The following is a 72089-nucleotide window of genomic DNA, read 5'->3' as shown; positions in this document are numbered from 1 at the left end:
CCAGTGGGGAATATGGTATTCCACATGACTTTTCCAGATAACTGAAGTTTATGCCTCCAAGCACCTAAATTTAGTTTACTTCTATCACTTTGATGGACACTTTCTAAAATGTATTATATACAACCAAGTTATCTGCAATAGAGGATACAGGAGCAAATATAATGTTTGTTTTTTCTTTATGCCTTGGGGTCATCAACAGGACCATTCATCCTTGTATACTGTGGTAATACACAGTACAGGGAAGCAATTGGTTTAGGGATTTTTGGCCCCATTCATCACCAACAGGCTGTCACTTTTCAACTGTATGCAAGGGGCTTCATCAGCATATCCATCCCCTTGTAGACTTCCTTTCAGTCTTCTATGGTAAGGGAAACCAGATAATATTATTTTTTCTTTTGCAACAAATATTTATTTTACTTTTTCCAGTTACATGTAAGGGAAGTTTTCAACATTCATTTTCATAAGATTTAGAGTTCCAAAATTTTCTCACTCCATCCCTTTCCTCCCCCCTCCACTGGACATCAACCAACCTGATATAGGTTATATATGTACAATCCATAGGTGCTCTTTTTATCAGTTCTTTCTATGGAAGTGGATAGTATGCTTCATCATTAGTCCTTTGGGGTTGTCTTGGATCATTGTATTGCTCAGAGTAGTTAAGTAATTCACAATTGCTCATTGAAGAATGTTGCTGTCACTATTCACAATGTCCTCCCAATTCTGCTCACTTCACTATACATCAGTTCAGATGAGTCTTTCCAGGTTTTTCTGGGATCATCCTGTTTGTCATTTCCTGTAGCACAATGCCATTGCATTACAAACATATAACACAGCTTCTTCAGTCATTGTTTAATTGATCGACATTCCATTGATTCCCAATTTTTAGCCACCACAAAGAGTTGCTATAAATATTTTTGTACAATTTTTACCTTTTTCTCTTTTCCATGATTACTATTTTCAGCTGTTTCCCTCCATCCTATTCCCTTCCCCATGATATTTACTCTATTATCTATCTTCTTTCACCCTATCCCTCTTCAAAAGGAATTTGTTTCTGTATGTCCCCTCCCCCAATCTGCCCTCCCTTCTTTTGCCCCTCTCTCTTTATCCCCTTCCCCTCCTATTTTCCTGCAGAGTTATATATATTACTCCACACAATTTAGTATGTATGTTATTCCCTCCTTGAGCCAATTCTGATGAGATTGAGGTCTTTGATCCAATTCTCTTCCCCCACTCCATAAACCCTTTCCTGTTTCTTCTGGGATTTTACCCCATGCTATCTCTTCCCCATCCTCCCCCAGTGCATTCCTCTCACCCCTCAACTTTACCCTAAAGATGTCATCATGGGGCAGCTAGGTGATACAGTGTACAAAGCATCCATCCTGGACCCAGGGGAATCCCAGCCAAAACCTAGCATCAGACACAAAACAGTCACCTACTGTATGACCCAGGTATGTCCCGCAACTCCACTTTTTATGTTTCTCTAGGGTCTTGTATTTGAAAGTCAAATTTGCCATTCAGTTCAAGTCTTTTCATCATGAATACCTGAAAGTCCTCTTTTTCATTGAAGTTACATTTTTTCCTCTGAAAGATTAAGTTCAGTTTTTGTTTTGTTTGTTTGTTTCTTTGGTTTTTGGTGAGGCAATTGGAGTTAAGTGACTTGCCCAGGGTCACACAGCTAGTAAGTGTCAAGTGTCTGAGGCTAAATTTGAATTCATATCCTCCTGACTCCAGGGCTGGTGCTCTATCCACTATACTACCTAGCTGCCCCTGAGATTATGGTCAGTTTTGCTGGATACATGATTCCTGGTGTAAGGAATTGTTTGTGACCCCATCTTTAGCTGTGATTGGAGGCCCCAGCATGAGCCTGTGTGTGCTGGCCTTGTGCTAGGCACCCCTGTGCCTGCATGACTAGAAGCCCAGGTAAGGCAGTCAGGTGATCTTCAGCATCAGGAAGCTGGGGGACTGACATTTCTAGAGTCACTTGGTAGTTCTGTCAATCAGAGATGCCAGCCTTGGGGTGTATGGTCAGCCCTATTTCCTATGGGAGAGAGAAGGGAGGAGAGAATACACTCTGGCATGAGTGAGATGCTGGAATGCTGTGCAACTGGTCCTCTTTGAAAGCTGCTTAATCTGGGTGGTGGTAAGTTTGCATTTTGTATTTTTTTCTTCCCCTATTCCGTTTTTTATTGTCCCTAGTCCTGTTAACCTTACTGGCATTTTAAATTTGTTCCTATTAATAAACCCTGGTTTGTTTTTTGAAAGAGGCTTTTAATCTCATTTCTTACCTCAATATTAAGGCGAGCCACACAGTTAATTCCCCCATACCAATTTTGACCTTTTCGTTGGTTGTAATCCCAATTCCTTTGCCCGCTGGAATATTATATTCCATGCCCTGCTGTCCTTTAATGTAGAAGCTACTAGATCTTGTGCTATCCTGACTGGGCCTCCACAGTACTTGAATACTTTCTTTTTGGCACCTTCCAATCTTTTCTCCTTGACCTGAGAGCTCTGGAATTTGGCTATAATATTCCTAGTAGTTTTCCTTTTGGGATCCCTTTCAGGAGGTGATTGGTGGATTCTTTCAATTTCTCTTTTACCTTCTGCTTCTAGAATATCAGGCGAATTTTCCCTGATAATTTCTTGGAAGATGATGTCTAAGTTCATGTCATGAGTATGAGAGCTCACTCACTGCCTTTCCTCTGCCATCTTGGCTCTGCCCTGGAAGTCCCCAACCAGATAATATTCTTAAGAAATTTGGTTACAGTAAATAAGACTCAATAAAGCTCTGAGTGAAAGATCAAGGGCCTGCATTTACTTAAGGTATTTTGTAACAGCTATTTGGAAGGCCTCAGGGCTAGGTTCTGGAGAGATAAGGTGGCCAGATATTTGAAATGAAAATAAGTGGGGCATTATTCTATTATCTCATTCTTTTGGGGCAGAAAATTGGAGTTTGCAGAGCAGGTAAAAACTGGGTTGCCCTCAGGAACTTGGTTTTCCTTCCAAACCCCTTTTCTATGATGATGGGTTGGCACTGAGCAAGGATGATTGCAACTTTCAATTATCAATGCAGCCTAATCTCCATGTGTCAAACACACAGAAGAGTTCTGTATATAACTGTACATACCCATTCAAAGGTAGCATGCAAAGAGTAGTGAGGAGGAGAAAACAATATCTTGGAATCAGGAGAGCTCAGTTTGAATCCCAGGTCTGTCTTTTACCAGTTGTGTAACTTTGAGGAAATTACATCACTTTAGTGTGACATAGTAGAAAGAACCCTGAATTAATAGTGAAGAGTCCTGAGTTCAAATCTTATTGCTGACTTTTTTGTAAGCCCTTCAGAATCTGACTCCGACATCTTTCCAGGAAGATTACACATTTACTTCACTTTACAGTTCCTGTGCTCAAGCTAACTTGGCTCATTTGCCATTCACCTTCCATGAACTTGTGTATTCACCTTCATCTCTCATCTTTGGCATTGATGTCTTTCTCAATATCTGAATTGCTCTCTCTCCTCCTTTTTAACTCTTTGAAGCACTGTCTCCTATCAAGGATTAACTCAGCTGGTACCTCCTTTGATTTAACAGAACTTTTGTAATCCCCCTAGTTTTTAATACGTCTTTTGGCACCATTTACTTATTTTGTACACGTCCTGTGGGACAACTAGGTAGTGCAGCTCATTGAGCACTGACCCTGAAGTCAAAAGAATCTGAGTTCAAATCACGGCTCAGACACTTAGTACCTGTGCAATTCTGGGCAAGTCAACCCCAATTGTCTTAAACATCCGGGGCCATCATTAGTTGTTCTGATATATATATTCTGATATATATATTCTGATATATATATATATATATATATATATATATATATATATATATATAGAGAGAGAGAGAGAGAGAGAGAGAGAGAGAGAGAGAGAGAGAGACTCAGATGGCTCTGGAGAAGAGAGTGAGGCTGGTGACCTTGTACAGCCCTCCCTCACTTAAATCTAATTCAGGGAAAGTCATGACATCACCCTGTCATGGTCCTCTTTGAAAATGAAGGACAAACAACAAAAAATAAAACATCCTGCATTTGTCTATGGATGTTACATCTCTCATAGAATGTTCAATTCCTTCAGTGAAAGGACAGTCTCAGGTTTGGGTTTTTTTTTTTTGGTCTGTTTGTTTATTTGTTTGTTTTTGTATTACCAAAACCTTGTCCAGTACTTGGGAAATAATAGATGTTTGTTGATCCTAGGAAAATAATTTAACTTCTCTGATCCTCAGTTTCCTCATGTGAAAAACAGAGATAATAATGTCAGCAGTACATTCTTTGTAGGGTTGCTGTTTAGGATCAAATGTGATGATTCATATAGAGTGCTTTGAAAACGTTTAAGTGCTTATATAAATGTCAGTTATGATTGTTATCTTTCTTATACCTCTCAGTTTCTTCAACTGTAAGTTGGAGATAGTATAATTTGGACTACCTAACTCACAAAGTTATTGAGGGAAAAGCACTTTGTAAAGCAGTATACAAAGGTGAATTATCTATATGCTGATACAGGAATTCTTCTTTGGGAATATATCTCTTGATTTATATATAAAAGAGCAGAGAGAAGAGTGTTATAAATCCCAGTTTTATTCATAGCTCTGGGTATTCTGAGCCCATTAATTTCTATCACATCCATGATCAATAAGAGAAAGGCAAAGATTTAGAATTATAGTCTCAAATCAAAATTAAGCAGATGATCATTTGTTAACTTTTCTAAGACATGCACCTATAAACCTATGAAATTAAAATAGAAAATTCAGACAAATGAAAAATAGTTCTACATATGTTTGTCCACATTGCCACTTGATAAGGGAAGGAGAAGGAGTACATACATGTACACATACATGCACATATACATGCATATTTTTGGATCACATTTATAAAGTTTTATTTTTTCCCCGTCCAAGTCAGTGGGGGAAATAGTCATTGACATTTCAAGTAAAGGGTACTCATTCATTTAGTCTGTCTTCCTGCAATATACAGCTATATTGAGCGCAGCTAGGTAGTGCATTGGATAAAGCACTGGCCCTGGATAAAGGAAGATTTGAGTTCAAATCCAGTCTCAGACACTTCACACTTACTTGCTGTGTGACCTTGGGCAAGTCACTTAACCCTCATTGCCTGGTTTAAAAAAAAAAGATACGGCTGTATCTTAGGCCCTTCCTTAGAAACAACTCAATGCTGCTGACTTGAATAATATTTTGCTTTTATTTAGAAGAAACTATGGAAGCATTTGGAGCAGCATTTAAATTCTCCCCCTTTCAGATGTAATTTCTTATCCTTATTCTAAGTAGATTAGCTTTAATGGCAAGACACAAATAATGAGCATTTTGATTAAGACAAGTTGGGAAATGGCCAAAAACCTAATAAAAATGGGGGGAGGGAGTAAACCTGGTCTTTTTAAATTAAATTAATTGTCTATGTAATGAGGAAAAAAGTGTATATTAGTTACTCAGTGGTCCCTAAATGAAGCATTAGTAATCTTTATTACTGGAAATTTGTGGAATCTCAAATCATATTCATCTATTATTTTTCTGTTATGCTTCATTTAGTAGTCAAAATGCATAAAGTTTCATAAAAGCTTGCAGGAAAGAAGGTGTTTTGTTTTGTTTCTTTGTTTTGAGACAGGTATAATATGGCTTTAAGAACTTGGTTACCTTGAACATAACTGAACACATATTTTCTGTTTGCATACAGACCTTAGTGAATTTACTCCCTAGTTGAAAGAGACACAGAATTTCAGTTAAACAGAACATCAGAGATAATATATTTCAGGGTATTCTAACCTGGGATTAAAGGGTTCCTAAATGGTGAAGTTGCTGTTTTCTCCCATATACTTCTAACTGTATGACAACATAATTTGTTTCCTTTATAAATCTATAAATTTTATTCATTTAAAACATTATTTTAAGAAAGGTGACCCAGACTGCCAGAAGAAAACTTTCTATAACATTCTCAACAAGTGGTCTTCCAGTAGGAGGTTGCCCACTACTGCACTCCCCACCCTAGGCAGTCTATTGCATTTGGGGATGGTTTTAATTGTCTTAATACATTTTGTATATCTTCAGCCTCTACAACTTTCCCATACTCTTTCTAGTTCTTTTTCTGGCATTATGCAGAAAAAAAGTTAGATAGGTCCATCTTCCATGTGACCACTCTTCAGATACATCATTTTGCAAAAGTAAATTCTGAGAAGCTATTTAGTAGGAGAGGGGTTCACTTTATATTTCATCCCCCATACTATTCAGCATGTTCTGTACATGAAAATTGAGATGTAGGAGGTACTAAGTCAAGAGAGAGAGACAAATTGTCCATTTGCCTTAGAAAATACTGCCTAGACCAGAGAGGAAGAGAAGTGATGGAGAACAGCACAGTGCTCATCAGTATGATTTAAAACCTAATAATAGGGGGGCAGCTAGGTGGTTCAGTGGATAAAGCACCGGCCCTGGATTCAGTAAGACATGAGTTCAAATCCAGTCTCAAACACTTGAGACTTACTAGCTGTGTGACCCTGGGCAAGTCACTTAACCCTCATTGCCCTAAAAAAAATAATTATAGGGGCAGTGCCAAGATGCCAGAGAAAAGCATGCAAGTTTCCTTAGCTGTCCTTCAGTTTTCTCAAAAAGAACATTAAATCAAGCCTCTAAACAGATTAAGAAACTTCAGAATGTACAAAAAGACAGAGAGACACAATCTTCCAACCTGAGATTACTTAGAAAACTTCAGGAAAGGTCAGTCTCATTCAAACAAAAGGGGAGTGCAGCGCACCTCAGTGCAGTGCAGCATGGAGGGAGTCTTGGTAAGTCAGCAGGAAGCTCTAGGCCACAGCCGAGCAATTGAGGCCCCTTGATCCTGGTTCAGCAAGCTGGTGGCACAGCAGGCCAGTGGTGATATCCACCAGCACCAGTTGAGAGGGGCATGCTGCCAGCTAGGGGGCCACCAACAGGATGGGTGCAACCAGGCTTGGCCATCCCAGCACACCAGGAGTAAACACAGGGAACAAGCCCAGGGTAGTGAGAAATTCACAAGCCATAGAGGCCACAGAGTAGAAAGCCCCTATCCCCCAGCACAAGAAGCTTGGTTTCAAGCTGTTTAGTGACCCTGTTGTCCCAGGAACAGAACTAAACTTAAAAAAAAATAAGCTGCAATATGAATAAGAAATTAGAAACAGCTCTCTTCATTGAGAGAGCTTATGTGTCAACAGGGAAGAGACAACACAAACTCAGATGAAGACACTACTCTCAAATTGTCTACATGTGAAGCCTGAAGAGGGAAGATAAATTGGTCTCAAAATGAAAAAGCCTTCTTGAAAGAGCTCAAAAAGGGTTTTCAAAATAAATTGAGAGAGGTAGAAGAAAAATGGGGAGAGAAATGAAAGCAACACAAGAAAATTATGAAAAAAGAATCAGCAGCTTGGAAAAGGAAGCACAAAGATTGACTGAATAAGACAATTCCTTAAAAAATTAATTTTCCCAAATGGTAAAGGAGCTGTATAATATGGCTGAAGAAAATAATGCCTGAAAAATTTGAATTGGACAGTTGGAAGCTAATGCCTCCATGAGACACCAGGAATCAGTCAAACAGAATCAAAAGAATGAAAAAATAGAAAATGTGAAATGTCTCATTGGAAAGACAACTGACCTGGAAGGTAGATCCAGGAGAGACAATTTGAGAATTATTGGACTGCCTGAAAGCCATGATCAGAAAAAGAGTCTAGACACCATATTCCAGTAAATTATCAAGGAGAACTGTTGAAAGAATCCACTGATCACCTCCTGAAAGAGACCCCAAAAGGAAAACTCCAAGGAATATTGTAGCCAAATTCCAGAATTATCAGGTGAAGGAGAAAATAATCCAACCAGCCAGAAAGAAGCAATTTCAATATGTAGTCACAGTCATGATTGCACAGGACCTGGCAACTGGTTTTATGAAAAAAAAAATCAATAAAATAGATAAACCATTGGTCAATTTGATTAAAACAAAAAAAGAAAGAAGAAAAACAAATTACCAGTATCAAAATGAAAGGGGTAATTTTGTCACTAATAAAGTGGAAATTAAAGCAATAATTAGGAACTATTTTGCCCAACTGCATGCAAATAATTTTGACAATCTAAATGAAATGGATAAATATTTACAAAAATACAAACTGCCTAGGTTAACTGAAGAGGAAATAAAATCCTTAAATAAGCCCATATTAGAAAAAGAAATTGAACAAGCCATTAATGAGCTCCCTGAACCAAAGCAGGGAACAAAAATTACAGACCAATTTCCCTAATGAATATTGATGCAAAAATCTTAAATAAAATATTAGCAAGGAGATTACAGCAAGTGATCACTAGGATATTACACTATGACCAGGTGGGATTTATACCAGAAATTCAAGACTGGTTCAACATTCAAAAAACTATTAGTATAATCAACTACATAAAAAACAAAACTAACCAAAATCATATGATTCTTTCAATAAATGTAGACAAAGCTTTTGACAAAATACAGCACACATTCCCAATAAAAACACTAGGGAGCATAACAATAGGTGGAGCTTTCCTTAATATAATAAGCAGTATCTAAATCCTTCAGCAAGCATTATATGTAATGGAGATAAGTTAGAGGCATTCCCAATAAGATCAGAGGTGAAACAGGGATGTCCCTTATCACCTCTCTTATTTTAATGTTGTACTAGAAATTTTAGCTTTAGCAATCAGTGAAGAAAAAGGAATTTTAAAAATTAGAATAGGCAAGGAGGAAACAAAAGTATCACTCTTTGCAGATGATATGATGGTATACTTAGAGAATCCTAGAGAATCAACTCAAAAATTATTTGAAACAATTAACAACTTTAACAAAGTTGCAGGATATAAAAAAAATCCACATAAACCATCAGCATTTCTATACATGACCAACAAAGTCCAGCAGCAAGAGAGAGAAAGAGAAATTCCATTTAAAGTAATGGTGGACAATATAAAATGCTTGGCAGTCTATTTGCCAAGACAAACCCAGGAACTCTATGGATACAATTATAAAAGACTCTTCATACAAATCAAATCAGATATAAATAATTGTGAAAATATCAATTGCTCATGGATAGGCGGAGCTAATATAATAAAAATGACAATTCAACCTAAATTAATTTACTTATTCAGTGCCATACCAATCAGACTACCTAAAATTATTTTATGGAATTAGAAAAAATAATAACAAAATTTATCTGGAAAAACAAAAGTCAAGAATATCAAGGAAACTAATGGGAAAAAATGAACAGTAAGGTGGTTTAGCTATACCAAATCTGAAGCTTTACTATAAAGAAGCAGTCATAAAAACTATTTGGTACTGGCTAAGAAATATAGTGGTGGATCAATGGAATATGTTTAGGCACAGGAGAAAGAGTAGTAAATGACTTTAGTAATCTACTGTTTGATAAAGCCAAAAACTCCAGCTTCTGGGATAGGAACTCAATATTTGAATGAAACTGCTGGGAAAACTGGAGGACGGTATGGCAGAAACTAGGCATAGATCAACATCTTATACCTTATACTAACATAAGGTCAAAATGGGTACATGATATAGACATAAAAGGTGATACCATAGATAAATTAGGAAAGTAAGGAATGGCTTACTTCTCAGGTTTATGGAAAGAAGAACAGTTTATGACTAAACAAAGTTAGAAAATATATTAAAATGCAAAATGGATGATCTTGGTTACATTAAATTTAAAAAATTTTGTACAAACAGAAGCAATGCATCCAAAATTAAAAGGAAGGCAGAAAGCTGGGAAACAATTTTTATAGCCAGTATTTCTGACAAAGTCCTCATTAATAAAATATTTCAGGAAATAAATCAAATTTATAAGAATCCAAGTCATTTCACAATTGAGAAATGGTCAAAGGATATGAACAGGCAGTTTTCTGATGAAGAAATCAAAGCCATATGAAAAAAAATGCTATAAATCACTATTGATTAGAGAGATGCAAATTAAAACATCTCTGACATACCATCTGACACTTATCAGAATGGCTAATGTGACAAAAAGGGAAAATAATAAATGTTGGAGAAGCTGTGGGAAAATTGTAACACTAACACCTTGTTGGTATTGGTGGAGCTGTGAACTGACCCAACCGTTCTGAAGAGCATTTTGGAACTATGCCTAAAGGGCTATAAAGCTGTGCATACCCTTTGACCCAGAAATATCAGTATGAGTTCTTATTCCCAAAGACATCATAAAAAAGGGAAAAGGACCCACATGTACAAAAAATATTCATAGCTTCTCTTTTTGTGGTGACAAGGAATTGGAAATTGAGGAGTTGCCCATCAATTGGGGAATGGCTCAACAAATTGTGGTATATGAATGTAATGGAATACTATTATACTTTAAGAAACAATGGGCAGGCAGATTTCAGAGAAACCTGGAAGGACTTACATGAACTGATAATGAGAGAGATGAGTAGAACCAGGAGAACATTGTACACAGAATCAACAACATTGTGTGTTGATCAACTGTGATAGACTTGACTCTTCTCAACAATACAGTGGTCCAAGATAGTTCCAAAAGACTCGTGATGGAAAATGCTCTCCAAATCCAGAAAAAAAGAACTATGGAATCTAGATGCAGATTGAACCATATTATCTCTATTTTTTTGTTTTTGATTTTTGAGATTTTTCCTTTTTTGCTCTGATTCTTCTTGCCCAGCATGACTAATGCAGAAATGAGTTTAATCTGTACATGTATAACCTATATTGGAGTGCTTGCTGTTTTGGGGAGGGGAGAGGGAAGAAGGGAGGAAGGAAAACTTGAAACTAGAAATCTTATAAAAAATAAATGTTGCAAACTGTCTCTATATGTAACTGGAAAATAATAAAATACTTTTATGGAAGAAAAAAATGAATGATAAATTTGAATTCGAGTTTCAGCTAATATTTCAATGTACCATAATACTAATGATTCTTCCCACTGACTATCTTCCTACCAGGTAGGTACAACAGTTGAAGAAAGGCAATAGGGTTGTCTCCACAGTAGAATATAACCATTTTGAGGGCAAGAAAGGTTGTTAGATTTGTTCATCTGTTTTGTATTTTTTTTTCTGTATGTTCCATGTTTAGCACACAGCTTTGTATATAGCAAGTACTTAATAGATTTTTCATTCATCCACTCAATCTGTTTTCAGCTCTATGGAACAAGATGCCCCTGTCAAGGGCTCTGAGACTTACTACCATGTTGCTAACTCAAACCTTGATTGATACTACTTTTCTCCTCTTCCCCTCTAATCAGAAGGCTGGAGAGCAGAGTACTAAAGTCCTCTCAATGTCTTCATTCTGTACAGGGCAGAAACTAGGCTTTCAGCTCACTCTACTTTGTATAGGCTATCCTGCTAGATTAGTTTGCCATTTCCTTTTCCAGTTCATTTTTATAGATAAGGAATCTGAGGCAACCAGGGTTATGTAACTTGTCCAGGGTCACACAGCTAGTAGGTGTCTGAGGACAAATTTGAACTCAGAAAGATGTCTTACTGATTCCAGGCCTAAGCTCTATCCATTGTGCCACCTAGCTGCACTCCGTAGCACATAATAGGTCCCTAATAAATGTTGATTGAATTTGATTGGATTCATTCAGTGGGGCAAACTCCAGGTCATCCCGACAATTTAGATCAAACCTTTCTTCATCTCCTGGTATCTGGCTTCAACAACTGTTTTTTTAACCAAAATATTTTAAAGCAACAGGGCTTTGAAGCTAGCTACTATCCATCAGCAAAGGTATTCACATCTTCCACTATACTTGTCACAAGTATACCTTGCTCGAGTAATTCATCTGTGTTGGAAACAGTTATTCAATCACTCATAAAGTGACCTCAACTGACCTCTTCCATCTTCACAGCTCTTTTGTGAATGCATAAAATTGCAGCATATATTTAGGGAGGAAGGTTTTTGTTTTGTTTGAGACAGGTGATATTTGTCATTAATAACCTAGGTACCTTTAATATAACTGAACATACATTCTCTGTTTTTACTGAACTTTCTGCTTTAATTAAATTCAGTTAAAACAGCAGATATTTATTAAGAGCCTCCTATGAGCAAGGCACATTTCCAAGAAAAAATAAGTGGACTAATAAACAACAAAAATAAGAGTAGACTAATAATTAGGTTAACTAATATGAATCCTTGCCAGAAACCCCCTACCCCCCAATTATTAGATTTTTTTATCTTGAGAATACTTTGTGCATAATCTACATGAGAAGTCACATGATATACTCTATGTGCACAGGTAAGTAATTGTTCAGTGACTGAGAATTTCAGATCATTGTAGGATTAGGGACTAAAAGGTTATATGACTTGCCCAGGGGCACCCCACCACCACCACCAGTGTATGTTAATTGAACCCAGGTCTTCCTGGCTTTAGTACCAGTTCTTTATCTACTATGCCATGATGCCATGGCATCATATAAAGCACATAAAAAGTAATTTCAAGAGGGAAAGACCACTAATCCCTTGGGGTTTTAGAAAGGCCTCATTTTCCTCTACTTACTGGCCTACTCTGCTTCAGAGTACTTCAAAGTACCTGGGATACCCCTAGTGACAATTTCAAGAGGATGGGGCTATAGACATCTTCCATGAACTTCCAGGGACAATTATCTGTCCCCTTTCTAATCCCCTTTCAAATCCAACTCGTGAGTCTATTATTACCCTCACATCCATCTTTAATCCAAGAACTTGAGTACTACGGTCAAATCTGAGCATTCCATGTATGAAAGACATTGATAGGTTAAAATATATTGAGTGAAAAGCAACTAGGATGGTGAGTGAATTGGAGACCATGCCACAGGGGCTTGGATGTGCTGGTAAATGTTTAACATCTAGCCCTCTGAGAAAAAAGAGAGTATGCATGATACACCTTGAAATTTAATCTGTATTATTAATATTTTCTCTGTCACTCTCAAGTATGGAATTCAACAAAACAATAAATGAAGACCTATTTTATAGTATTTACCTATTTTGAGGATTAATATAAGAAAACACTCCCTAACAATTACAGTTATCCCAAGGAAGCAATGGCTTCTCCTTCACTGGAGGTCTTCTAACAGAGGCTAAGTGACAATTCCTTGAGTATGTTGGAGGAGGGATTCTCAATTGAGTATAGGTTGGACTAGATGGCTTCTAAAGTCCCTTCCCACTCAGAGGATCAATGATCATCTACTCTCCTCTTCTTCATACTATTCTCATGAAGAGTGGATCCTTCTTACACAAATGTGAATCTCTCTTACCTCTGCTATGGGAATTCAAGGAAAATATATGAGTTCAAAGTATCAAATACAAAAGACAGAATGAATCTTTGAGCTTGATTTCAGCAGAGTCATAGTAAACTGAGCTAGAGAATGAAATAGCACACCCTAAAAATGGTCCATTACTAAGAGAATGATGCCTGCCTTGATAAATTGGAAATGATATCTGACATGGTATTAATTCAGTCTTAAAATCTATGCCTATTTCCACAGTTGTAGGATTATAACCAATAGATGTAGGAACCCCTCCCCCCCACATACACAAAGTTTCTGATGTAGCCCTTGAAGGTGTTGGCAATGACCCTGGCCTTGAACATAGCACCATATTTCTTTAACAAAATTCTGCCCCCCAACAGTATTAGTAGATTATATATATATTTTTTTAGTGAGGCAATTGGGGTTAAGTGACTTGCCCAAGGTCACACAGCTAATAAGTGTTAAGTGTCTGAGGCCAAATTTGAACTCAGGTAGTCCTGAATCCAGGGCCGGTGCTCTATCCACTGCGCCACCTAGCTGCCCCAGTAGATTACATTTTAAATATCATGTCCCTATTCTTTTTTGGGCTTGTAAGACCTGAGAAATATTGTGATGGTAGACCAATTCACTCCTGAAAAACCATATGTGAGCCTACTCACATTTCTTCAACATGACTGCAAATATCCTTGTTGAAAATACATAATAGTTCTATTCTGGCTTGCTGATTCCAAACTGTATAACAGTCTGTCTGTTAATATTCTCCCTACCTCTCTCCCCTCCCTTGACACATTTATTATCCAAAGGAAAAAATCTACAAAACAACAAACTCCCCTGTCTATGGTACAGATGCATCATGGGCTGCCTAAAGATGCAAAAAATTACATTATCAGGGTGGAATCTAACTAGGCATGGACCTTCTTCCAAATCATAGTGATGTATTGGTTAGTCTTTGTTATTTACTGAATGATTCCTTTACCCTAGGGGATGAATTAGCTATTAGGGGGTAGAAGAGGGGTGTGTGTAAAGATAGCTTCAGTGACTACTCCCAGAGGGAGAATCTTTCTGCTCACATAAAAACCAGTAAAGTTCTGATTTTTTCCTACATTTCATAATGGAAATGATGCAGTCACAACCCCCAGTCCTACTCTCCTATGCTTTCTGTGGTTTGTTCTCATTCCTAAAATATTCTCATTACCATAATCCCTGGTCAAACTTTGTTATAATCCTTCTCTTCGTCCTCCTTATCTTTCTTTTAATGTAGGTCAACACAAGCAATTTAAACCTTAAAGAGTTGTCTGGGTTGCTGAGAAGTTTGGTATCTTTCTCTTGAGCACACTGACCACATACATCAAAGACAATACATACATATGTTCAAAGATCTTTTCTGATGACAGTAGTTTTCAATGCACAAAACTGTTTCTTTAAAACTGTGCCCCACTTTTCACATCTGATTTCAAGCATCTCTAAATGATGGCTTTAGAGCTGGAAGGGATGTTAAAGTCACCAACTTCAAAACTATTTTTACAGATTAGGAAAGTGAGGCCCAGGGATGTTAAATGATTTTTTCTAATGTCACATAAGTAGTAGGTTTAAAGGTCATGAATGTGAGCTGAGGTCCTCTGATCCCAAATCTAGTGTTTTATTTTGCTGTGTTTTCCCCACTGTCCACACTGTCATCTAAAGATATTGCTAAGTAGAATGTATTCACAAGAAACTGACCAGGATGATGACTGAATTCATGCTATCCAGAAATGGTTTGAAGGCAATGTAGGTGCTTAGCCTAGAATAGAAAATAATTAAGTAAGACAGGGGCAGCTAGATGGCACAGTGGCAAAGCACCGGCCCTAGATTCAGGAGTACCTGAGTTCAAATCTGACCTCAGACACTTGACACTTACTAGCTGTGTGACCCTGGGCAAGTCACTTAACCCTCATTGCCTTGGGGAAAAAAATAATAATTAAGACAGAAGACATCTTAAATAGTTTAAGGATTGATATGAGGGATACTACTCATTTTACTTGGCCCTAGTGGGGAGAACTAGAACCAATGAAGAGAAGCCAGTAGGAGACAAATCTGAGCTCTGCAAAAAAAAAATAATCCTAATAATCAGGACATGTGATGAACTATTTTGAGGGATACTGAGATGCTTGGCATTGGAATTTTTCAAGCAGATAGGGCATTACTGTTTGCAAAAGCAATTCATGTTTTAGGAATAGGATTAGACCAGAATATTTGTAAGTATTTTTCCATATTGAACATTCTAAAGTGTGCATGTGGCTGAGAGCAGAAGCAGGTAAAACAGTAAAGAGTCAAAAGTATACAGAGTGTTGAACAACCTTATTAGGAAATTTGCCTACTAGTTTTCACATGTCATAGTTGTGTTATGATATCATGACTCTGCAACACAATGTTGTATGAAATCCAGATGCTATTACAGGTAAGAATGAAGAAGGGCATCCTGGGATTGAACAGAATCATGTTTCTGTGTAATAAGGTCCAAGCCTTCTAGGCTGGGATTGACTCAGAACAGTTCCCTTGTATTTTAGGCTCCATATTTGAAAAAAAGAGATATTTATAAATCATTAAACAATTAATAATTGGCCACACATAGCAGGAGAAGCTTATCCAACTTGAATAGGCATGGAAGACAGTTTGAATTGATTCATTTGAACAAAATCTTATTCAGCAGCTAAGTATCTGAGAATTCTTGCTCCTCATGACTGCTTTGTTGTCAGGAGATGAGGAAGTGATGCCAGCCAAGCCAAAAAGAATGTTAAAATGTCTCAATGCCTTTACGCAAACGTAACCTAGCCTCCAATGAGGGGAGTTATTGGGCTGTTGTTCCTATCATACCAAGACACGTATTGAAATATACAGTTTATTTGTAAGTTGCCATAAGGAACTGATAAAAGTTTCTGGCGGTCCTCTCCAAGTTCCTACAATGTATGCAAGTTCTTTCTTTTTTCTCTTCGTCTATTCTTTCCCTATTCTCCAGCTATCCTTTCCTGGTCTTCTGCTTCATCAGTCAATCAGCAAACATTTATTAAACATATACAATGTGGCAAGCACTCTGTTAAACACTGGTGGTAGAAAGTAAAAACAGTACTTGTCTTCAAGAAGTTTGCATTTTTTTTTTTTTAGTGAGGCAATTGGGGTTAAGTGACTTGCCCAAGGTCACACGGCTAGTAAGTGTTAAGTGTCTGAGGCCAGATTTGAATTCAGGTACTCCTGATTCCAGGGCCGGTGCTCTATCCACTGCGCCACCTAGCTGCCCCCAAGAAGTTTGTATTTTTTAAAGGGGGAGATCAGCACAACTAAAAACAGGATACTTTCAGAATAGATACAAATAGTCTCAGAAGGGAAGGCTTTAACAGAAAGGTCTCCTGCAGAAGCTCACACGTGAACTCAATCTTGAAAGAAACTAGAGAATCACAGAGGTCTGCTGGTACTTAGCCATTATTTGGGGCCTTCAGAATTTAGGCTAATTGCTATCCTGTGGGCCAGGGAATTTCTGGTTCTTTTCCCAAACCAAATTAGATTTTAGTTCTTGGTTTGCTTTTAAAGCAAAACAAAACAAAAAAATTCTTATAAGTTCAAGTTAAGTTTTTAAATAGCAACATAAAATGAAATCCTTTTGTTTGGGGGGGGGGTGTATGCCAGTGAGGAAAAGGTATAATGGAAATCTCATTTCAATGTTCATTATAATGTCACTCCCACGGCAAAATTACACTATATCCTTGACAGAGATTAAAGGTTTTACTCCTTCTGGTTATCAGCAACAACTCCTCTCATTAATAGTTCATCTTGCCACCTACACAGCCATTTATCCAAATGTATAGGTGAAATTCAAAATAAATAAAATGACTAATCCATAAGGGCACACTGGCAAAGTGCAGTGAGGGGATGGGCTGTGTGCCTTGGAGAAAAATGAAAAATTGTATTAAACTCATATTTCACATGGCACAGGGAAGCAAAGTCTCATCAGCCCATCCATCTCTGCATCTGTCCTGAACATATTTCACAGTTACTTTCACAATGGGAAGATACACATTTTCTGTGAACTTTTTGATTTTGTCTTATAGTTGAGTCAGGGTAGAGACTGACTGGGTGGTCTTTAAGGATAGAAGAGACTATTTTGAAGGTTCTAGTGACCCCCTGCCTTCACTAAGAAAAGAGGACAGGAGAAATGGGATTTTTTAAGAGAGAAGGCTATTGATCCTTGGGGTAGTTTATAGAGGGAATGGGTGTACTTTCTTCTTTGGGAGTCTTTTAAGACAATAGATGAAAAAAGAGTTTTAGGATTCTCTCAGCTTCCCTCCTCCCCATTTTTAAAAGGTAGATAAGAGACCAGATAGCTCTCTTAATTTCATAACAGTGCCAGAAGTGCCATCATCTTCTTGGAGTTCTGGGAATAGTGAAGCCTTCAGTAACTAAAATGGATGACAATGGCCTAGGTGGGAAATGATTTAATTGAGAGTAGGAAGCAGAGTACAAGACTCAGTAGAGATTCCATTTCAATAATGTGTAGGTCTACATAGTTACTGAAGTTCCATTCAACTCAAATTCTATGAATAACAAAGTCAAAGCTCCAACATCCAAAGCTTCCCAGAAAAATATGCATTGGTCTCATGCTATGGAAGTGCTCAAAAGGGACTTTGAAGAGAAAGTAGGAGAGATAGAAGGAAGATTTAGAAATGTGGAGGATAGAATGGAAAAAGAAATGAGAGTGCTGCAGGAGAGTCATGAGAAAAAATCAACATCATGAAAAGCCAAATGGAAAAGGAGATACAAAAGCTCTCAGAAGAAAATAATTGCCTAAGAATTAGGATTGAATAAATGGAAGCTAGTGACTTTATTAGAAACCAAGATACATTAAAGAAAATCCAATAGAATAAAAAAAATAGAGGTCAGTATGAAATATCTCCTTGCAAAAATAGCTGACCTGGAAAATATATCCAGGAGACATAAGAAAATCATTGGACTATCTGAAAATCATGAACAAAATAAATTTAGACATCATCTTCCAAGAAATTATCAAGGAAAATTGACCTGATATTCTAAAAGAAGGTAAAATAAAAATTGAAAGAATCCACCATTCACCTTATGAAAGAGATCCCAAAAGGAAAACTTTCAGGAATATTATAGCCAAATTCCAGAGATCCCACGTCAAGTAGAACACATTGCAGGCACCTAGGAAAAAGGAATTCAAATACTGTGGAGCTATAGTAAGGATAACACAAGATCTAGCAGCATCTACATTAAAGGACCAGAGGGCATGGAATATGATATTCCAGAGGGCAAAGGAACTAGGACTAGAGCCAAGAATCACCTACCCAGCAAAACTGAGTATAATATTGCAGGGGGGAAATAGGACTTCAATGAAAAAGAGGATTTTCAGGCAATTTTGATGAAAAGAACTGAACAGAATAGAAAATTTGTCTTTCAAATACAAGACCCTAGAGAAGCATAAAAAGGTAAACAGGAAAAAGAAATCATGAGAGATATTAAAAGACTAAACTGTTTGCATTCCTATATGGGAAGATAATACTTCTAACTCTTAAGATCTTTCTCAGTATTAGGGCAGCTGAAAGGAATATACTTAGAGGACACAGGTGTAGATTGAATATGAAGGTATGATATCTGTAAAGTATTCATTTTTTTTATCCTTGTTTTTTTGTGGGGCAGGCAGGGTGTGGTGGCTTATGTCTGGGTCTGGATTTGGGCTTGGGCCCTCTTAGATCCAGGGCTGGTGCTTTGTCCACTGTGTCACCTTGCTGACCCATGATGGCATCTTCAAAATAAAGTTAAGGGGTAAGGGTAATGCACTGGAAGAAAGGGAAAGGGAGAGGTCGACTGGGGAAAAGTAGCTCACATATAAGGAACAAGAAAAAGGTTATGGAGTGGAGGGGAAGATGGGAAAGGAATGGGGGAGTGAGTGAACCTTACTCTCTTCAGAAGTGGCTCAAATAGGGAATAACATACACACTCAAGTGGGCATTGTAAAATGTTGTGCCTTGAGGGAAAGTGGGAGGGGAAGGGGAAATGGTGGGGGGGGGTGAGAAGAAAGGAAGGGAAGATTGGTGGAAGGGACAGTAAAAAGCAAAACACATTTTTTAAAAAATAAAAGTATTTTTATTATTTTCCAGTTACTCGTAGAGATAGCTTTCATCATTTGTTTACATAAGATTTCCAATTTCAAATTTTTCTCCCTCCCTATCCCTCCCTCCCTGCCCAGACAGCAGGCAATCTGATAGAGGTTATACACACACAGACACACACACACACACGCGCGCACATATACATATACATAACAACATTAAAAATATTTCTGCATCAGTCATGCTATAAGAGAAGAATCAGAGCCATAAGGATGTGGTAAAAAATGGAAGTTTTAGCTTAATCATTTGAGAGTTGAGTGAATGCTACTGAAGTGGCTTTTGAAGGACAGCCCTTTTGGGGAGGAGGCCGCGACAAACAGCGGTGCACCTGCGGCTGCCCAGAGAGCATGACCAAGCACGCCATACTTCCAGGATGCCAACTTAAAACTGAGAGTAGAAACAGAAGTTCACTCTCTTCCTCACTGACTCTGGCTTAGCAGCTTAGCAGTGATGGCGCAAGCTTTTGGTGATCGGCTCTGGTTCTTGGCCTGGCAGGCAGTTTTGGGATTTGGTGAGGTTTTGTTTGTTTGTTTGGTTTTTGGTTTTGGTTTTGGTTTTTGGGTGTTTTGTTTTTTGTTTGTTTGTTTTTTAGGCAATGGGGGGTTAAGTGACTTGCCCAGGGTCACACAACTAGTAAGTGTCAAGTGTCTGAGGCCGGATTTGAACTCAGATACTCCTGAATCCAGGGCCGGTGCTTTAACCACTGCACCATTTAGCTGCCCCTGGTGAGTTTTATAAAAGAATATAGACTAAGCTTAGATCTAAGATTATTCATTTCTATTTCTACTTTCCTATGTCCCTAATCAGTATCACCTATTTGTTGTCTAATTAATTCCCCCCACATAAAAGCTAATCCCTCACTGATTAAAGCTCAGAGGCTTCTTTTTCTTAGTGGTCTGGGAGATATACAAGGGAAAAGTTAAAGGGGAAGTTTAATGCTCTTATATCCAATTTTATATCTCACAAGGAAAAACCTCAAAATAAAAAAAAAAACAACAGCACCTAGAACAAAAGAAATAGTATAGTTATATCAGCATCCACATTCCATAGTTCTTTGTTTTTCTTCTGGATTTGGAGACTCTTTTCCATCATGAGTCCCCTGGAACTCTCTTGTACCATTGTATTCGTGAGAAGAATCCAGTCTATCACAGTTGATCAACAGACAATGTTGATGATATTGTATATAATGTTCTTCTGGTTCTGCTTATCTAACTCATCATCAATTCATGTAAGTCCTTCCAGGTTTCTCTTAACTCCTCCTGCTCAGCATTTCTTACAGCACAATAGAATTCCATTACTTTCATATACCACAATTTATTCAGCCATTCCCCAACTGATGGGCAAACCCTCAATTTCCAATTCCTTGCCACCACAAAAAGAGCAACGATAAATATTTTTGAACATTTGGGTCCTTTTCCCTTTTCTATGATCTCCTTGGGAAAAAGACCCAACAGTGGTATTGCTGGGTCAAAGGGTATGCACAGCTTTATAGCCCTTTGGGCATAATTCCAAATTACTCACCTATTCCTAAGATCTCTAGTATTTTTATTAGGAATGGGTGCTGTAGTTTGTCAAAACCTTTCTCTGCATCTATTGAGATAATCAAATGATTTTGCTTAGTTTTCTTCTTGAGGTGGTTGATTATGTTAATAATTTTCCTAATGTTGAACTAGCCCTCCATTCCTGTTATAAATCCCACCTGGTCATAGTGTATTATCCTGGTGATCACTTGCTGTAATCTCCTTGCTAATATCTTATTTAAGATTTTTGCATCAATATTCAATAGGGAAATTGGTCCATAATTTTCTTTCTCTGTTTTTCCTCTGCCTGGTATAGGTATCACCACTATATTTGTGTTGTAAAACTGATTTGGTAGAACTCCTTCACCTATTTTTCCAAATAATTTGTATAATATTGGAATTAATTGCTCTTTAAATGTTTGGTAGAATTCACCTCTAAACCCATCTGGCTCTGGGGATTTTTTCTTAGGGGGTTCATTAATGGCTTGTTCAATACCTTTTTTAATATGGGCTTATTTAAGGATTTTGTTTCCTCTTGAGTTAACCTGGTCAGTTTGTATTTCTGTAAATATTTATTCGTTTCGTTTAGATTGCCAAATTTATTGGCATACAGTTGGGCAAAATAATTCCTAATTATTGATTTAATTTCTACTTCATTGGTGGTAACATCACCACTTTCATTTTTGATACTGGTAATTTGGTTTTCTTCTTTCTTTTTTCTAATCAAAATAAGCAGTGGTTTATCTATTTTATTGTTTTTTTCATAAAACAAGCTCTTAGTTTTATTGATTAATTCTATAGTTATTTTTTCCTTTCAATCTTATTAATTTCTCCTTTAATTTTCTGGATCTCTAGTTTAGTATCTGATTGGGGATTTCTAATTTGTTCTTTTTCTAGCTTTTTAAGTTTCATGCCCAGTTCATTAATCTCCTCTTTCTCTTTTTTATTTATGTAAACAGTTAGAGCTATAACTTTTCCCCTAAGCACTGCTTTGGCTGCATCCCATAGATTTTGGTATGTTGTCTTGTTATTGTCATTCTCGTGGATAAAGTTATTGATTGTTTCTATGATTTGTTGTTTGATCCCTTCATTCTTTAGAATGAAATTATTTAGTTTCCAATTGATTTTCAGTCTACTTTTCCATGGCTTTTTATTATATGTCATTTTTATTACATCATGATCTGAGAAGGATGCATTTATTATTTCTGCCTTTCTACATTTGACTATGATGTTTTTGTGCCCTACTACATGATCAATTTTTGAAAATTTGTCATGTACTGCTGAGAAAAAGGTATATTCCTTTCTATCCCCATTCAATTTTCTCTAGACATCTATCATGTCTAACTTTTCTAGTATTCTATTCACCTCTTTCACTTCTTTCCTATTTATTATTTGGCTAGATTTATCCAATTCTGAGAGGGGGAGATTCAGATTCCCCACTAGTATAATATTACTTTCTAATTCCTCTTGTAACTCATTTAACTTCTCCTCTAAGAATTTGGATGCTATACTACTTGGCGTATACATATTTAATATTGATATTATTTCATTATCTATAGTACCTTTTACCAAGATGTTTCCTTTCTTATATCTTTTAATGAGATCTATTTTTGCCTGTGCTTTGTCTGAGATAAGGATTGTTACCTCTGCTTCTTTTACTTTAGCTGAGGCATAATATGTTCTGCTCCAGCCTTTTACCTTTACTTTATGTGTATCTCTCTGCTTCAAATGTGTTTCTTGTAAACAGCATATTGTAGGATTCTGATTTTTAATCCCCTCTGCAATTTGCTTCCGTTTTATAGCAGATTTCATCCCATTCACATTCACAGTTATTATTACTGTCTATTCCCTTCCATTCTATTTACTCCCTTTGTACTTTTTCCCCCTTCTTTACCCTATTCATCCTCACCAAGGTTTTGCTTCTTACCTGTGCCTCCCGCAATCTGCCCTCCCTTTTTATCACCCCCGTCTCTTTTCTTTACCCTTTTCTCCCTTGCTTTTGTCCTCCCTTCTATCAGTCCCCCCTTCCCCTTCCCCTTCCCCTTTTATTTCCCTAAAGAATGAGCTAAGTTTCTTTATCCAAATGAACGTATATGTAATTCCCTCTTTGAATCCAATCTAATGAGAGTAGGGTTGATACAATGTTCACCCCTCCCTTCTTTCCCTCTATTGCAATAGGTTTTTTTTTTTCACTTCTTCATAGGATGTAATTCACCCCATTGCACCTCCCCTTTCATCTTCTCTCTATAAACTCCCTTTTTAACCCCATAATTTTCTTTATATCATCACATCAAAGACAATTTATATTTATACCCTCTGTGCATAATCCTTCTGTCTGCCAAAATCCTTACACAGTTCTCAAGAGTTATGAGTATTATCTTCCCATATAGGCATGTAAACAGGTTAACCTAATTGAATAACTTTTTCCCCTTGTTTACCTTTTTAAACTTCTCTTGAGTCTTGTATGTTAAGAACAAATTTTCTATTCAGTTCTGGTCTTTTCATCAGGAAACCTTGAAAGTCCATCTTTTCACCTGAAAGAGAATGCCCAGTTTTGCTGGGTAATAGATTCTTGGCTGCAATCCAAGCTCCTTTGCCTTCTGGAATATCATATTCCAAGCTTTGAAATCCTTTAATGTTGAAGCTGTTAGGTCCTGAGCAATCCTGACTGTGGCTCCATAATATTTAAATTGCTTTTTTCTGGCTGCTTGGAGTATTTTCTCCTTCACCTGATAATTCTGGAATTTGGCTACAATATTCCTTGGAGTTTTCCTTTTGGGATCTCTTTCAGGAGGTAATCAGTAGATTCTTTCAATGCTTATTTTATCTTCTAATTCTATAATATCAGGGCAGTTCTCCTTAATAATTTCCTGGAATATGGTATCAAGTCTATTTTTCTGATAATGGCTTTCAGGCAGTCCAGTGACTCTCAAATTGTCTCTCCTGAATCTGTTTTCCAGATCAGTTGTCTTTCCAATGATGTATTTCATATTTTCTTCATTTTTTTTCATTCTTTTAATTATGCGTGACTGATTTCTGGTGTCTCATAGATTCCTTATCTTCCAACTGTCCAATTTTTAATTTTTAAGGCACTGTTTTCTTCAGTGATGATATGCACCTTTTTTCCATTTGGCCAAATTAACTTTTTAAGTCATTGTTTTCTTCAGTGAGATTATGCACCTTTTTTTTTTTTTCATTCGGCTAAATGAATTTTTTGGTTTTTTTTGCTTTGTTTTGTTTTGGAGAGGCAATTGGGGTTAAGTGACTTGCCCAGGGTCACACAGCTAGTAAGTCGTCAAGTGTCTGAGGTCAGATTTGAACTCAGGTCTTCCTGACTCCAGGGCCGGTGCTCTATCCACTGTGCCACCTAGTTGCCCCCTAAATGAATTTTTTTAAGGAAATGTTTTCTTCCTGCCAATCTTTGTGCTTCCTTTTCCAAGCTGCTGATTCTTTTTTCATAATTTTCTTGTTTTCCTTTTATTTCTCTCCCCATTTTTTCTACTACCTCTCTCAATTGACTTTGGAAATCCTTTTTGAGCTCTCTTCCCATTTTTCTTCTACCTCTCTCAATTGATTTTTAAATTCCTTTTTGAGCTCTTCCAAGAAGGCTTTTTGTTCTTGAGACCAATTCAACTTCCCTCTTGAGGTTTCACATGTAGGCAATTTGAGAGTATTGTCCTCATCTGAGTTTGTGTTTGCCTCTTCCCTGTTGATACAGAAGCTCTCAATGGTGAGAGCTCTTTTGTGTTTCTTACTCATACTACAGCCTATCTATCTATCTATCTGTCTATCTATTTATTTATTAATTTATTTTAGTTGAGGTCTGCTCTGGGGGCACCAGGGTCCCTGTTTCAAGCTTCTTGTGCTGGGATATAGGGGCTGTGTCACCGGCTTTTTACACTGAGGCCTCTATGTCTTGTGGATTTCCCCTGCCTTGGACTTCTTGTCTGACTGCACTGGGATCCAAGCAAAACACTTTCAAGGATTGATAGGGTGAAGGAAGATAGAAAACAGAGTAAATATCAAGGGGAGGGAATAAGATGGAGGGTAATACAGCTAGTAATAGTAACTGTGACAGAAATTATGAGCAGGATGATATCAGAAGGAAGAATGAAAAATGCAAACCATCAAGAGAGAAAGAATTGATGGTATCTGAATACAGATTGAAGAATAATTTTATATGTCAGATCATCTTTCTAAAGGCATTTTGTCTATTTTCATTCACAAGTGACTAATGAGAAGATATTTTGCATAACTGCACATGTATGACTTATATTGAATTGCTGGATTTCATAAGGAGTGATGAGGAAGGAGGAAGAAAATTTGTAATACAAAGTTTTAAAAAATCACTATGAAAATTAATGATCAGCAGGAGGAGTTCAGAGAAACCTGGAAGGACTTACATGAACTGATGTTTACTGAGATGAGAAGAACCAGGATAAAATTGTAAACAGTAAAAACAACATTGTGTGATTAATAATGGTGATAGACTTGGCTCTTTTTAGAAATGAAATGGTCTAAAACAATTTCAAAGAACTTCATGATAGGGTATAATGAGTGGTCGGCAAGACACCATTTATTAAAAACATTGTTCCAGGCAGCTAGGTGGCACACTGGATAGAGCAACATCCCTAGATTCAGGGGGACCTGACTTCAAATCTGGACTCAGACACTTAACACTTACTAGCTGTGTGACTCTGGGCAAGTCACTTAACCCCAATTGCCTCACTAAAGAAAAGAAAGAAAAAAAAAGAAAGAAAATGTTCTCAACATCCAGAAAAAAGAACTGTGGTTTATGAATACAGATTGAATCATACTGTTTCTACTTTTGGTTTTTTTTTTCCTCTTTTTTGAGGTTTTTCCCATGTGCTCTGACTCTTCTTTCACAATATGACTAATGCAGAAATATGTTTAATGTTATTGTACATATACAACCTATATTGCTTTCTGTTTTGGGGAAGATGGAGGAAGAAAATTTTGGAACTAAAAATCCCATGAAAGCAAATGTTGAAAACTATCCCTATATGTAACTGGAAAATAATAAAAATACTCAACTATCAAAAAACCCTCAAATTCTACGATTCTGAAAACTATCATTCATTTTACTGAATTCTATCTTTCAGTCATGGACCCAAAGAGAAATCTGGCATGTGTTGAAGAGTTAAGACATGATAGCCATGCCTAGGGGTAGTTAGATGTCTCTTTGAGAGGCTAGTATTTAATTTTCACTAATTAATAAGTGGGAAGCCAGGGTAAGTGGGGGGGACAAAGCAAAACTAGCAGATAGAAGGAAGAAGGCAAAAGCAGAAACTACACCAAAGATTAGCTAACCAGAGGAAAGAGGTTGATGCCAGAGCAAAAGACTGAGGAAAACCAGAACTGAAGTGTTAACACCTCGAGGAAACCAAATGAGACAATGTTAAAATAAGCTCATATGGAGAAAATCTGTCAAATAAAGAGGACTCTTTTTTTTGATTGGCACTACAGAAAAGAGTAGCTATAGAAAAATCTGCCTTTAAAACAACCAGTATGAGAGCATTATGGAGCCCTGAGCTTAGTATACCCACCACCAATGACAGACCTGAAAGACACTTGGTATTTCAGAAATAATCTCCCTAAATGGTTATGGCTTTCACTATGAGTCACCCTACCAAAAATAAACAAATATTTCTAAATCTATATTTTCCTTAAATGTTCAAAAATGATAGTGTCAAAGTCCAGGCTTTTAGAAGCCACTTCCTTTGCCTTGTCTTTGGCTTTGTTTCTTAACATATTAGCAGAATGAAAACTACACACAGGGTGCACTTTATTTGGTGACATGATAAATACAGTATTTCATTCTACAGCCTTAGAAGGAGAGGGGGAAGTCTCTTTTATTTTTCTTTGCTTTATTATCTTTCTCCCTTTCTCCATCAAGACTCCACATCTAGCGAGGTGTGGGGTTGTGGGGATATCAAAGGAATCTTTCATTGAGGCCCAAGCACATGAAATTGTTATCAGGCTGTGGCAGTGAATGCTTGAATTCAGACAACAATTGTATCAGGGGCTATGAGTGAAATGAGATTTGATTTTGCTGCCTGCCAGCCAGCTACCCAGCCCTGTAACAAATTAAAATGAGATTATCTGACACTGTCAAGGTTTTTTATAAGTTTTTTTTTAAATAAATTCCATCACCAGTCCCCTAGTTCTGCTAGTGGTTGTGGTTAAGCTTGATGAATGATACTGCTGATTGATACTGTTTACTTTTAAGTCATAGATCATAGGACTTTAGAGCTTGGAGGGGCCTTAGAGACCTTCTGGTCCAGCCTCCTCAATTAACAGAACAGAAAATATTTATCCTTGTTCTCCTGTTATAATTTTAGACTGTGGTCTTTGAAGTGCTTTCTTCCCCCTCTCTCCCCCTTTCCTCTTTTTATACCATTGCTCCATCTGACAACCTGTAGCAGCCAGGTAGGGAGGGGAGATTTGGAGTTGGGAGGATTTCTGCCCAACTGTAAACAGCAAGAGTGACAGAAAATTAGAAAATTGTCTTCATTAACTCTAGTCAGTGGCAGCATTTTGTTTTGCCGGAGATCATTTAGGGAATTGAACTCCATAACATACGGCTGTGAGACAGGGTTTAACTAAGAGCCAGACTTTGCCAATTTGCTGGATTTTCCCCCCAGGTTTACTTCAGATAGAAAGTTTAGCAGAACGGCAAACTCTAAAGTTGGTTCCAACAAACTTTATTTTCTGGATTACTTCTGGAGGTATCTTCAACAATATTTTTAAAATACATTGATTTATATGAATTCAAGGTAATGTTAAGGGCTAAAATTCTAGCTAAACTGTCTAAAATATCTAATGAGTGGTCGCCAATAAATTATAAGCTTTAGCAAGAGTTAGACTTTTAAGCATTTATTAAGGAGAATAAGAATTTGGTAAAGAGAGAAGAGAAAGGCCTAGATTCCTATCTATTAAAGGGAGAGCACATTTCTAACTCCCTTCTCCACCAGAGTCCAGAGGAAAGAGTCTCAGCCCGAGTGCTACTCTCTTCCTTCTTCCTCCCACTCGTCCGCGTCACTTCCTGATGCCAAAGAAAAGACTCCTGGTCTTGCCCACAAATACCTTCGCTTCATGGGCAGAACTCTTCTACAGTAAGTATCCAGCAGGTGGCATTATTCCAATCGTTACAGTAAATAAATATTTTACCAATATTCCCATTAACCATACCAAGTTCTTTCAAAAAGATAAAATCAAGGTAATAAATATTAACTTGGAAAGTACTCTTTGTGTAGTAGGGGTGTACTAGCCATTGTGAGAGAAATAAGAGAAGACTTTCAGATTCATACACCCCAAGGGGTCTTTTTGGACATCCCTCCTTATTCTTGTTCACCAGAGGCTATTCTAGGAAGGGGGTGATTTTCTATACACACTCCACTAACAGAACCAACTAGTGCAACTTTAAGGAGCCCAGAATTCTTTCTTGGCCCCTTTTCACAGGGAGCTTCCATTTTGGTGAGAGAAGACAACATTGATATATATGAAACAGCTTTCCAGTGAACTTTGAATATTCTTAATGTGCATATTCTCCCCAGAAATGTGAGTTGAAACTTATCCATGCCTCTCTGTGCAGTATAAATCTTGTCCATGACCTCCAATCATGTACAGACTTTTAGAAAAAGAGAGGAAAAGGCTTGCAAGGTTGCTAAAGTATTGGAAGAAATGTTTCTAATTTATGAAATTCCTGCCAGGATTCAATCAGACCAAGTAAGAGTCTTGAAAATAAACTGCTTATAAGGTGGAGGCATCCATGGGTGTGGAACATTGCCTACATTACTAGATGTATTTATTTTTGTCTATGCATGAATCAGTCTTGCAATTTTTTCCTCTTCTTCCTCTTTTTTTGAAAATGTTTATTAAAATGAATGACTCTCTTGGAGGAGAAAATCTAGGTGATATAAAAAACAAAAGATATCAATAACATCTATTTTTAAATATGCTGCTAAAGGAGATGCTAGCATTGGCCATCATTAAGATTCTTCAACCACACCTTCTCACTCCCTAAGGAACCCTAAACCTGTATATTTCACATATATACTCATTGTAGGAAAGGGAGAGGGAAAGATTTCCCAGTAGTCTAGATTTCCTGTTTAATTACAAGAAAGAACATGAAGTACAGTCTGGGGACAGCTCTAGATAGAGTGGGTTAAATCAGTTTGCACTCATTTATCAATCAAAAAAGCTCATTCTGAGAACTGAGTTCCAAAACAGAGTGGATCGACCCCATCAGGAATGCAGGGCATGGACTCTTAAGTTCTAGTCAGAAGGATGCTTTTCCAGATGGTGCAATTTCAGGACAGATAGTAAGATGCTCAGGTAATCCTGGGTTTCTTGGTGAATAACCGCATGGGATTCTCCAGGACTATGTCCTCCTATTGTTCACTGGACAAGAATTTCACATTTATAGTATCAAGAGCTGAGTTATTGCTTATCTCTTGGTAATACAGTACTATAAAATTTAAATTTATAATACCAAGAGATAAGAGCTCTTATTCTTTTGTTTTTATGTTTTTTTTGTGTTTTTTTTTAGTGAGGCAATTGGAGTTAAGTGACTTGCCCAGGGTCACACAGCCAGTAAGTATCAAGTGTCTGAGGCCAGATTTGAGTTCAGGTACTCCTGACTCCAGGGCCGGTGCTCTATCCACTGTGCCACCTAGCTGCCGCCCAAGAGCCCTTATTCTTAGCACCTTCTCCATGATTTTCTACCTCTCTGCCACCCTGACCTCAGAAGCAGAAATAAGGATGGACACAATGAAAGATCATTTTATGTTTTTATTTTTGGTTTCATGAATTAATTGCCAGAGTTAAATAGTTCATCAACAAGGAGCTATACTCCATGGCAAACAAAATCTATGAAATCTAATAAAAATAATAGATTATAATCAAGTGTTCTACTGTGTGACACAGACAACAAGCTCTAGGGTAATTCAGAAGAGAGATACACCAATGGTGGCCTAGAACCAATGGGATTTCAGCAAGCTTCTCTCCTTGCTTCCTCTATTCTTTCATAGAACCATCAAGAAAAATAATTAATTGTCTTTGGTGTTGATTCAGGAAAGAAGACCATTTTGAGTGGGATTTAAAAACTGAAAGGACATCATCTGGCAAAAAGGGAGGACAAAAGTTTTGTGCATGTTGATAAAAAGACCAAGAATCAAGGAGAGGAAGCAGGTCTCAGTAAGACCTTTTTAAAAAGCCTAAAAGGCCATATTTTCTATGATGTGGGAAATTCATTCATTTATGACAGTATCACAGCTTCTTGCCACTGCCAAAAAAATGCCCTGAAGTGCCCGATGCATGTGTTTGTTGTAATGCCTAATAGATTCCATGCCTTTTTAATTGGAATCACCAATCAACTACAGCATCAAGTGAGTACAATTCAAGGGTGTAGTGAATGAAGGGTACATGGCTTAGAAAATCTAAAGGTAAACTATTCACCAACAAAAATGTCATTGAATGACCTGATGGTCATCTGCTCAGTTTCTGCCTAACCCCTGGCATGTTGACTGAGAAAGGTTTTTGCAGAATAGAAATTTAATGTGATTCTATAGTTGGGGTTTTGGCCAAGAAGTTGCTTCCTTAGAATAACTTGGATTCATTTCTCAACTAGCCATTTTGGTGAGCTTCTGTGTCTCCCTCTGGATCAGTGTTAGGCTTAGGCATAAGAGAAATTTGCTCTGGCTTTGCGTAGAGTAGGAACCCCTTGGAGACCCTATCTTTTTCTGTTGTTCAGAACAAGGAATTTGAATTCTTAACTTCAACTAATTATGTTTCTAAGGAAAGTCTGGTGATGAGAATTAATCCTAGAATAGGTTCACTTTTTAGGTTCTAGTCTGAGAGTGGCTCTGAGAGAAAATGCTTGGGAAGGAAAATAAGACCCTGCCAAGTTCTGTGGCTAATCAAGTCTCAGTATCTTATTGCTTCCCCATTTACAGAACCAAGATGGTATTTAACACCTGTCTAACCTGTTCGCATTTGGAAATTGCTTATAACTTTCTTGCTACTTGATAATTTAATTGTTAAATCATGCTCACACACACACATCCTTGTTACACACAATCACAAATATAGTGAATACACACATATAATCATATTTCCTATATTACTACCTATTTTCAGAGATGAAAATGCTTATGGTAATTATGATCTTTTGATACAGGAATTGGTGAAAGGATTATGCAAAGATCAATTAACTTTTTCAACCCTGACCATGGTGAAGCACAAAGAACACCTGAATTAGCACTGTGACTTAATCATCATCAGTGTGACATTGGACAAGGAATTTTATCTGTTTGGGGCTCTGTTTTCTCATATATGAAATTTTGGTTTTGGATGAGATGATTTCTAAGTTTCTTCTCAGTTCTGAAATTATGTAATATTATGAGCTGGAAGTAGTTTTAGAAATGATGTAGCCTCACCCCTCATCTTATAGACAAGGAAATTGGAGTCCAGAAAGGTTGAATGACTTATTTGTGGTCATATGACTGGTAAAAAGCAGAAATAGATTTTGATTGCTAAACAGTTGGCTAGCATTGAGTAGTTTTGTGATAATATGTGAATCAGTCTGTTACCAGAATCTGAAGCTATGTTGCTGTTTAAAACAATATATATAGCTACAGATTGGGTTAGTTGACTTCACAATCTTCCACTCCAATCCATTACCGACCCCCCACTCCACAGTTAGGCCATATTGCCTGAAGCTATGCATCAATGAATTCTTAAACTGTTTCTTCTTTTCGATCTTCCCATAAATAATCACATTCCTGCAGTCTCACCTTACTATATCTGCTTTGCCTTTCCTCTTCTCCTCCATGCTCAGTTTAGTCTATTAGAGTTGTAATGAGATGAGTTACTTCTGAGCCTCTAGAACAGCTGACTTTCAAACATTCAGTTTTGATGAACCTGCCTTGCTCCCTCAATTTCATAGGCACCATGGTGGTGTTCAGAAAACTTCTACAGAAGCAAGGCATGTGACATCTATGGCCAAACTTAGCCTACCACCTGGAGTTACAAGTGGCAGCTATCACACTGTTTCTTCCAAAGTTAGAGATTTGACCTTTTTGAATGAGGATAATATGATGATGATGAAGATGATAAGATGAAGATGATACCAATATCCTTAATTTAATTTGGAACTGGTTACTGGAACATTCCCAAACATCAGCAGTATTGATGAATCCACTGAATGGAAGGATGAGTAAGCATCAATTGCCCACTGCTACTCAACAAGAGACAAGAGAAGATGCTGCTGTGCATTTTGCTAGATACCTGCCAGTTTCATATGGAAGGATGTAGGAGTGAGTTAGGGCTCAAATGAAGAATGTGCAGAAGCCCAGCAAAGCTGTATTATCTTGACTGGGGATAATGCTGAGCTAGAACCAAATGAATGAACAGTAATAGAAAACAGCATACCAGGCATCAGCTTGAAAACTAGTGACTTTTTAATTGTTTTTTTAAATTAACATATTGCTCTGATTACTCAACAATTTTACTGGTATTTGATATAATGTGGAGTGCTGAGGATTTTTTTCCTTCTTCTATCCCTGTTCCCTTTTTTAAATCTTCCTTCCTTCCTTCCTTCCTTCTTTCCTTCCTTCCTTCCTCCCCCCCTCCCTCCCTTCCTTCTTTCCTTCCTTTGCATTTCATGTTTTAGAACTCTTTACAATATTATATACATATGTATGTATGTATATATGTATGCATGTATATATATATGTGTGTGTGTATATGTATGTGTGTGTGTATATATAACTAAGTTGACCTTTGTAAAGATGGTTCTGCCTTCTAGACTAATGGGAGTAAAGAGCCCGTGTTTAACAATAACCTTGGATCTGGGGTTGCATATGAGAAGAAATATTTTTTTCCTAAGTATAGACACAAAACTGTATCTACACATAGGGAAGAAGAGAGGGTTGAGGAGTGATACTGCCCATAAACATAGTGAAAGTCACACTGTCTATGATAGTTCCAGGTGATCATATTTCTGGCTGCTTTGTTCCATTTGGAGTTCATAGCTGTGGGGCAGGCATCGAGAGAAGGGAGAAGTCAGTCTTTGTACAGCTCCTTGTAATTTTTATGAAAGAGAAAGGCAGACAGAGACACAGAGACACAGAAAGAGAGACAGACATAGATACAGACACAGACACAGGGAGACAAAGAGAAACAGAGAGAGAGAGACCTTATAGGAAACAGAAAGATGTTTTTTCTCCTCCCTGAAGTGAGGATGGGAATGATGCTATGCCTTCCTTGGGTGTGGTATGGAGGGGGAGGAGGGTCACCTAGCCCAGATCATCAGAATAAGGTTTCAGAACTGAAAACTAGAGTGCTTGGTTGTAGGCTATGACAGGAATTAGGACTTATGTTTCAGTAAAGTCCTATAGCAAGTGGGCTTAATAGAAAATATAGTTATACAAATGCCAAGCAGCAGTAATGTTGGGAAAGCAATACAATATGTGTAATCAAGAGATAGTCATTTGAGTGCAAGGAAGAATGAGCTAGTATTGCAACTTACAGGATAGACATTCAGAGTTTCAAGTGACCTCATCTCATCTATTTTAATTCTGAAGATTTGGGGCCTCATGGTTTTTGTTTTCTGCCTCAGAAAGCCTTGTGGGGCAATTTCAAACATAGCACATTAGCAGGAAGGGAGTGTGGGAAGTACTTGCTCACACTGTTGGTGGGGAGGATAGAGAGAAGTGTTAGTGTATTTGAAAAGAGGAGAGGAAAAATGAACTGTGGAACTAGAAAGTTTAGAGGGAATGGGAATCCCAAGAGATAGAATGGGCCAGGCTGGCATAGCTGTGATAAGATTTAGGATATGATTATGGCTATGATTATATGGTTGAAGAAGAAAAAGAAGGAAGAAATAGGCTTCCATAGGCATACAGAACTTGAACCTCCTCTTTCTTTCTTCTTGACTTAGAGGTAACTAGGTGAGACAGTTAATAGAGTGTAAGACTTCAATGAAGGAAGACTTCAATTTGAATCCTACCTCAATCACTCCCCTCCCCCATCTGTGTAACTCTAAGTTATTTAACCACTGTATGCCTCAATTTCTTCATCTGGAAAATGGGAACAATAATACCTCTTGCACAGATTTATCATGAAAATCAAATGTTAATCTATGTAAAGTGTTTTGAAAATCTTTAAAGCATCATAAAAATGCTATCATTATTATTGTTGTTGGCATTATTATATTTATTAATACATGAGAGAAACTGGTAAGGGAACCACAGCTGGGAGGGGAATGAAGCATGGCTATACCCCAAAAGAAGACCACAGGGCAAAACAAAAACAAAAACAAAACCAACTAATCATTGAGAGAAAAGGCTAATATAGCAGAGGGATGTTCCAAAGTAAGAAGGCAGCTGGGTCATGGTGACAAAGTCCTTAGAGTCAGAAGCACAACTAAAATGGGGAATGAAGCATGGAGGTGACCTCACATGTAGGCTCCCATGGTAGGATTTCCAGGCATGTCCACTACCTATTCTTTTCAAAATAACTCTTCATTTCCTAGTTACTTTACAAAATTACTTTATATGGAAATATGTTTTGCATGATTGCTCATGTATAACCTACACCAAATTGCTTGACATCTCAGGGAGGAAGGAAGGGAGGGAAAGAATTTGGAACTCAAATTTTTTTTAAAAATCTAATATTAAAATTTATTTTTACATGCAATTGAGAAAAAATAAAAATATTATTTAAAAAGAGAAATTGCTTTGCCTTTTGGTTTTACCTTCATTGTTGTGATTTAAAAGGCAAATTTCCCCTAGAGGAGATAAAATGATTGCTCAAATTCACACTCAGATGTCAGTGTCAGATTTAAGATCTTTTATTCAGAACAAGTTTTAGTAATGAGGAGAAAACAGAGGGAACTGAGCACAAGAAGTCAGCAGAGGATAAAGCTAAAGAAGAAATGGGGAGGAAGGGGGAAGTCCAGCAGTTTTCTAATTTCACAATTTTGCTTCCACCTGTCCCTATAAAAATTTATATTTATATTTACAGTACTGTCCTTTGAGACTATTGATATGACTCTCTAAATGTCCAATCAAGACTGATCAGTGTAGCAATGTTTTCTGACTCATTATTCAGAATAAGGTAGGTTGTAATCTTCCTTTATTCTTTTTCCATAATATTTTCATGGAGCAACATTGGCTTTTGGCTTGTTTCCAAAGGATAAATGCTTTCCTTATGATTAAGGCCAGAGGTTAGCAAATATTGGCCAGTGGGCCATATCTGACCTGTCACTTGTTTTTTATTGTTGTTGTTGTTTTGTTTTTATTTTTTTTATAGCCTGTGAACTAATATTTCTTAATTAGTCTATTAATCCAGACTTCTGGAAGAAGAGTGTAATGAATTATTATTTTAAAAATCATTTTAATGAAGCAAAAGAAAGATTACCTTCTTCTAATAGATTGCAAGATACAACATGACTAACCCATCTAGAACCTACTGCAAAGAAATAGATACCATTCATTAATGAATGTCAGTCCTGCCTCACCTGACACAATAGAAGCATCTGGCTCACATTGATCAATCTGAGAGTTATCATCTGTCCTTAGGAAAGTACAAAACAAGAGATCAATCATGTTCTTTGCAAAGGACACTATCCAGCCAAGGTTGAGTGAACTTCCACCTACCCACAACACCTACTGCAGGATGAGACTAACTAATAGAGGCCAAGCTTCTACCACCTACGCACTGTAATATCTTAATACTTTCTGTTCTCCATCAGTCACAGTCAGCATAAGGTGCACACAATCTGTGTTCTCTGTCTAACTCATCTATCACAGGTCAATGGAAGTCTGTTGAGGATTGAATGGAGGTCAGATGCTAGGGAATGGAACAAACACTGTAGACTTGAGTTCTAGTCTATAGTCTATGTGATCACAATTCAGCTAAGTCTTTTAACTTTCCTATGTCTCAATTATCTTGCCTTTCTAATCAGATAATGATACCTGACCTATCTGGAATTCTAGCAGTTTAGACATGTAAGAGGCTTTAGAGAAATCTTCAGCTTACAGAATTTCTATCTCAGCAGTCATTTTTCACCTTCTGGTATTTCACTGTTCTGTTCCACTAATCTGAATTCTATTCATTGGAAGATGTCCCCATGTGGAAATATATTCCACTTCTTCCAACACAGATCATACTACTTAAAAGTTTCTAGCACATACCCATAAATTGGGATTTCAACCTGGCAAAGATCCAATCAAATATGTGATTCCCAGGAACTACTTTCTATTTACAAGTTGGCACAACCTTTAATATTCATGTAACAGGTTTTATGAAAAGGGAAAGAATCATTATTAATCATTCTATTCATTAATGAATGAATCAAACCAACGAAGAGGTATTAAATGTATCTTTTTTCTAAGAAATATGGTCAGCACTAGTATACAAATACAAAGATTCAATAACCCCTAATCTCTGAAATATATAGTTTACAATTCATCATGTATCTATAATGTCATTAATAAAGGATATGTTAGGTCTTTTACTCATAAAGGGTTGTAGAAGATTACTTATTTCCTCCACTAATCACCAGGACTAAACTTACACATTAGGTAATATCAGTTTATAGAGGGAATGAGAAGCTATGCAGAGATCAGGGTGGAGAGAATATCTCAGGTTGCTTATAGGAAAACAAACAAACAAACAAACAAACCAGAAGACTGTTTTCCCTGCTCCTTCCACTGTAGTATTTATGGGAACTAGAGAGTGGTTTTGGTGTGATAAGGATCAGTACAGGATAAATGTATCATGGAATAGGGAGGGTGGTGACAGCAAAGGTTATAAGTACAGACAAAGTACATAGGAGGAATGAGGTCGCTGTCATACATGGAAAATTAGAGGTCAAATGATTCTTTTTGTTCCTTCATTAAACTGAGTAGTGGGGCTATGCTATCATTACTGATTCAAAGTCATGGCCCATGCTGTTCCAGAGACCACACACAGCATGCACTGGAGTTGGAAAAATAAGAAATTATGAAGATGGGTTTTGGATGCTCCTTAAAGTGTTCTATTTTTATTGTACATGTCAAGATTATTGCACTGTACTCTCATCCTAAAATGAGGGATGGGCAGTAATGGAAACTGGGATCCTGAGAATTACATGAGGTTGGACCCTTTCTTACCACTGTCACTTTGGATTATTTGGATACAGGGTACACCTGAGGAGTGTATTCAACATGGACTATTGCAATAACTGTTCTCCTTGTCTTTAAAATATTATTGTTGACTGATTGGATTCAAGTCCTAAAACATAGTGTTTGTGTGATTATAGGCAAGTAATTTGAATCATTTGGTCTCTAAGATTATAAACTGTGGAAAAGATAATGGCCTCCACTGGTAGGAAGAGTTTCCTCATTTGGAAATTCCATATTGAATTTAATTGATGTAGATCACTAAAATCATTGATCCAGTCTGAGTTCTTACCCTTACTGAGGTAGGTGATAAATGCACAGATCCTACCTAAGCCACATGCCTTATTTAGGCAATGTTTACAATCTCTTCTATGCCCTTCCACAGCATCAAGACTTTTTCTTCAGAAATTCAAGATAAAATCCAACTATGTTAGCATTTCAAGGGTGAGTAAAGATTGTGTGCCAGGCTTAATCCTATGCTTTTAGAGGGGGGTGTTAAATAAAGCACGGGTCTTTCAAAGCTAAAAATCCCCAAATTTATGTTTCTTTGAATCATAAGATTTCTGATCCTCTTGCCATCTTGGTTTCCCTCTTAAAGTGCCTCAGCTTGCCAGTGTCTATGCAAAAATATGGTGTTGAGAACTGAATGCAGTACTTCAGATGTAGTTTGAGCAAAGTGTTTCACAGAAAGATTATCATTTCCTTTAGTCTGAATGTTTTGCTTCTTAACACATAACTTTCCTAACCTACCAAATGATGCCCTGCATTGGTTAAAGAAGTTTCATCTAAGAGTTTCCCATATTAATTGTACCACATAACTAATTCCTGTCTTAAGACAGCTGAGTTTTGTTTTTGTTTTTGCTTTTTCTTTGTTTTTGGCTTCCATATTGACTAATAGCTTATATGGACCTAGCAGGCCACTCAAATCCCTTGATGCTTTTTACATAACTGTAGTCTAGGCATATAGATAGTCTAATCTACCTAACATATTAAAATTTGCCTTTGAACTATGCTATTATTTATGAAGTTGGTTATTTTTATTAGCAAATATAAATTTGTAGCTAAATCTGGCTAAGTTCATTTTTGGATATACCTTCTTCTTCCTCCCTTTTTTCCTTTGAGGTACTTATAGTACCCTTTCACTTGTGTTAAGATAATGGATGTAGCAGATAAACTGATTGAATTGACTGGATTAATGGCTTACTTCTAGTTAACTAGATTCTAATCACATCTGGCTGGTACTTGAGAGTACTTAAGAAAGCATGGTTCTCAGAAGCTAACAATTTTGAACTTGGACCACCTTCTGGCCCAGTCAACCAATCAGCTTGAAGAGCCTCCCATTTCTGGGAGGGGACAGGAAGGAGGAAGCTGAGCCTGTGCAGGGAGCTTGCTCTCTTTGGCTGTGAGACATCGGCATGGTGGCAGGGAACTTCACAGGGGAGTTTAGGAAGGTGAGGATTACAGGCTATAAGAAATCTGTTCTCAATCTTTCTCTGTCTTTTACAATCTTTCAATAAACCCTTAAAAACCTAAACTCATTTATCAGTGATTTTAGTCAGTTTCCCCCCAAAACTGGGGGGACAGATTAGAACCCACATTTAGAAATTTAAATTACACACACTCGAGGTACCCAGTGCCTTCATAGTCTCTATTCCTTACCCCCTTTCAGAATATGCTCTTAGATGAGGCTCATACTAATGAGAAAATAACTAATAAAACAAGATGTTACCACTCAAAAGCTATTTGCATTTTAATACGGATTAAACCTTAAAGCAAGGAATAAAGCTATATTTATGGAAGGTCAAACATCATGAATTAAGGAAAGAAATCTGGCAACAGAGGTGCCTTGTCAATATACCTGCTATGTAGGCAGTGGTTTTTGATGCTTACCCCTACTAATACTTATCTAGAGAGGATGAAGCAGGAGTAATCAGTGTGAATAATCCATGAAGACAACTTTAGGCTAAGTCTTCCAGTGGGGGGGAGGTTAAATAAAAGTTTCAGCATTACTTATTATGCAAATATGAATGCAAATTGTTTGTAAGCTCGAGGCCACGGATCACCACTCCTTCCTCCAACCCCCAACTAGAACTGGGTGTCTGTCCTGTGGTCTGTCCTGATAATACTTGGCATCATGTGCTCATACATCTGAAGCTGAAAGGAACCTTAGAAGTTATCTGGTAGAGCTCCCTCATTTTATTTTTAATAGTAAATTGAAACAAAATCCTTGGTCTTCAAATCCTGAATTCTTTCCATTGCAATACAATACTTCCAATTCTTATTTATCTAGTTTTTCCACTGATCTACTTTTAAACTTTTAAAACTAGTTTCCAATAGTTTTTATTACTGCTTTATAACACAAAGTCTGCCAGTGTTATTGTTCTGATTTCTATGTTTATAAATTATTTCCCTTTATAGTTTAGAAATTTTGTTCTTCCAAATGAATTTTGTTATTATTTTGCTTAGTTTTATATTACATGCCCTTTTTAGTTTGATTGGTATAGCATTTAATTACTGTGAAACTAAATTTAGGTAATACTGCAATGTTAACTTTATTGTATTATGTTATATAGGGCAGTTAAACAGTGCAGTGGAAAGAGCACTGGGCCTGAAGTCAGGAAGACTTATCTTCCTGAATTCCAACTTGGTCTCAAACACTTACTAAAACTGTGTGATGCTGGACAAGTCACTTACCCCTGTTGGCTTCAATTTCGAATCTGTAAAATGAGCTGAAAGAAAAATGGCAAACCACTCCAGTATCTTTGCCAAAAAAACCCCAAATGAGGTCACAAAGAGTCACACAGACTAAAAATGGCTGCACAAAACCAAAATTGATGTCATAGGTGTCTCTACCATGTGGACTGGATATCATCTTATTTATTTGTTTTCTTTATTTCTATAAAGAGTGTTTTGTAATTGTATTTTTGTGTCTTGAATGTGTTTTGGTGAACTGGCTCAAAGATATTTTATGCAGTTTTGTAGTTATTTTGGATAGGCCATTTCTTATTTTCTTTCTGGTTTTGTTATTGCTACATAGAAATACAGATAATTTTTATAGATTTTGTTTTTCATGAATACTACTATTTGAAGACATTATCTCAGTTTCATGGTTAATTTACTAGGGTTTTCTTAATAAAATATGGCATCATTTGCAAATAAAGATGATTTTGATCCTCTTTTACATTGCGTTTAATTCCTTTATCTTGTATTTCTATCATTAGGTTTTTAGAATTCTGTTTAAGTGGAAAGAAGAAGACTTCTTGCTCTATGACTACAAGTACTGGGAAATCTTATATTTTTCCAATGAAAATCATGTTAGATATTGTTTTTGGAGTATACTCTGAAGAATATCTAATGGTAGTAGCAGTAGTGGTAGTAGTAGTGGTAGCAGCAGCAGCAGTAGTAATCATAGTCCTTGCAGTAGTAATAACAGTAATAATGATCATGATCATCATCATTATAAGACCTAGCATTTATAGACCTATTTTATCAATGCTTGTTAAAGTTGTTATCCTTTTTTTAACATAAATAAGTGCTATATTTTTAAGAGGGTATTTGACCATGAGTTGATATGTAATTCTGAGGTAAAAGAGATTATTTTTTCTCTATTTTTAATTATAGTGTCAGTGTGTTTATGGTGACAGAAACCTGCCCTCTGAATCAGGAATATCTGGTTCTAAGCCCTACCTCTGATACCTCCTAAGAGTATGACCCGGGACAAATTACTGAGCCTCTTAGATGATAGCATTTCAGACCTTTACCTCAGACTTAATGTTGGAAATCAAGTACTGATCTGCATTAACAGTGAGAGTTTTCTCAGTAGAATCTTCCTTTTCCATTGAAATCACATCTAGTCCAAAGATTATTAGTTGTTGCTGTTGTTTTTATTACTCATAAAACATCCTTGCTATAAATCAAATATGATCATGGTGAATAATTATTTGAATATACAATGCAGTTTTCTAAGATTTTAAAAAATTAAAGTGTTTACATTAATATGCATTAGTGATATTACTCTTAAGGTCATTTTTCTCTGACTTATTCCTCTATGTTTTATGTATTAGGGCCAGCTTTGTCTTGTAAACTAAGTTTTAGAGTATGTTGTCTTTACCAATTATTCAGAATAATTTATGTAACAGGGATATTAATCTCTGTTTAAATGTTAAATTCACCTGTAAATCTATAGGGACTGGGTTTATTTATTTAAGGTTCTTTGCAGCTTGTTGAGTTTTTCTTTTCAAGATTAGGCTATTTGGGTTTTTTATTTCTTGTTCTGTTACTTTGGTAATTTTGTATTTTTGTACATAATCATCCTTTTTCTTTAAGTCTCTAACATAATTTCATGTAGTATGCTGTGATAAGTCTTTTTTTGTTTTCTCTCTCTTGCGAATTCTGCTTCTACATTAAAAAATACATTTTTTTTCCTTTCTCTGTTTTATCTGATTAAAGGTTTGTGGATTTTGATAGTTTTCCCAAAGAGCCAGATTTTAATGTTATTTACCATGTTGATAGTCTTTTGGGTTTCTATCTTATCTATTTTTCCTTTTGTTGACATATATCCCCTAATTTCTTACCCCCTACCCAGTAGTATTTAAAAAATTTTACTTTCAGGGAAAAGATCTGTTTTGACCCTACCCCCATTGTACTTCTCCTCTATTGTTTTTTATCTCCTTTCCCAAAATACCCCTTGACCTGGTTAAGAAATTAAAGAACTTGATATCTTTTTGTAATCTGTCCCTAGGTGGGACTGCATCTGTAACTTCTCAATTTCTTGTCTCCCCTCTCTCTGCTCATGGAAATTCCCCTTGTGTTATCACTGCCACAGAAGATATTGATGCACTCAGTCCATCAGTCCCTCAAGTAACTGATGAGGAAAATGAGAGAAACTAGTGATTTTAACTGGCTTACCTAAGGACACATGGGTAATAAGAGGCCTAGCTGGGATTTGAATTCAGATCCTGTGATTCCAAGCTAAGTGCTCTTTTCACGCCACCAGGCTGAGTTGCCTCATACATAGAAAAAATAAAACTTTTCACCCTGTCAGTAAGAATAATTCATTAAGGGGGCAGCTAGGTGGCGCAGTGGATAGAGTACTGACCCTGGATTCAGGAGGACCTGAGTTCAAATCAGGCCTCAGACACTTGACACTTACCAACTCTGTGACCCTGGGCAAGTCACTTAAGCCTCATTGCCCAACCAAAAATTAAAAAAAAAAAGAATAATTCATTAAAACAGAAAGTTCTAAGATGGCAAGGTAGAGTGATGTCCTCCACTTCCTTGGTTGTCTTGTCCTTGACCCTGAATGATAGCATTTCTAACAACGTTCCAGTATACTATGATCCTTGTATCTCTCTATGGAACAATGTGTCTATCCCACTTCAAATGAGATTGTGCTTGGCTGGGTTTATGGTGCTTCTTGTTGCTGACCCTTCATTTTTGAAGAAAACCAATACCATCACAGATGATAATTTATATGTGCATTGGATTTAAGTGAGGCAAAGTTGTGCAGAGTTTTTAGCCTCCCTCTCTTCCAGAATCATCCAAGTCCAATGGGAAGACAAAATTCTAGGTGACTGGTGATATCTCATGAGGCACTAGATAACCTTGGCATCTTTGCTGTCTGACCAAGCTCTAAGTGCTCCATAGTGCCAAAGTTGAGCTATCAGATGGAGGAACCCAAGGGTAGAGCCCAGGTTATGGCTGGGAAGAAAGTGGAGGTGATGTTTCAAGCAGAAACAGCAGGCATGGAGGGATAATTAGGACAGGCATAGCTTACAGGATCAGGAGTTGCTAGTTCCATTATATTCTATCTTCAGCAGATCTCATCCAGAGTATAGTGCAAAACTAGAGTTTAAAGAGGGTACTGATAAACTGGAAAGATTGTAGAGGAACACAAGCAAGACAAATGAAGGTCCTAGTGTCTGTGCTACAAAAAGATGGGTTGATGGGACTAAATGTGTTAGCTTGGATAAATGAACCCTCAGGGGAGATACGGTAGCTGATGTCAACTCTATGAAGTGATTAAAATGGAGGAGGCATCAGAATTGTTCTGTATAATTGTAGAAAGGAGAGCAGCTGCTGGATATTTGTAAGGGGAAACATTAGGCTTGTGGTCAGGAAAATATGCCTAACAGTGAATACTGTGTAGTGGAAATGTAGACAGAAACATGGTGGATTTTCCCATCCTCAGAGTTCATCAAGCAGAAACATGTCACTTGTCAGACATGACATAATGGGGATTCCCTTTATACTTGGGTTACAATTGATTATGGTTAGAAGACAGCCAGGTGGGGGGAGCAGCTAGGTGGTGCAGTGATAGAGCACCAACCCTGGATTCAGGAGGACCTGAGTTCAAATCCAGCCTCAGACACTTGACACTTCCTAGCTGTGTGACTCTGGGCACGTCACTTAACCCCAACTGCCTCACCAAAAAAAAAAAAAAAAGATCCCAAAAAAGGGCAGATAGGTGGCGTAGTGGATAGAGCACCAGCCCTGGATTCAGGAGGACCTGAGTTCAAATCCAGCCTCAGACACTTGACACTTACTAGTTACTAGTTGTGTGACCCTAGGCAAGTCACTTAACACAAATTGCCTCACAAAAAACAAACAAAAAAGAAGACAGCCAGGTGGCTCAGTATATATAGCACTGTGCACTGTGCCTGGAATCAGGAAGATATTACCAGCTGTGTGATCCTGGGCAAATCACTTAATCCTGTTTGCCTCAGTTTCCTCATCTGTAGAATGAGCTGCAGAAGGAAATAGCAAACCATTCCAGTATCTATGCCAAGAAAACTTCATTGACACTTTGGTCCATGGGACCACAAAAATAAGACTGAAGGACTGAACAAAAACAAGATGATTACTAAGTTACCTTCTGTCTCTTAAATTCAATGAAGCTATGTAACCAATGTCCTCAGATGTCTACATATGGATGTATAATAACAAATGTTAATCCGGCGATTCTAAATTAAGGGGAAAAATCTGATCACATAAGTGTCACAGAGTTTTATGGGACAGGACGTCTGACTTGAGGCTAATAATTAGAAGATATCACCAGGTCATTATACCCAAAGTGGAGCTAATGGTAAAGTGGCTTTTAGTGATCTCTCAAAGATCTTAGAGGATATGAAATGTGTTATGGGACTAGACAAGGATGAATGTTGACTAAATTTTCATCAAAAAAAATGATCAGGGAATAGGAAGGGTTTGTAAACTATAAGTCAAGGACTTTGACTTCTAATCCTGGCAAGACTTTATAACATCAAAGAGTTGTCTTAAACATTTTGCAAAGGAAGTAGTGTTTACTCAAAGCCATTTTAGCTTCATCAAAAAGATGTCATGCCAGACCATCCTCGTTGTCTTTATTAGACAGGGTGACTAGATCCAGGGAGTGTTGTACGCATACTAAGCCTCTATTTAAGGAAAGATTTTGCCAATTTCTCTCCTACTGTGCTTGTGAGTTGATAGCACAATTAGATTCATTCTGACCTAGTGGAATGAGGAAGTCCAAATGATAGTTCTTAATAGCTCAACATCATCGTGGAGGATGGTCTCTAGTAAAACACTCCAGGGATATGCATTTGATCCCTCATATCTTCATAGAAAATATTAGTGACTGGACTTAAGAGGCCTTTATTCTCAGTTATTACTATCTCTCCTAGTCACATTTCCTACTGCTTTTTCCTTTTCTTCCAGTTTCTGAAGCTTTCCTCATTCCAATTTGCCTGCATTTTAGACTTCCTGTTTGGTTTTACTTTGTCTTCTATTGTTTATGTCCTCCTTGTTCTTGTTTACTTATTTTGTTTCTTTTTTGTTTGTTTTGTTTTGTTTTGTGGGGCAATGGGGGTTAAGTGACTTGCCCAGGGTCACACAGCTAGTAAGTGTCAAGTGTCGGAGACCAGACTTGAACTCAGGTCCTCCTGAATCCAGGGCCTGTGCTTTATCCACTGTGCTACCTAGCTGCCCCATTCTTGTCTCCTTATAAGACATCTAACCTGTTGCTTACCGACTTTAACTTTAACTCTTATTTTATTTTAATGATACCTTTGCTTTTATATCATAGTCATTCCTCCTGTGCATCCCAGGCCATTGCCAGTCATCTTGACTTACATCTTGCCACTGGACTTCAATTACTCTGGAGGAGGGAGTGAGGCTGATGACTTTTGCAACTCTGCCTCACTTAAATCCAATTTGAGAGCATGGCAGGACATAACCCTCATGATATCATTGGTCATCTTTGAGAACAAAGGCTGAAAAACAACAACGATTTGACCCTGTGCTGTTCAACATTTTTACAAGTGAATTGAATAAAGCCATGGAAGTCAGGCATGACAAATCTGAAAGTGACATGAAGTCAAGAGGGATATTTAGGGTGCTGCATAAAGCAGTCAGGATCCAAAAAGATCTAGACAAATTAGAACAGTATGATGAATTGAATAACATGAATTTTTGTACTCATAAGTATACATTTCTGACTTCAGAAGTAACTGTGCACAAGGAGTGAGGTGTGGCTAGATCACAATTCTTTTTTTTTTTTTTTTTTTGGTGAGGCAATTGGGATTAAGTGACTTTCCCAGGGTCACACAGCTAGTAAGTGTCAAGCATCTGAGGCTGGATTTGAACTCAGGTCCTCCTGAATCCAGGGCCGGTACTTTATCCACTGCACCACCTAGCTGCCCCTAGATCACAATTTTTGAGAATGATAACTTGAGGTTTATTGCGATGTAAGATGAGATAGCAGGTAGTCAAAAAAATTAAGGCAATTTTAGGTTTCACTAAAGAGGAATGTTGTCCAGGAAAAAAAAAAGTTGATAATTCTGCAATGATCTCCTTTCTTTAGAATTTATCTGTGATACAGTTACTTTGTTTAGTCTTTGGTGCCTTATTTTCAGAAGAACAATGACAAGCTGGAGTGCCTATATGTGTCTGTGTATTCTTGGGTGGGAATTCTTCAGAAGAGAGAGAAGAGAATAAGATAGAGATGCAACTAAAGACTATATCATAGGAGATTCTATTGAGGAAAAGTGTGTGCTAGGGAAGAAAAAACTTAGGCCAAGCCTAATAGTATAAAGTAATCAAGGGCAATCATTTGGAAGAGGAGTTTAATTTGCTTTTGTCCCCAGAAGGCAAACCTAGGAGTAGTGAGTAGAAGTCACTGTGAGGCAGATTTAAAGTAGATATAAAGAAAAACAAACTAAGCTTCTTAGGAGCAGGAGGTACCTGAAAGGGGACTAGCTCCCTTGAAAATAGGAATTTCCTTTTCACCAGAGGTTTTCAGAGACTCAGCTTCTAAAGCAGGGCTTTTTCAACTTTTTCCACTCTCATTCTCTTTTTGCTGGAGAAATTTTTATGCAAACCTGGGTATATAGGTATATAAAATAAGTATAGAGAATCTTTGATTGTTGCCAAATTTTTGTGACACCCCCCCCCCATGTTCAGTTACATGACCCAGTATGGGGTTGCAATCCACAGTTTATGAAGTTTTGTTTAAAAATGTTGCTGCAGAGGGGACTCTTCATCATACAAAGGTTAGACTATATTGCCTTTAAGGTCCCCTCCAGCTGAAAATCTATGTGATTCTGGAACTTTTTGATCTTCAAGAGACATCTGTGAAAATTGAAGTAGTCTTGGGAAGAAGAATTCCTTAGACTTGTATCGGCTTCTACATTAGCAGAGCAGCATTTGACAAATTCCTGGAATCAATGGTCTAGAAATAAGCCTGGGGAAGGATATACAGGTGGTGAGAAGAGTACAGGGAAATTGGAATATAGAAAAATGAAATAGAAAATTGCCAATGACCAATTTGTTTATTTTGTGAAGATTTTACCTCTGACTGATCCTAAGAGTTGGTTAGTTTTTGAAGACTGTTCTCTCAAGACATCTGTGGAACCGAAAAATCAATCAGCCAGTTATTTTGCCTATGTGATACTAAAGGACTAATATTATTCCTATTTTGATTGACTCTTTTGTTGTTGTTGTTTTGGTGGGGCAATGGGGGTTAAGTGACTTGCCCAGGGTCACACAGCTGGTAAGTGTCAAGCCTCTGAGGCCAGATTTGGACTCAGGTCCTCCTGAATCTAGGGCTGGTGCTGTATCCACCATGCCCCCTAGCTGTACCAGATGGACTCTTTTGTAAATATTAATTTCTCTCTCTCTCTCTCTCTCTCTCTCTCTCTCTCTCTCACACACACACACACACACACACACACACACACACAGACATCCACACCCTTACATTTCTCAGTTCATCCCTCTTTCCCCTCCCCCAGGGAGTTATTCCTTATAACAGAATTTTTAAAAGAAAGAAAAAAAGTTCAGAAAAACTAATCATTATATCAATCAAGTCTGACATTCTAAGTGTTCAACTCATACCTTCCCACTTCTGGGGAAAGGAGGATGGGAAGAAGGGAAATAGATTGTTAAATTTCTTTCTAGGAGCAAGCTTGGTCATTAGATTTGATTCTTATGCACACAATTGTAAATTACATGGGGATAAAACCTCCAAACTCTTATTCCAACCCAATAATAAGCATATACACACACACATGCACATGCACATGCATGCACATACACACACACACACACACACACACACACACATTGTTTTCCATCCTGCTATTCAAGAAAGCTGGTGATTTTCAAAGTTGCTATGAATATTTTTGTACATATGGTTCTTTTCCTCTTTCTTGGATCACTCTCTTTGAACCCCCTTTATTTTATTTTATTTTTTAATAGTATTTTATTTTTCCAATTACATGTAAAGATAGTTTTCAACATTGTTGTAAGATTTTGAGTTCCAATTTTTCTCCCTTTCTCCCTCCCCTCTCCTCCCTCCCCAACATAGCAAGAAATGTGATATTGTTTATACATTACAATCATGTTAATCATATTTCCACTTTAGGCCTGTTGTGAGAGAATAATCAGAACAAAAAGGGAAAAAAACACAAGAAACAAGAACAAAAAAAGGTGAAAATAATATGCATTAATCTGCATTCAAACTCTAGTTCTTTTTCTGGATGAAAATAATGGTTGTTTTGCTGGGAAGAGATAAGCTTATCACAGTTGATCATCACATAATGTTGTTGATACTGTGTATAATGTTATCTTAGTTCTGCTCAAGTTATTCAGCATCAATTCATGTAAGTCTTTCCAGGTTTTTCTGAAATCTGTCTACTCATCATTTCTTACAGCACAATAGTATTCCATTACATTCATATGCCACAGCTAATTTAGCCATTCCCCAATTGATAGGTGTCCCCTCAATTTCCAATTCTTTGCCAGCACAAAAGAGCAGCCATAAATATTTTGTACATATGGGTTCTTTTCGTTTTTGTTTGTTTGGTTTTTGTTTTTATCTCTTTGGGATATAGACCTAGTAGTGCTATTGTTGAGTCAAAGGGTATGCATAATTTTATAGCCTTTGGGGCATGATTCCAAATTGCTTTTGAGAAGGATATTGTAATAATTGGAATGACGCCACCTACTGGAGACTTACTGTAGCAAAACTCCGCCATAAGGAGAAGGCATCTGAAGGAAGAACATGCAGCTCTTTGGCATCAGGAAGTGACATTTACTTGTGGGAGGAAGAGTGGGAGAGGCTGGTTCTCTGTTTCTTTTTCATCAGGACTCTGGTGGAGAGTGGAGCATGAAATGCTCTCTCCCTTTTATAGATAGATGAATCTAGGCCTTTCTCTCTTTCTTTACCAAATTCTTATTCTCCTTAATAAATGCTTAAATGTCTAACTCTTGCAAAAGCTTATAATTTATTGATGACCACTCATTAGATATTTTAAAGAGTATAGCTAGAATTTTAGCCCCCTTACAGATGACTAACCACGAAGAGGAAAGCTGCAACCTCCATCTTCTGATCTTCCTGTTGGGTAAGAAATTGCCCCTACCCTGTACCTTTAAATCTGATGTACTGCTAAAGTATCTGCTGTTTTCTCTTTAAATTTTCCAATGGATCTTTTAAACTCCCTAAGTACTCTGTTCCTGATTTTAGTCTGTTTAACCAGAAAATGGGGGATAAGATCATGTTAATGCTTTGTTTTTGTGGATTTTCTGTTTTTCTTTTTATTTTTTTTAGAAGAGCCAGTGTAACGATTGGAATGACGCCACCTGCTGGATACTTACTGTAGAAGAGTTCTGCCCATGAAGCGAAGGTCTTTGAGGGCAAGACCAGGAGTCTTTTCTTTGGCGGGGAGGAAGTGACGCAGACTAGTGGGAGGAGGAAGGAAGAGACTGGCGCTGACTCTGGGTCTCTTTCCTTTGGACTCTGGTGGAGAGCGGAGCTAGAAATGTGCTCTCCCTTTAATAGATAGGAATCTAGGCCTTTTTCTCTCTCTTTACCAAATTCTTATTCTCCTTAATAAATGCTTAAAGTCTAACTCTTGCTAAAGCTTATAATTTATTGGCGACCACTCATTAGATATTTTAGACAGTTTAGCTAGAATTTTAGCCCTTAACAGATGGCTGACCACGAAGAGGAAAGGTAAACCTCAGTCTTCTGATCTTCTGGTTGGGTAAGAAATTTCCCCTCCCTCTCCCTTTAACTGCTAAGTACTGGCGTACTGGCTGTGTTTTCCCTTTAAATTTTTTCAAATGGACCTTTTAAACTCCCTAATTACCCTATTTTTGATTTTAGTCTGTTTAACCAGACAAATGGGAGATAAGATCATGTTAATGCTTTATTTTTGTGGATTTTCTATTTTTCTTTTTATTTTTGTTAAAAGAGCCAGCAACTTACTCACACAAGGAAATATCTCTCCCTCTCCCAACCATGCTTTTTCAGAGAAACCTGAAGAGATTCCTGCAGCTTTTCCCAGTTCTAACACTAATTGTTGCTCTAATTTTGCATGCCTGGAGGCAATGACCCACCCTCTAGAAGCTTTTAATCCCCTAGCACCTGGAGGCAAAGTGGGGGAAGAGGAATCCAGACCTGAGTTCAAAATCAAGTGTGATTCAAATTGTGCTGGTCCCTCCCCTCCTCTCCAAACCCCACCCTCTACTCCTCCCATGGCCAAGCCCATTGCTTCCCCGGCCTGGGAAGTCCAGAGATTTGATGCGCATGCTCAACTTTCTCTAACTACATTTGCAGCTTCAGGCTCAGCCCTTCCCCAGCCTGGCTGTGCTTCTGAGACAACCTTAGAAAACCCTTTAAATTCCAGATATACTTGTTTTGTTCATAATTTTGCTAACCTGCTTTTGTCTTTAATTAGTAATCTTATAAAGCATTTGTATGGTGAAAAGACTGACAGACAATATAGAGGGGTTAAAGAAGAAAAACTTAAGCTGAATAAGAATGACAATCATCACCATAGTTCAAGACTCCGCTTCTTTTGCCATGGAAGGGTATATATTGTACAGAAATGTAGAAGTAAGCAGCAAGGTACTGATATGAGTATTGGGGATTTTAGATATCGGAATCAAGAGTGTTCTGAATTCACTCAGATTATTAATGTCAGTTCAGAGGTTACATAGGATTTCTATGGTATTACATATACATTTTGGAATTAATGGTATAGGTTTATTTTCATAGAGATTTTAATGCTTTTGAGATTGTGTCTTATACTTAGTTTCTAAAACAAGGAGAATATTTGTAAAAGCTTTTTATAGTCATGTGATCAAGTTTATATTTTATAATACTCTTATTAATATTAAGTTCATATTCATTTAGATTTCCCTAGTTTGAATTTCATTGTCTTTTATTGTTCCATGTGTATTTTTTTCTATTTATTCATCTCTAATTTTGAAACATTGCAAGATGGTTTTGATTTCATAATACAATGTTAATTCTAGGAGTATTGTGCTCCCATATTCTGAGTTGTTTGTTTTTGTTATTTTTTCTCAACTGATTATTTGATCAAACTCTTTAAAGCATTTCCTTGGCAAATTGGTTGCCATGGCAAGTGTAAATTGATTCTAGAAGTATTATTTTTGATAAGCATATTTAAAAAAAAAAGAGGGGAATGTTTGTAAAAGTTTTCTTTTTTCAAAAAAAGTTTTCTTTAGGATTGTGTTGTGCTTTAACTTGTATTTAAATATGTTCAGATTTTTCAAAAAAGTAATTGTATACTAAGTTAAAAAAAGGGGTATCATTTGAAATTGTTGCAGAATTATATATTGTGTTCTGAGTCAAGATGTATTCACATTTTTTTGCAATCATTTATTATCCTCAATTTTTAAATCCATATGAGACTTGGATTATGGGAACTTATCATTTAAGACATTAATTGCCTTTATTCTGAGTTATCAGATGCCAGTTGGCCAAGATGCCATCCAATCACAAGAGGAATACATGCAAGAGCAGACACTGAACTGTCACATGAGGGGAGACATGCATGAAGTCAAGGTATGGCCGAGGGAACAGCTTTTGACTAATGTTGAGGTTGGATTCTCTTGGTTTAATATTTTATTCTCTTTTTCCCCACAATATTGTACAGATGGCTGGAAGTATTCATCCCACCCATCTCACTCCTACACCTGGCTTCTATGCTCCCTCCTATATGCCTGATGCCATGGACATCTCAATCCCATGCATCTGATTAAGTCTGACTCAGTTTCCTCCAATATGTTCGGTGGCATGGACATATATTCCATCCACCTATTTTAAACCTGGCATACTGCATGGGCAGTATATATTGCTCAAGTGTGGGAATGCTCATATCCCATCATTTCTCTGTTCTTTTATGGTAACCCCCATAATTATCTCAGGTGTCATGATAAATACAGTGTTGAATTTGGCCTTGACACCTGTTACCAATTATATTAGATTTTTTAATTTCTCATAATGGCATGAGGATAATTAGGCAGATGATGCAAAAAGTGATAAAACAAAGATAAAAATTATTTTTATTAATTAATATCGCAGCAATTGTCTTCTCAATTACCCTCCATAAGGGGGGGACTATATTAATATTAATTTTAAAGAATGTTTCAATTTTTGTTTTATTATATGTTTCATGTGTAACAACTAAGATTCTGAATTCCCTTAGACATGTTTTCGAGAACTTTCATTGTTTGATTTGATTATTGACAAAGCTATTTTAAAGTTGTGTTAAGATCAATTTTGTAGGAAATTTTCCTGGCTGATTAACAGCATCCACACATCAACCCCTGAAAAGACTTCCATTCCACGACTACACCTAGAGGACATCTGAGAAAAGACTTTCAAAGACTTTAAATGAACAGTTTTGATTTGTTGTTTTTGTTGTTTTTTTTCTCTTTCTGTTATAATATACACCATCTGTAACATGTATTCTCTGCAGAGGCCCTCCCTTTGCAAGACTAATGTCAAAGCGTCGGTTCATGAGGACAAAAAAAAAAAAATCGCCCCTCTGGACAATACTTTCCTCTCTTCCTTTTCTATATTGTTGTTCACATATTATTAGTTAGCAATAGTTATTATATTGTTTTTACTGTTCCGTCAAGGAAACATTTTGTTTCTTGAGGAACAACAGGGGGGACTGTAACGATTGGAATGACGCCACCTGCTGGATACTTACTGTAGAAGAGTTCTGCCCATGAAGCGAAGGTCTTTGAGGGCAAGACCAGGAGTCTTTTCTTTGGCGGGGAGGAAGTGACGCAGACTAGTGGGAGGAGGAAGGAAGAGACTGGCGCTGACTCTGGGTCTCTTTCCTTTGGACTCTGGTGGAGAGCGGAGCTAGAAATGTGCTCTCCCTTTAATAGATAGGAATCTAGGCCTTTTTCTCTCTCTTTACCAAATTCTTATTCTCCTTAATAAATGCTTAAAGTCTAACTCTTGCTAAAGCTTATAATTTATTGGCGACCACTCATTAGATATTTTAGACAGTTTAGCTAGAATTTTAGCCCTTAACACCAGCAAGGTGCTAACACAAGGGAATATAAATATCTTCCCCTCTCTCAACCATGCCTTTTCACAGAAACCTCTGATTCCTGCATTTTTTTCAAATTCTAATGCTAAGAAGTTCTCTAATTTTGCATGCCTGGAAGCAATGACCCAGCCTCTAGAAGCCTATAATCCCCTAATAGTGGGGGAAGAGGAAACCAGGCCTGAGTTCAAAATCAAGTATGATTCAAATTGCCCTGGTCCCTTCCCTCCTCTCCAGAACCCACCCCCTCCTCCTCCCTTGGTCAACCCCCTTAATCCACCAGCCAGGGAAGTCCAGATATCTAATGCGCATGTGCAGCTTTTTCCACCTACATTTGTAACTTCTACTCAGTTACCAGAGAAGTCAGGCTCAGCCCTTCCCCAGCCTGGCTGTGATTCTGACTCGACTTCCTGTGGTTTTCCCAAGCCAACCTTAGAAAACCCTTTAAATCGCAGATATGCTCGTTTTGTTCATAATTTTGTTAATCTGTTTTGTCTTTAATTAGTAACCTTATAAAGCATTTGTATTATGAAAGGACCAACAGACAATATAGAGGGGTTAAAGAAGAAAAACTTAAGCTGAATAAAAATGACAATCATATTTCAAGAAGACATATTTTGCAGAAATGTAGAAGTAAGCAGCAAGGTATTGATATGAGTATTGGGCATTTTAGATATCTGAAACAAACGTGTTATAAATTCACTCAGAGAAATAATGTCAGTTCAGAGGTTAAATGAAGATTTCTATGCTATTACATCTACATTTTGAAATTAATTGTATGGGTTTATTTTCATAGAGATTTTCATGCTTTTAAGATTGTGTTTATACATAGCTTTTTTTAAAAAAAGGGGAATGTTTGCAAAAGCTTTTTATAATCACGTGATCAAGTTTATATTTTGTAATACTCTTATTAATAATAAGTTCATATTCATTTAGATTTCCCTAGTTTGAATTTCATTATCTTTCATTCTTCCATGTGTACTTTCTTCTATTCATTCATCTATCTAATTTTGAAACAATGTAAGATGGTTTTGGTTTTATAATACAATGATAACTCTAGGAGTATTGTGCTCCCATATTCTAAATTGTTTGATTGTTTTCCAACTGATTATTTGATCAAACTCCATAAAGCATTTCCCTGGCAAATTGGTTGCCATGGCAAGTGGAAATTGATTCTAGAAGTATTATTTTTGATAAGCATATTCCAAAAAAAGAGGGGAACATTTGAAAAAGTTTTCTTTAAGATTGTGTTGTGTTTTAACTTGTATTTAAATCTTCTGATTTTTCAGAAAAGTAAATGTACACGTAATTTTAAAAAGGGGTATTATTTGAAATTGTTGCATAATTGTATATTATATTCTGAATGAAGGTGTATTCACATTTTTGTGATCATTTATTATCCTCAATTTTTAAATCCATATGAGACTTGGATTATGGGAACTAATAATTTAAGACATTAATTGCCTTCATTCTGAGTTATCAGATGCCAGTTAGCCAGGGTGCCATCCAATCACAAGAGGAATACAAGCAAGAGCAGACATTGAACTGTCACATGAGGGGAGACATGCATCAAGTCAAGGTACGGCGGAAGGAACAGCTTTTGACAAATGTTGAGGTTGGTTTATCTTGGTTTAATTTTTTTTCCCCCACAATATATTACAGATGGCTGGAAGTTTTGATCCCACCCATCTCATTCTATACCTGGCTTCTATGCCCTCCTCCTATATGCCTGATGCCATCGACGTCTCAATCCCATGCATCTGATTAAGTCTGACTCAGTTTCCTCCAATACATTCGGTGGCATGGACATATATTCCATCCACATATTTTAAGCTTGGCATACTGCATTGACAGTATATATTACTCAAGTATTATGGTAACCCCATAATTATCTCAGGTGTCATGATAAATACAGTGTTGGATTTGGCCTTGACATCTGTTACCAATTCTATTAGATTTTTTAATTTCTCAAAATGGCATGAAGATAATTAGGCAGATGATGCAAAAAGTGATGAAACAAAGATAAAAATTATTTTTAAAAATTAACATCACAGCAATTGTCTTCTCAATTTACCCTCCACAAGGGGGGGCCTATAGTAATATTAAGTTTTAGAGAATGTTTCAATTTTTGTTTTATTATGTTTCATGTGTAACAACTAAGATTCTGAATTCCCTTAGACATGTTTTTGAGAACTCTCATCGTTTGATTTGATTATTGACAACGCTATTTTAAATTTGTGTTAAGTTCAATTTTGTAGGAAATTTTCCTTGCTGATTACTAGTCTCCATACATCAACCCCTGAAAAGACTTCCATTCCACAACTACACCCAGAGGACATCTGAGAAAAGACTTTTAGAGACTTTAAATGAACAGTTTTGTTTTGGTGTTTTTCTTTTTTTTCCTTCTGTTATTATATACACCATCTGTAACAAGTACTCTCTGCAGAGGCCCTCCCTCTGCAAGATTAATGTCCAAGCATTGGTTCATGAGGGACCACCCCTCTGGACAAAACTTTTCTCTCTTCCTTTTCTATATTGATATTAACATATTGTTAGCATAGGATATTATATTCTGTTATTTTTGGCTGTTTCATTGAACAAACCCATTCGAGTGTTCCAACAAAATAAAGCAGGGACTGTAATGATTGGAATGGCACCACCTGCTGGAGACTTACTGTAGCAAAACTGCGCCATGAAGAGAAGGCATCTGAAGGCAGGACATGCAGCTCTTTTACATCAGGAAGTGACATTTACTTGTGGGAGGAAAAGCGGAGAGGCTGGCTCTCTGTATCTCTTTTATCAGGACTCTGGTGGAGAGTGGAGTGCGAAATGCTCTCTCCCTTTAATAGATGGATGAATCTAGGCCTTTCTCTCTCTCTTTACCAAATTCTTATTCTCTTTAATAAATTATTAAAAGTCTACCTCTTGCTAAAGCTTATAATTTATTGGCAACCACTCATTAGATATTTTAGACAGTATAGCTAGAATTTTACCCCCCTTATACTAGGATAAGTTCACAACTTTACCAACAGTGCATTAGTGTGCCAGTTTTCCCATATGTCCTCCAACATCTAACATTTTCACCTCAGAGTTGTTTTAATTTGCATTTTTCTGATAAATATTGATTTAGAATATTTTTTTCATATAAATATAGATAGCTTTGATTTCTTTGTCTAAAAACTACCTGTTCACATCCTTTGACCATTTATCAATTGGGGAATGACTTGCATTTTTATAAATGTGACTAAGTTCTCTATATTTGAGAAATGAGATATTTATCAGAGATACTTGTTTAAAAAAAGTTTTCTGCTTTCCTTATAATTTTAGTTGCATTCTATTTGTTTGTATAAACCCTTTTTAATGTAATCAAAATGATTCATTTTTGCATTTTATAATGGTCTTTGGTCATAAATTCTTCCCCTATCCATAGATCTGACATTATTCTTTTCTTTTTTTAATTTGCTTTTGGTATAATCCTATATGTCTAGATCATGTAGGCATTTTGACTTTACTTTGGTATATGTTGTAAGATGTTGGTATATGCTTAATTTCTGCCATATTATCATCCAGGTTTCCCAGCATTTATCAAATAGTGAGTTCTTATTCCAGAGGCTAGTGTCTGGGTTTATCAAAAAGGAGATTTCTATATTCATTTAGTACTGTGTTTTCTGTGCCTAACCTATTCCACTGATCTACCACTCTATTTCTTAGCAATGACAAATAGTTTTGCTGGTTGCCACTTTATAACATAGTTTTAGATATGGTATAGCTGGGCCACCTTCCTTTCATTTTTTCATTAATTCCCTTTATTTTCTTTATTTTTTGTTTTTCCAGGTGAATTTTGTTATTATTTTTTCTAGCTCTATGAAAAATATTTTTGGTAGTTTGATTGGGATGGCACAAAATAAATCAATTGATTTAGGTAGAATTGTCATTTTTATTATATTAGTTCAGCCTATACATGAGCAATTGATATTTTTCCATATGTTTAGATATGATTTTATTGTTGTGAAAAGTGTTTCATAATCATATTCATATAGTTCCTGGGCCCCCCTTCATTTTAAAGATGAGGACATAGATGCTCAGCATTGATGCTACAGACAAACAAATGAATAGTGTCAGAAGAAAGTCTCCCAATTCAAAGGATCTATGATCTCTTCATTCCCCCAAGCATCTGACCTCTAAAACTCATTCTGTCCACCTGAGTCAAAAGCTTAAATCTCATTTTTGCCTCTTAGAAATAATGTTTATTACTTATGCTATAACAAGGTGTAATAATTTAGCAAAGTCATTTTAATTTGCTCTTTTTTTTTCTGTTGTTATTTGTTTTGTTCCTAATATCCAGTACATAGTTCAACAGGGTTAATGTCAATTAATAGAATTCCTCTTATTTCCTTTTCAAAACTGATTCTTCAGAAAGATCTTAACACAAGAGCCAACAGCAACCATTGGCCAAATGAATCAGCCAGGAATTCAATTTGTAGCTATGAAATAGAGTGGATTTGAAGCCTGTGATCTTGAACTTTGTTGCAAAGTATTTTCATACCCCCATCTCAGACTAGGTGTTAGCTCTAGGTATGGAATGGGAGAATACAGGAAATACCCAGAAGTGCAGGCTGACCACACTACTGAACTTTTGTAAGACAGGGCTAGTTTGAACAATACCTGATGGGACTTTGCTCTTCACTTTGATTTTCCAGAGTCAGTTTGTCACAAAAAATAACATTAAAGAAGATCTGGATACATCCAAAAACATCTCCAGCATGATATATTCTTGGCCATAATTAATTATAATTAAAATTAATCATACCTATTGATACTTGATGAGGCATGAGAAAGTAGTAGTTTCCTCTATAATCACAATGTACTTAATTTTAAGGTCACCCTTTTAAATTTTGTATTGAGAACTCTTCCAAGTGTTGTGAACTTTTGTAAAAATAATGTATCTATTATCAAGTGGCATTTGAATATTACCTACTTAGAGTTGGAAGGGACTTTACATGTCAAGCAGTCCAACACTCTTAATTCTAAGATGAAGAAACTGAAGCTGAAAAGGTTTAAATGACTTGCCTAGGGTTACACAGCTGATAAGTTATTAATAACAGGATTTGAAACTAGGTCCAAATCCAGGGATCTTCAAATTTACATATTGAATTACCCATGAAAATTTGATAATTTTATAAATTGTAATAAACCCCAAAATGTTCTTTATTTTTATTTTTTCCTAAAAGCATAATCTAATAAAGTAAAACATTTGTATTATGTTACCCTGGAAATACATATAGAATATTCAATTAGTTGTAACTGGGGCAAAGGGGATTTTCCACTGAGCTTGAGCAATTAGAAAGGAGGCAGTAATACTAAGTGCCCTCGGGTTGGGGTATATATATATATCTAGCTATAGTTTCTCTCCTGAAATCCAGTACTATATCACCAACCATTTGTCAGACTTCTCAAACTGGATATTCAATAGACAACTATGGATCAACATATCCAAATCAGAATTCATTATCTTTTCCCCAACATCTATTCTAATTACAACACTTTCTTTTTCTCTTGCAAGCACTTCTATCCTTCCAATCACTTGTTTGCAACCTTAATGTTATTGTCAATTCCTTATTCTACCTTACCCCACATACCAATCAGATACTGAATCTTGCTGTTTGACCTCTAAACCATCTCTTGCATCTTTAACCTTCTCTTCACTAACACAGACATTACCCTTGTTGAGGCCTTCATCAGCTCTTGCTTGAACAATTTCATTAATCTCATAGTAGGTCTACTTGCCTCAAGTCTTATTTCATTTTAATCTATCTTCCACAAATAGAGCAAAGTGATTTCTGTAAAACACAGGTGCGAATATGCCTCTCCACTATGCTATTGAGTGGTTCTCTATTACCTCCAGGGTCAAAAACATATCCCTCTGTTTAATATTAAAATCCTTCACAGTTTATCCCCAACCCACTTTTTCATTTCTATTATACTTGATTTTTCTGCCTCCTGCTTCATATATTCTATGATCCAGCTAAGCCAACTTTCTCATTATTCTTCAAATATGCCACTCTATCTCGTTTCCTTTGCACCATTCATACCCCAAAGCTTGGAAGATGTTCCCTCCTTACCTCTATCTCTAAGGAACCCAAGTTTCCTTCAAGGTTCAATTCAAATGCCTTTCCATGCCATCACCTCCATCACCACCTCCTAATTGCTTCTCTGTAGCCCTGTACACATGGTCTGTATCTGGGTTTCAGACTCTATCTTGCTTATGATGCCTTTGTAGCATTTAATTAGGTCACTTATATACTTCATATTCACACAAGTATCATACAAAATGAGGTTATTTTGTCATGATTTTTAAAAAAGGAATAGAACTAGCATTTGTTTCCTTCAAAAAATTCTAGTGTCCTCTACCACCTCACCCTCCTCTCCCTGTCAAAATGCTCTTATATAATTTTTAAATGCACCTATATAGTTATGTGTTTTCCCCTTCATTTGGATTATAAGCTCCTTGAGATAAAGGATGTTTCACTTAACTTTGTATGTAATGCCTAGCATGATAGTATCTGACACGAGTAGGAAATTAAGTGCTTATTAATTGATTTATTTCAAACAGCTATCAGGCCCTGCACCCAGTGCTTTTCTTTTGGCTATGAACCCATAACTTCTTTAGTTAATCTTCAAATGCTTCAATAGTCAGCTAGATTGAATAACTGATATGACCCTGTGTCTACAGTTAGGAAAATTTGAATCCAAATTTGGCCTTAGACACATCATATTCCAAGCCCTCTGATCCAGAAACGTAGAAGCTGCCAGATCTTGTGTTAACCTGACTCAGGCTCCACAGTACATGAATTGTTTCTTTTTGGCTGCTTTCAATATTTTCTCCTTGACCTGGGAACTCTAGAATTAGCTATAATTTTCCTGGAAGCTTTCATTTTGGGATCTCTTTCAGGAGGTGACCAGTGGATTATTTCAATTTCTATTTTACCTTCTGCTTCTAGAATAGCAGCACAATTTCCCCTGACAATCTCTTAGAAGATTCTGTCCAAGCTCTTTTTTTGATCATGGTTTTCAGCTAGTCCAATAATTTTCAAATTATCTCTCCCAGATCTATTTTCTAGATCAGCTGTTTTTCCAAGGAGATATTTCACAATGTCCTCTATTTTTTTATTCATTTGGATTTGTTTTATTGTGTCTTGATTTCTCATAAAGTCACTAGTTTTCATTTGTTCAATCCTAATTCTTAGGCAATTATTTTCTTCAGAGAGCTTTTGTATCTCCTTTTCCATTTGGCTTTTCAAGCTGTTGAATTTTTTCCCCATGAATTTCCTGCATCACTCCCATTTCTTTTTCTATTTTTTCCTCTACCTGTCTGACTTTATCTTCACAGTCCTTTATGAGCACTTTTATATTTTGATACCAATGAATATTTTTCTTGGAAGCTTTGGATGTAGGAGCTTTGACTTTGTTATCCACTTCTGAAGGTGTATTTTGATCTTCCTTGTCAACAAAGAAAATTTCTATGGTCTACATCTTTTTCTGTCTGTTCATTTTGCTGGCCTATTTCTTGATTCTTGACTCCTTCTTAAAGTGGGGCACTGCTTCCAGGATGTACTGTCCCAAGCTTCAGGGGGTCCCAGGTGCTATTATTTTAGTAGAAGCACATTCTGTAATCACCCCCAGTCCTACATGTTCTTTAATGTGGAAACAAAAATCTGTTTCACTGTGATTGCGAGCTCCAGGTGAACCTGCACCCTTCCCCAACCTGTGCTGCCACTCAGGACTCCTTCCTGGTTCCCAGCATGGGCAAAACAACTGAGTTCCACCTCAGCACCAGCAGAGACCCCTGTAATCTCCCCCTGGACAACTGCTCAGCTCTCTCAACACACCATGAGCTTAGTTTCAGAAGAAGCTTCTGCTGCACCTGATTCAGAGACTGGGGGTGGGGGGAGGTGTTTCTTTCTCTGGAATGGCCTGGAGCTGAATCTGCATGCATGGCAGCAGGGCTGTGCTTCACTCTCACCCTTGTACAATAGACCTTTCTTGCTGACCATCTAAGCTGGTTTTGGCTAGAAAATGATCTCACACAGTCCTTTTTGGGATTCTGCTGTTCCAGGAATTGTCTTATGGCATTATTTGGAGGTTTTTGGCATGATCATGTGGGGAACTCCAAGAAGTTACTGCCTTTCCTCCGCTATCCTGGCTCTCCCTCTCATCATCTCTCTTTAAGAAAAGAACAATATTCAAAATCAGTCATTCAGAAAGCCAAAGAATGATAAATTCTACTGTTACCTAATACCTAATACCATACCTAGGACAGCTAGGTGGCTCAGTGGATAAAGCACTGTACCTAAAGTTGGGAGGACCTGAGTTCAAATCTCAACTCAGACACTTACTAGCTGTGTGACCCTGGGCATGTCACTTAACCCCAATTGCCTTAAACCTCTGGGGCCATCTCCAGTAATCCTGATATATACCTCGCTAGTGGACCCAGATGGCTATGGAGGAAATAGTGAGGTTGGTGACTTGGCACATGCCTTCCTCACTTAAAATCCAATTCACTACAAGTCATGACATCACCATGGTGTCATGGTCCTCTTCTAGAATGAAAGACAAACAATAGCAATGATAATACCATTAGCTAATGAAATAAACCAATGCTCAGAACAAGTAGCTAGTCAACTTTCTCACCTGTACCAACAGGCAGATTAGGTGAGAATTTCGATGATCTAATTGGATTATTGTTTCCTCAAATTCAGATCATGCAACATCTGATAGAAGATCAAATTTTTACTCCGAAAATAAAACATTTCCTTCACAGATGGATGTGTGGTGTGTACTAAGAAGTAGGCAAATACATAAAAAGGTTTTTGCAGACCACCAAATAGGTCTAATTTGCAAATTAACTATTCAGTGTGCCACTCATTCTGTCACCTCTGACCAAATTATTTTCCTTTATTTGTAGCAGTCCTTATGCTAAAATCTCAGAATATTTGGATGAATTCATGGGCCTTGTTTATAGATATATTTGTTAAAGTAATACAATGTTCAAAAATGAACCTGGGAATCCAGTTTGCTTCTTTCTTTCCTCCTTGCTTATAATTTTGTGAAGAATTAGTCTTAAGGGATAAAATTTTGCCCATCTCATAATTTATTTCTTCCTTGTGTTTGGAATCAATAATATCTATTAGGTGACCTTCTAGGAAGAACCATTCTTGTAAAAGGAAAAAAAAATCCCACAAATGAACAAATATAATATTCTCTGTTAAGAAAAAAGAAACAAAACACCCCTAAAAACAAGATCTTGAAGATACTTTGTTCAAAGTTTATGCTGATCTTTTCGAGGTTAAAAAAATTAAAAACAAACAAACAAACAAAACCTTTGAGGATATTTCTCTGTTCACTTAGAAGATAAACATATTTAAGTTTACAAAATGAAGTAGTGTGTATGGGGAAAACATACTCATTTGCAGTTTCTGGCACCCTAAAACAAATAAATATTGGTACTAAATTTGTTTGACTTGTTCCTGAATGTGCCTGAATAGATGTACCCCATCTCCATGGACTCTTAAAGGAAAAAATCCTTCCTGATTCCTAACAAGAGAAAGAGTGCCTAGAGGAAAGTATTAAATCCCAAAATGACCTTGGCAATTAATAGTTCTGAGTCTTTAACCATGGAGCCATGATAGCATATGGAGAACCTCCAATTTACTCAATGTTTCACTGAGATGGTCACATAGAGTGAGGAACATTTATGTTTTCCATTAATGTTTTTAGTACTATAATGTGACATTGTGCAGAAACTGCTATGTTGTCAATTTTTAAAATGGATTCTTAGATTATTAGACCTGTATTGAGATTTTCATTTTATTTATTTGAATCTCCCACTTTGGCCAGGCAACCAATTCATTATCCGCAGTGGATAGCTGTCCACCTTTTCTTGAACAACTCTGGATACAGAGGTTTTTCTATTTCTCGAGATAGCCCATTCCATTGTAAAAATGTTAGAATATTCTTTCTCTTGAAGAGAAGGGGGAAAGTCAATATTTGTTTAGGTTCAACTTTTAAGGTAAAAGTCCTTCTTTATGTAACCTTTAGTGTGAGATAATTTACCCATTCTTCTTCTTCCCTCCCAAACTCTATTTAAAGTTTTTCTAAACTGCCCCAATAAAGTTCTTAGATGTTGCATGTATTATCTTTCCATATAGGAATGTAAACAGTCTACATTTATTGTCTCTTATGAGTACTCTTTCCTTTTTACTTTTTAAAATGTTGCTATTGAGTTTTTTATTTGAAGGACAAATTTTCTATTCATCTATCTTCTTTTCAACAGAAATGCTCGAAAATTCATTTCCCCTTATACCATAGTATTATACTCAATTTTGCTGGGTTATTCTTGGTTGTAATTCTAGCTCATTCCCCCTCTGGAGTATCATAATCCAAGTTCTCTTTTCTTTAATATGGTAGCTTGCAAATCTTGTATGATCCTGACTATGCCTCTATGGTATTTTAATGTTTTGATTTATTTTGTTTTTCTGGCTGATTGACATATTTTCCCTTTGACCTGGGATCTCTAGAATTTGGCTATTATATATTTTGAAGTTTTCATTTTGGGATCTCTTTTAGGAAGTGATCAGCAGATTTTTTTAAATTTCTGTTTTAGCCTCTAGTTCTAGGATATTAGGATGCTTTTCCTTTATAATTTTGTTAAATACATGTTTCAGCTCTTTCTTCAATAATGACTTTTAGGCAGTTCAATAAATTGTTTCTTTTTAATCTCTTTTCTAGGTCAGTCATTATTCTGATGAGATATTTCACATTTTCTTCTCTTCCCCCCATTCTTTTGACTTTGTTTTATGATTTCTTGATGCTTTCTGCAGTCATTAGCTTCCACTTACTCAATTCTCATTTTTAAAAAGTTGCTTCCTTCAGTGAATTTTTGTACCTCTTTTTCCATTTAGCCATTTTTGGAAAGATGTTATTTTCTTCAGTGTCTTTTCTGTGCCTCATTGACTAAGCTGTTAGTTGTATTTTTATAATTTTTTTTCTTTCACTCTAATTTCTTTTCCCCATTTTCCTTTATACCTCTTCTTTGATTTTTAAATCATTTTGGCTTTTCCAGGAATTCTTGTTGGTCATGTGTTCAATTCACAATTTTTGAGGCTTTCTGTATAATTAGTTTGACATTATTGTCTATTGTCTTCTTCTGAATCTGTGTCTTAATCTTCCCTCTTACATCATAGATTTTTATCGTCAGGCAGGTTCTTTTTTTTTTTTTTTAGCTTGCTCATTTTTCCAGCTTATTTCTTGACTTTGAAATTTACATTAAATTTGTGCTCTGTTCCCAGGATAAAAGTGGGGAGGTACTGTACCAAGCTTCAGACTTTTTCATAATTCTGTTTACAGAGCTAATTCTAGTTCTGGAAGTTCAAGAGTTTTTGATACTTCCCAAGAATTGTGATATTAGAGATATATGGTCAATGACCTTTTGGTCTATACTCCGTTCCTTACCCAGGAAGGGTCTCAATGCTTGGGACAGCAAGTGATACTGCTCCTCAGGTTTTCTGGCACCCTGGGCAGCAAATGTTCCTCTCTACCTTACAACTATGACCCAGAAGTGAGTGAAAGCAACAGAGCTGCAAAACAGCAACCTGACCTACAACTAGTGCCCAAAATAAGTCCCCTATGATCTCTTTATGACCAGTTGCCAAATTCCTTGATAATCTCTTGCTTGAGAGATCCTGAAGCTCTTACTGCTGCTATAGCCATCGCCAAGGCCCACAGGTAATGTTAACTGCTTTGTGGCCTCTAAACTAGTCCCACCCCAGTGTCACAGACATCTGCATTCCACCTCCTAATTTGTATTGGTCTGTAAGAATGTCTCTCCTTACCCTGTTGTTGACTCTGCCACTCTAAAATTCAATTTAAGGAGTATTTTAAAGATATTTGGAGAGGAATGTTGGTAAATCCTGGATGATTTCTCTGCTATACAATCTTGGCTCTCTTGCAGAATAGTTGTTGATAATTTGAAAAAATTCATTTATATTTACTTCCTAACCTATTATTTGTCTAAGTGGAACCATTACTTCCAGTTTTTTTCAGATGCTATGAGAATTCAGGAACTTTTTCTCCCTTTGCTACCCTCCCCACTATAGGTAGACCTGGAAACACCAAAGGGTGATTTGAATAGTCCAAAAATGATTAATTCTGAAAATAGGAGTGGTTCTATATCTCATGAACACATAAGGATTACTCAGTAGTGTGAATGAATGTGTTTTATTGATGTCTGAGGGACCAATGGACATTGGTATTTATAGTAATTATATATTAACTTGGTATTAACTGTTATTCTCTTGAAGATGAAAAATTGTAAGATTATTGTTCCCAGAACAAATATTTGTGAGACCATGGTCAGCAGGAGAAGCAAAAATAATAAAACTAAATAGAGGAAGAAGAGGTCCCTGTTCTGACTCTGAACCTAGACCTGTCTTTTCAGCAATACTGAATATACCTTAGTGATATTCTCCTCTCCAAGAGAAAAAGATGATGCCCCAAAATGGACTAGGAGCTGTGGAGCTGCAAAGGAAAATGATATCCAATACCCCCTGATGTGAGCTTCACAGACCTGAAGGAGGAAACACATGCTGTGTCCTCTTTCTGGTCATGACTACAAGAAACTGAGACTCTTTACTTACTTTTGGGAGAAGGATGTTCATTTTAGGTTTTCTAAGAGTTCTGCTGTATTTTGTATCATATTCTTTTCAACTGTTCAATAAAGCTTTCCTGTGATAATTTTGTGAACTCTGTGCTTGAAAGGGGAGTTGGCCTTAGCACACAGGGTAGTAGAGGTGAGTAAATTTCTCCTCAATGAGGAATAAAATAAAATAAAAAATTTGGGAAGTTTCCCCAAAATAAACCTGTCTTTGATGCCTCTGAGACAAAGATTATAGGCATATATATATATATATATATATATATATATATATATATATATATATATATTTCATTTTTGATACTGGTAATTTGTTTTTCTTTTCTTTTTTTTTAAAACAAATTAACCAATATTTTATCTATTTTATTGATTTTTTCATAAAACCAGCTCTTAGTTTTATTGATTAATTCTATAATTTTTTTTGCTTTCAATCTTATTAATTTCTCCTTTAATTTTCAGGATCTCTAATTTAGTGTCTAATTGGGGATTTCTAATTTGTTCTTTTTCTAGCTTTTTAAGTTGCATGCCCAATTCATTAATCTCCTCTTTCTCTTTTTTATTCATGTAAGCATTTAGAGCTATACATTTTCCCCTAAGCACTGCTTTGGCTGCATCCCATAGATTTTGGTATGTTGTCTCATTATTGTCATTCTCTTGGACATAGTTATTGATTGTTTCTATAATTTGTTGTTTGGCCCATTCATTCTTTAGAATGAAATTATTTAGTTTCCAATTGATTTTCATTCTACTTTTCCCTGGCTCTTTCTTACATGTAATTTTTATTGCATCATGATATGAAAAGGATGCATTTACTATTTTTGCCTTTCTACATTTGACTATGATGTTTTTCTGCCCTAATACATGGTCAATTTTTGAAAATGTGCCATGTACTGCTGAGAAAAAGGCATATTCCTTTCTATCCCCATTCAATTTTCTCCAGACTTCTATCATGTCTAATTTTTCTAGTAATCTATTCACCTCTTTCACTTCTTTCTTATTTATTTTTTGGCTAGATTTATTTAATTCTGAGAGGGGGAGATTCAGCTCCCTCACTAGTATAGTATTACTGTCTAATTCCTCTTGTAACTCATTTAACTTCTCCTCTAAGAACTTGGGTGTTATACCACTTGGTGAATACATATTTAATATTGATATTACTTCATTATCTGTAGTACCTTTAAGAAAGATGTAATTTCCTTCCTTATCTCTTTTAATGAGATCTATTTTTGCCTGTGCTTTGTCTGAGATAAGGATTGCTACCCCTGCTTTTTTTACTTTAGCTGAGGCATAATATATTCTGCTCCAGCCTTTTACCTTTACTCTGTGTGTATCTCTCTGCTTCAAATGTGTTTCTTGTAAACAGCATATTTTAGGATTCTGTTTTTTAATCCACTCTGCAATTTGCTTCCGTTTTATAGCAGAGTTCATCCCATTCACATTCACAGTTATTATTACTGACTGTCTATTCCCCTCCATTCTATTTACCCCCTTTGTGGTTTTCCCCCCTTCTTTCACCCTATTCCTCCTCACCGACGTTTTACTTCTTACCCCTGCCTCCGCCGATCTGCCTGCCCCCCCTTTTTATCACCCCCCCTCTCTTTTCTTTACCCTTTTCTCCCTTGCTTTTGTCTTCCCTTCTATCAGTCCCCCCCTTTTCCTTCCCCTTTTGCTTCCCTAAAGAATGAGTTAAGTTTCTTTATCCCAATGAACGTATGTTATTCCCTCTTTGAATCAAATCTAATGAGAATAAGGTTGAAACAATGTTCCCCCCTCCTTTCTTTCCCTCTATTGTAATAGGTTTTTTTTTCACCTCTTCATATGATATAATTCATCCCATTCCACCTCCCCTTTCCTCTCCTCTCCATAGACTCCCTTTTTAACCCCTTAATTCTTTTTTGCATCATCACATCAAAGACAATTTATATTTATACCCTCTATGTAAAGTCCTTCTCTCTGCCCAAATACATTTAGAGTTCTTAAGAGTTATGAGTATTATCTTCCTGTGTAGGGATATAAACAGTTTAACCTAATAGGGTAACCTTTTTTTCCCCCCTCTGTTTACCTTTTTAATCTTCTCTTGAGTCTTGTATGTTGAGATCAAATTTTCTATTCAGTTCTGGTCTTTTCACCAGGAAAGATTGAAAGTCCCCAGTGTCATTAAATGTCCATCTTTTCCCCTGAAAGAAAATGCACATTTATGCTGGGTAATAGATTCTTTGCTGCAATCCAAACTCCTTTGCCTTCCAGAATATCATATTCCAAGCCTTGCGGTCCTTTAATGTTGAAGCTGCCAAGTCCTGAGCAATCCTGACTGTGGCTCCATGATATTTAAATTGCTTCTTTCTTACTGCTTGGAGTATTTTCTCTTTCACCAGATAATTCTGGAATTTGGCTACAATATTCCTTGGAGTTTTCCTTTTGGGGTCTCTTTCAGGAGGTGATCGGTGGATTCTTTCAATGATGATTTTATTCTCTGATTTTATGATATCAGGGAAGTTCTCCTTAATAATTTCCTGGAATATGGTGTCTAGATTCTTTTTCTGGTCATGGCTTTCAGGCAGTCCAATGATTCTCAAATCATTTCTCCTCGATCTGTTTTCCAGATCAGTTGTCTTTCCAATGAGGTATTTCACATTTTCTTCTATTTTTTCATTTTTTTGATTCTGCTTGACTGATTCCTGGCGTCTCATGGATTCCTTATCTTCCAACTGTCCCATTTTAATTTTTAAGGCATTGTTTTCTTCAGTGAGATTATGCACCTTTTTTTCCATTTGGCCAAGTGAATTTTTTAAGGCAGTGTTTTCTTCAATGAGATTATGCACCTTTTTTTCCATTTGGCCAAGTGAATTTTTTAAGGTATTGTTTTCTTCAGTGAGATTATGCACCTTTTTTACCATTTGGCCAAGTGAATTTTTTAAGGCGGTGTTTTCTTCAATGAGATTATGCACCTTTTTTTCCATTTGGCCAAATGAATTTTTTAAGGCTTTGTTTTCTTCAGTGAAATTATGTGCTTCCTTTTCCAAGCTGCTGATTCTTTTTTCATAGTTTTCTTGTTTTGCTTTCATTTCTCTCCCCATTTTTTCTTCTACCTCTCTCAATTGATTTTTATAATCCTTTTTGAGCTCTTCCAGGAAGGCTTTTTGTTCTTGAGACCAATTCACCTTCCCTCGTGAGGCTTCAGATGTAGGCAATTTGAGGCTATTGTCCACATCTGAGTTTGTGTTGGCTTCTTCCCTATTGATACAGAAGCTCTCAATGGAGAGGGGTCTTTTTTGCTTCTTACTCATTATTGCAGCTTATTTATTTTTTTAGTTGAGGTCTGCTCTGGGGGCACCAGGGTCCCTGTTTTGAGCCTCTTGTGCAGGGGTATAGATGCTGTGTGACCGGCTTTTTACTCTGAGGCCTTTATGGTGTGTGGAGATTCCCTGACCTGCACTTCCTGTCTGATTGCGCTCGGCCAGCCAGGCACCAGATCTCGGCGTCTGATCCAGCCTGACCCATTCGTGGCCCTCTCGGCCAATGCAGGTAGGTTTTTCCACTGTCCTTCTTGGCCACCAGATTTTTGAACCAGTTTCCAGAGGCCTCAGTCATTCGGCTGTGGCCTGCAGCTCCTGCTGACTTGCCCCAACCCCCTCGGCGCTGGGTTTCTGCCCTGCGCTGGGCCTCCCTTTTGCCTGAGTCAGACCGACCTTTTCCTGAAGTCTTCTAAATTATTTCTGGTTGGAGGACTGTGTCTCTCTGTCTCTTTGCAGGTTCTGTAGTTTCAGAATCTGTCCAGAGGCTTGATTTAATGTTTTTTTCGAGGGAACAGAAGGAGAGCTCAGGCAGCTTGCTGCTTCCTCTCTGCCATCTTTGGTAGTTAACTTAATATTCTAGAAGGTCTTATTGATTTCTCCTGACATTATGAGCATAGCAGTGGAGTTTTCTGGAAGTCCAACTATCATGTTCCTCATACAAGAATAGTCCACTTCCGGTAAGTTCCTTTAATGATATCATTTACTCTTATCCTTCAAAGTTGCTAAAATGTTTCATGCAATTCATACCTGTTGTGGCAAGTAAAACTATACATGGTCACCTTATTTCTGTCCCAGGTTTAGGGAAAATTAGCTGGGGTTTATTATATATTTGTTATTTAGAAATTAGAGACGACTATATCAGTTTGTGGCCATTAAGCATTTATTAAAGCATATTAAATGTTAGTAAAGAGAGTGCACATAGCTCTGAAAGGTAGGACAACCGAGCTAGGATCTGGGGGAGAGAGAGAGAGAACGAGAACTGGGCCACATGGCTGGCCTTCCATGTTTCCAGGTCAAGAGAGTGAGTGTCTGCAAGCTTGCTGAAGGCAGGAGCGGAGCCTGACCATCCACATTGTTCAAAGCTAATTGGCTAGTATGACTCAAATCTATTGGTTCACTGGAGTTGAGGGCAGTCAATGAGTAGAATGTGCTTAGTTCAGAGTTCAGAGAACACAACCACTGGCAGGAACAAGGCTTTCAGGTAGGTGTGGTTTTGAATGAGGTAACTTCCTGACTCTGAGCTGACCTTAAGAAAGGTCAGGCCAGGTTCAGAGGGACCTCTGGGGAGTTGCAAAACCACATAATTTTCTCACAATCTCATGAATCTCTCACTGTTTGTACAATATTTGTTTTTATTCCTTTGAGACTGTTTTACTCCATATTTCAGGGCCATATAGCAACTTCAGTAGAATATTGATATTCAAAAGATGGCCCTTTACTTTCATTCACTGTAAGTTTGGCCCCATTAAAGGAACTTTATAATAATTTCAAAATAGCTCAGTCTACTCTTCTCTTCTTCAACTTTGGACCCAACACAATGTCCATATGTACTATCAATTCCAAATTTGCAAACTCGTGGACAGCCATATAGATTTCCCATTATCCAAATGCCTATTGTGATCTGGGCAACAGGCATTTTTCCTCCTCTTAGTCTTTTCTGTGTTAGTGGTTAAACCAAACTCCTTTGAATGATTACTGATGTCTTCCAGAAGTCAACCAGTCAGTCAGTCTATCTATATATCTATCTAATCTCTCTATCAATCTCTCTATCATCTATCTCTATAAATAATTCTCCTTAAGAGTTTGTGTATTTTATTGATAAGCCTTCTATTGGGGCAGCTAGGTGGTGCAGTGGATAAAGCACCGGCCCTGGAGTCAGGAGTACCTGAGTTCAAATTTGGCCTCAGACACTTAACACTTATTAGCTGTGTGACCTTGGGCAAGTCACTTAACCCCAATTGCCTCACTTAAAAAAAAATAAGTCTACTATTTGGTTCCTGGGAATCCTGAATAACACATTACTTTTGCTCTCAGTGTGATTTAGATGGGACATATGGAGAAATTCAGGAACAATGTATCTATTCTTCTGGAGCCTATGTAAATAAAATATCAATCAACCAAAAAAATTATTAAATATCTATTATATAACAGACACTTCCAAGCACTGAGGACACAAAAAGAGGCAAAAGATAGTCCTTTCCCTCAAGGAACTTACAATCTAATGGGAGGGAAAACATATAAACAAATATATACAAAGCAAATAGTATACAGGATGAATAAGTAATAATTAATAGTGGGTCATACTGAAATAAATAGGGGTTAGGGGAGATTTTCTACAGAAGGTTGGATTTTTATTGGGAGTTGAAAGAAGCCAGGGAGGTCAATAGTCAATGTGGAGGAGGGAGAGCATTCCAGGCATGGTGGACAGTCAGAGAAAATACCTGTAGCTGAAAGATTGAATGTGGTATGTTTTGGAAATGTAGCTAATAGCCACATTCATACATAATCTTTGGGAAAATATGTGACTTGTCTTTGGCCTTCAAACACTGGACTCCCAATGTCCTCATTCTGGCCCTTGTTGCCTAATACATACTTTTATCACATCATCTAGGCAGGCTTTTTTTTTTTCTTCTTTCTTTTGTTGTTCTAAGTCTGACATCAATCTAAATATCCATAGTACAAAATCAAAACAGAAGAAAAACGTATGTTGCTGAAAGCAGATCATATAACTGGATAGGAAGACTTGAATTATTCCATTAACATATATCTGGGGCAGATACATGAAGTAGGATTGTATAAAATCCATGGTCTGTTTTCAATTCAACAAGCATTCATTAAGTATATACTAGATGGCAGGTAATATGGTAGGTTATTGGCATACAAAACCAAAAAGAAACTACTTCTGATCTAAAGCAGCTTAAATTCTACTGGGGTTGGGGATGGAGTGAAGCAACACACACACACACACACACACACACACACATCAGCAAATGCAAACTATGTATTAAATGAACACAATTTTTTTTAACAACTATAGGATATGGTAGTCGAGCTGAACCTTGAAGGGAATATTAAATAAGCCTGA

The sequence above is a fragment of the Dromiciops gliroides genome, chromosome 1 (genome assembly GCF_019393635.1).
Source record: "Dromiciops gliroides isolate mDroGli1 chromosome 1, mDroGli1.pri, whole genome shotgun sequence".
Taxonomy (NCBI): domain Eukaryota; kingdom Metazoa; phylum Chordata; class Mammalia; order Microbiotheria; family Microbiotheriidae; genus Dromiciops; species Dromiciops gliroides.
Note: the sequence above shows the minus strand (reverse complement) of the source record.